This window comes from Myodes glareolus, chromosome 1 (assembly GCF_982192425.1).
Source record: "Myodes glareolus chromosome 1, mMyoGla1.1, whole genome shotgun sequence".
Taxonomy (NCBI): Eukaryota; Metazoa; Chordata; class Mammalia; order Rodentia; family Cricetidae; genus Myodes; species Myodes glareolus.
This window is the reverse complement of record NC_142026.1, coordinates 78873090-78945178: the sequence shown is the minus strand read 5'-3', so window position 1 is coordinate 78945178 and position 72089 is coordinate 78873090. Positions and strand designations below refer to the sequence as shown.

The following is a 72089-nucleotide window of genomic DNA, read 5'->3' as shown; positions in this document are numbered from 1 at the left end:
CCCTTTGCTGGGCGGTGGTGGCACACAACTTTAATCTCAGCATTCGGGAGGCAGAGGCAGGCAGATCTTTGTGAGTTTGAGGCCAGCCTGGTCTACAAGAGCTAGTTCCAGGACAGGCTCCAAAGCTACAGAGAAACCCTGTCTTGAAAAACAAACAAACAAAAAACCCACCAAACAAACAAAAAGACAGAAAAAAAAGAAAGAAAAGAAAAGAAAGAAAATATGCCCCTTAAATAATTGGAGGAGGGGGTTTTGTTGGTGTTTTGAGGCATAGTTTCTCATGAATGAAAAATGAAATAAAAAGGAAAGAAGCATGATTGCTTCCAGTTAAGATGGAGGAGAAAGTTTATTGTGGATAAAGGGGGACAGACATTGTCAGAGGCAGGAGCATCTGGGAGAGCCCAGAGTGGACATGACCCTGAGCCATGTGAGGAGAGGAAGAGGGGAAGAGGGATGGGGAAAGGGGAGCAAGGTGTAGCAAAAGAGTAGACAAAAAGACCAGGTAACCAAATGGTTGTATTTTATAGGGAAGGACAGCTGAGGGAAGGGTAGCTCAGCCTCTGGGCTGGGAAAGTTTAGGGATGGAGGAAGGGTGTGTCAGGCAGTAGGGCCCGGGAACAGCTAGGGTTTTAGGGAGGCTGGGAGAACCAGGTTCACTTTGATATGGTAAGTAGGCACCTCAGCCTATTGTCATGGGTTTGAAACCTGACCTCTCTGAGCCCAGGTTGGGCTCTAACTCTCCAGATAACTGAAGAGGACAGTGAATTCCTGAACCTCATGCCTCCACTTTTCAAGCCTAGGATTGCGAGTGTGTGGTAGCATGACTGGTTTATGCAGTTTGGAGGAAGGAATCCAGAACTTTTTGCATGTTAAGCATACACTCTGTTACCTGAACTACAGCCCCAGCTTAAAGTAAGAGACATTTGAGCTGCTTTCCTGGAGAACTAAGGAGGATAAATGGCCACTGAAAAAGTTAACTTGGAGAAATCTGCATTTTCTTAAATGCTTCTGTCGATCTAGGTGATTACTCTGTTAAGTGTTTCAACTTGGAGAGGAAATGCTCTGAAAAAATCCAGATACTGAAAAGGAGAGGTGGAGGGAGGTATCTCTCACTGGGTTATGTGCTTGAACACTTAGTAACCAGCTGGTGGTGCTGTGCTAAAAGTTGAGGAGCTGTTATGGAGTGTGTGTGTGTGTGTGTGTGTGTGTGTGTGTGTGTGTGTGTGTGTGTGTATGTGTGTGTGTGTGTGAGAGAGAGAGAGGGAGAGAGAGAGAGAGAGAGAGAGAGAGAGAGAGAGAGAGTTGGGGGTTGTCTCTCAGTTCTTGAAAAAATATTCAGTCAAAAGACAGTTTGAGCAAAAGTTTATTTTAAAAAGCTGAACAAACAAATTGTAGGGAAAGACTGAACTGGACTGCATGAAGGTGGAGGAGTAGTGCAGTGGATTCAGTGTTGCAGATTTTAAAGAAATTGTAATGAATCTTTATGAGGTGATATGTGTGTGTGTGTGTGTGTGTGTGTGTGTGTGTGTGTGTGTGTGTAGACCCTTGGTTGGAGAATTTCCAGGTGTTTTACTTTCTGATATAACAAGAACAACCTAACTGCTTCCAAGATGTTTAACCACAAAGAGGTTCTGACCACAGGGAGACACACCAATCAAGATGCAGCTACAGTTTCTCCTCAGATAACCTCTTTTCCTCCTTATAAACTTTACACACCCTAGAGTTATTTCAGAGGAGAGCTTCTAGGTCAGATTGGCTTGTGGCCATGTCTGATGATGTAGGAGGGTACCACCCACTATGGGTGCTTTGCCAAGGCAGGTAGCCCTGGGCTGTAGAATATAAGGAGCATTCTTTCGTGGTTTCTTCTTTATGCTCCTACTTGAATTCTGTTAATGATCGAGTGTGATCTGAAATTATAAGCCAAATAAATCTTTTCCTCTCCCACGTTGATTTTGATCAGTGTTTTATCACAGAAAAAAAGCTAGAGCACTTCATATTGAACTCCTTGTCTACTCAGAATTAGAGTTCTGAGGTCACTGTGTCTCACTGGCAGACACTGGCCACTGGGTAGTATCACTGGTAAACCAGTGAAGGGCTTTAGGTGTTAGGATCTTTTCCTGATCCCCCAAAATGTTAACAAGCCATGTAATGAGCTCTTGCTGTCACTCAACTGTCATACTTTTCTCACCTTATGGACCATGGGCCCTGAGTCTTTATTTTTGCTTTTCCCCCACAGCACTGATCAGCTTTCTATATAATGTATAGACTCAATTGCTCAGCATCTTGTGTGTGTGTGTGTGTGTGTGTGTGTGTGTGTGTAATGAGGGCCTTGTTAGAACCTAGGCCAGTTCCTGCGCCAAGTCGGTGGCAAATCATCAGGTGTTGAATGGTTGTGGTCAGGATTAAAAATCAGAATTGGGGAGAGGGGAAAGAAAAGAGAAAGGCTAAAGTTTGTTCCTCTCTAAACTTCTAATCCTTATGTCCCCTTTCTGTCTTCCTTCCTCCCTCCCTTCCCTTTCTCTCTTTTTCCTCTTTTTCTTTTTTTTCTCTCTACTCACTGCCCCTTCCTATCCTCCCAGGCTGACCTTGAACTCACCCTGTAGCCCAGATTACTCTCTAACTTGCCACTTCCTGTGTCCTAGGAAGGATTAAAGAAATAAAGGGTGTGTGGGTTGCCCTAATGCCTGCTCTCCCTGACTTTATTCTCTGTGTGTTTGTCTGTTGATCTGCCTCTTTCTTTATTCTCATACATATATTCTCATTTTTTTTTCCTGTCTCTCTCCATTCTCCCCATGCCCCAACCCCCTAGAATTTCCCTTTGCTCAGTCACCACCTCTCCTGGGCTGTAACTCCTATAGTAGCAGAGTCAATTGCTCACACACTGGGATTTCCCAGGAAGGCAGAAGTGAAGGGAGAGACAAGGATGGGGGAGGTGGGATGAGAGCAGAGAGGAGGGAGGAGGAGAGCAAGTGACAGGAGGAGGAAGAGGGTCCAGCATCTGGGAGGCCCACACCCCACAGCTCTATGGCTACCACTCAGCTGGGCAGGATGTGTTACTCCCAGCTGTGGAAGTGGGACCTGAGGCAACGCGTCCCCAGCATGGGCACAGATCCCAGACATGCAAGCAATTTGCTACTGACTTCCAGGAACTGGGAGGACTTGGATCCTAGTACTGCCAATAGAGCCTCACTAAGCTATTCCTCCCCCACACTCAAGATTCCAGGAAATACCTAGGCCTTCAAGAAAGATTCCAGGGAAACCACCCAATGGAGAGAGTTTGATTCTTTGCCTCTGGAAGATAGCTGTCCAAGACAAAGGCCCCCATGCCTAGGCATTCTCCAGGGATTTTTACCACTTCTACTCTTCCCCTGGAGGAAAAAGAAAGGGGAAGAGAATGAAAGAGGACAGGGAATTTTTTCAGAGCTCTCTGTCTCTGCTCAGACAAGCAAGAGAGTAGGGATCTTGGTTTCCACAGAGAAGAATGGAGGCCCAAGATGAGTATGGCAGCTGGAAGAAGCAAGGATGAGGGCTAGTTGAGCCAGGTGACAGAGTAGGTGTTCTGAATTAGGAGGTGTCTTTCTATGGTAAGGGACTGAGACCTGTACTTCTGTGTGGGAGGGAAGAAGGGACAAGGCCTGGATCCATGATCTGAGGCAGGAAACTGGGACCTGGACACTTGAATCTGAGGGAGGAAAGACGGGGTCTGGATCTCTGGGTCAGAGGGAGAAGGACTAGGATCTGAATCTCTGGGTCTGAGGGAGGAGTACTAGAACTTGGACCTCTATGTCTGTGGGAGGAGAGTTAGGGTTTGGACTTCTGGCCTGAAGAAAGAGGGCCTTGATACTGGAAAGAAAAGAAAGCTGGGCTCATTTTTCTTAAAATTATTTTTACTCTTTGTTTATAATATTTGTACATGTACTGGGGATTTGTACATACATGCCAGGGCAAAAGGTTTCTGAAGTTGTTGAAAGTCAGAGGACAGTTTGCAGTAGTTTATCTTGCTTTACCACATTGACCCCAGGGATCCCACTGTGGGAGGTACCATTCCCTAGGCCTGTGATTCTAAACTGCATAAGAAAGCTAGCTGAACATGAACCTGCCAGCAGCCAGCATCCTCTGTGGTTTCTACCACACTTTGGTGGTAAAGTGAGCTTCTCAGTTGCAGGTAATAATGTACAAATAAGGTAGCATGTAGCATGCTTGCCTTCGGGTTCTTGCCATGAATTCCCTTAGTAATAGCCTGTCACCTGAATTTGTAAGCCAAATCCACCCTTTCTCCCTCAAAATAGTTTTTGTCAGCGTGTTTGTCACAGCAACAGAAAGAAAATTAGACCTATTGCCTATCTGAGGGCTTGCTCCTCCCAGTGCACCATTACCTTGTTTCTTAGGATTCCCATTACGGTTTGAAGAGAGACACAAGCCCTGACTTTATTAGGTACTTACATGTTATTTGAAAGGCTCATTCCCCAGAACCTCTCTTTCATCATCTATAAAATGAGATTATTGTTTGGAATATTTTCTCTCTGCCGATGCAAAATAATCCCAATCAAGCTAAATCAGACCAGATATCCAGGTATAATTAGACACCTGCACTCCCGGATGGCCCTGAGGGGAACAGAAAGCTGCCAACATGATCACTGGAGAGGAAAAGGGAAAACCCCGTGTTTATTTTCTGGGGAACAGTTTAAGTAGCCTGTGGGAGTGATCTTGACCTTTCTTGAGGAGGGGTCAAAGTTCGAGGGGCACAGGGGAGGCGCCTCCAAAGATGTAGGCCAAGGATGGGATTATAATTATTTAAAGTCATTTCTCATGTCCTAACCCTTAAGCAAGAGTCTCCCCAGCACAGAGGTTATAAAGTGATGTTATCCCTTTGTGGAAATTGCCTTTGCCTTTTTGTGACCACAATACCAGATGAAACAAACTCAATGGAGGAAAGATTTACTTTGGCTCATGCTTTTCAAAGATTTTAGTTCACCACAGTGGGTAAAGCATGTCAGAGAAGCTCAGTTTATGGTAGCCAAGTGGTAGAGTCTGATTTTATTATGGCAGACAAGGAAGGCATGGGGGAGTAGGGGCTGTGAATAACCTGTAAAATCTTGCTCTATGTGTCCTATCTTCCCTCCCTGGCCCTGTATTGGCTATTTTCTCTTGCTATGATGAAATACTCTGAAAAGGCAATTTGATTAAGGAAGGATTTTTTTATCTTGGCTCATAGCTGCAAAGCCCCCTCTGTCATGGTAGCAGAAGCTTGAGGCAGCTGGTCACATTGCAATATAGCAGGGAGGCAGAGGACAATGAATGCTGTTCAACCATAACTGGTGAATTGGTGCAACTCACAATAGGCAGTTTTTCCTGCAGTGGTAAAAGTAAAATGCTGCGGATCTCCAAATGGCTGCAGTGGGCAGTGGGCCATGAGACCATGCTGCAGGTCCTCAAAGTGGCAGCAGGCAGTAGGCAGTGGGTCCCAAGAGCAGCTAATCCCAGGCAGGGATGGCACAGTTCCCTGAATGGCTGCAGAGGGCCACGAGTTCCAGGCAGAGAGCTGTGTGGTGGGTGAGAGATTTTGATTGGGCAGCTAGTTCCACAAGGAGAAACAGACAGATGGGCATGCCATAAGACCACACCTGCAGGACCCCGAAGGCAGCTGGTTCCAGGCAGGGAGTCATGCAGCAGGCGAGAGACAGAGACACAGGCATGCCATACAGAGTGAGGTTGGGTATTTATTTAGTGGGTTATGGAGGGGAAAGGGGAGAAGGCAGAGAGAGGGGGGAAGGAGAGAAGTGGGGAGAGGAAGAGACAGAAGCTGCCTTTTCAAGAGATACAGAAAGGGAGGGACTCAGACTAGAAGCTGAAGATCAGCTTGCCTTGGTGGGGGGTGGAGAGTGGAGAGCAGGTGTGGCTTGTCTCTTAAAGGGACAGAGCAGACCATTAACTTTCCACCTCAGTTGACCTAATCAAGATAATCTCTACAGGCATGACTAGAAACTAAGCTAATACGAATAATCTCTCACAGGAGTCTTATCTCTTAAGTAATACATATTCTGTGAGGTTGGCAGAAAATACCATCACAAACCTCCATATCCTAAATGCTGGCAACCTTCCAAGTTAGCATCACTAGCTAGGAGACAAGTGGAGACATTTCAGATTCAAGCTAGAACATGACACTGAACCAGCAGTACCTGGGGAGGGGAGGGCTGATGAACGTGCTGGGTTGAGAGCAGAGACAAGACTGCTTCTTCTTTGACTACATTATCTCTTATCTGAAGAATCAGCCAAGCAGAAATTGGAAAGAGCCCGTGTTCTGAGTCACACTGGATTCCAAGACCCGAGCTTGTCTTTATCCACCTTTGATCACAACATCCAATCACTATGTTTATGTATGTGAACAGCCTTAGTCTGTGGATTGATCATTCTCATTCTAGGGTGTGGGGGTAAGGAGATCATTCTTCCCTACTAGAGGTGATTTCTTAGTGGGAACCATGGAATGTTGTGGGGGCTAGCAGAGGGTCTGCAGCATAGACATTGGATCCACAAAGGGGTGCATGGGAGGAGACAAGTGGAAAATGTTAGGTCAGAGGTGAAGAGACCTCTTTTGTGGCAAATGCTTAAGTTACCCAAAGGGCGGTAGGCCAAAGCCATAACAATGACATTCCCAGTGAGACAGAAAAATAGAAATAGTATTGCCATAGTTTCCTCTCTACTGCTGAGGTTTGAAAAATAATACAAAACCATTACTTTGGATTGCAAACAGTGTCAGTGTAGCAGCAAGAGCAGGTAGGGCTTTTATTCAGGTTCTTTTGTCTACATAAGGATAGGTTCTACAAGAAAGGAATACAATTGCTCACAACCTCTGTCTGTTATTTGATCAACCAGGGAAAATTAAACTGTCATCATAGAAGAGACTGAGGATGAGTGCCACACTGAAGATTGGGTAATTGTTCTTCCTCAATACTGTCTACTCTTCAGGGATACTCATTATTATGGCTTAGCTAAAAATGCTGTGCTGTCCCCGAGGGGCACAGCAGCAGCAGAAATGCCACAGGTCCCTGAAGGACAGCAGTGGGAGCAGCCTGTGAGACCATGCTGCAGGTCTCCAAGTGGCGGCAGGCAGCGGGCAGTGGGTCTTGAGACCATGTTGGGCCACGAAGGCAGCCAGGTCCCAGGCAGGGAACCCCCAAGTGGCCCGTGGGACATGAGGGCCAGCCAGTCCTAGGCACAGAGTTGCATGGTGGGTTAGAGGCCAAAGCAAGTAGGCCCACTATGCAGAGGAAGTGGGTATTTATTTAATGGGTTATGGAGAGGAAATGGGGAGAGGGGAGAAGGGAGAAGAGCAGACAGAGAGCAGAGAGAGAGAGAGAGAGAGAGAGAGAGAGAGAGAGAGAGAGAAACAGAGAGGGGACAGGAAGGGGAAAAGTGGGGAAAAGGGAGCAAGGCAGGTGAGAGAGAGAGAGAGAGAGAGAGAGAGAGAGAGAGAGAGAGAGAGAAATAATGAGAGAGACACATGGAAAGGAAGGGCTCAGGCTGGAAGCAGAAGGAAGATCTGCCTGCCTTGGCAGTGGAGGTGGAGAAGGATAGTGGGCTGGGCCTGTCTCTTAAAGGGACAGGACAGATCATTACACCTATCACTCATGTCCTGTAAAAGTAATTTTTTCTTCCTCTAAATGGCCTACAGCCCTCACTTCCATTTTGCTATAAAGAAGGGCATATACAATTTTATTTATATCTTATAGGATATTTACTTTACATTCTTGGGATGCCTCCTTGTGTATGCCTGCAACAAAGGTGCTTGCCTTTTTTCTGCTAGTTTGTCTACTGTTTGATGATTTGTGAAATTCAAATGTCAGCTTTACCTTCTGCTTCTATATCTGTCCCAGCAGATTCCCAATCAACTAAAGTCTGCTAACTGCTCCAAACTCTCCAGCCTTAGGTTCTTCTGATGGAATTTCCAAAAAGACTAGCTACAGCCTAGGACTCCAAAGCATCTAGCCCTAGGTGGTCCAGCCTTACAGACCAATGTGACCTGCACTTCCCTAGCCCCAGAGGTTTGCACAGAGCCTGGATGGCAAGTGAAACAGTCTTTGCTCTCCCCCCAGCAAAGATGCTGCAGTGTCAGCAGGAAGTAATCGTAAAAAGATCACATCACCCCTTATCTTTTATTATCAACAAAAAGGCTAGGATGTTAGGTCTCAAACCCAATAACAATGGCTGAGGTGTCTATTTAACATACTAAAGTGGACCTAACCTCCAGGTTCTCCCAATGTTCCTCAATCCCTACTTGATGTAGGGTTTGGTTGGCATATTCTACTGTCCTACAATAGACTTCTCCAGTCCTGAAGCAGAGTGCCCCTTCCCTATATAATTCTGCCATTTTGTTATCTGACCCCTTTTGTCCACCCTTTACCCTCCTTGGTCTCCTGGCTCTGTTGTTTCTCATTCACCCTCTTCTCACATGGCCTGGCTCAGGGTCATGTTCACTTTGGGCTCTCAGATGTCCCTGCCTCTGCCTATGTTCTCTTTTATCTACAATAAACCTCATTCACAATACCTGGGAGCATTCATGTCTTGCTTTTTTTCTTTCTTTTTTATTCATCAGAAAAGAAAAGTTTTTTCCCTCTTTTTCTTTTTCTCCCTCTCTTCTTCCTCCCTCCCTTCCTTCCTTTCTTTTGTCTCTGAGACAGCTTATAGCCAGGTTGGCCTTAGACTCTCAAGGTATTTGAAGACTTTTGAGTTGATGATCTTCCTGCCTCTATTCCACAGAGGGTGTTGGGATTACAGGTTGCACTACCATGCCCAATTTTATGAGTTACTAGGTGTTATGAATTTTTCATAACACGAACTCTCTGCTCATGCAAAAATCTCAATCAAGCCGAATCACAACAAGCCAAATTAAAAATATCCAGGCTTAATGGGATTCCTGAGCTTTCAGGTGGCCCATGACCACAGAGGGGAGAGGAAAGACACCATGAGGGGACCTTCCGGGGAAGCAGTTTAAGTAGACTGGGGGAATGGTCAAGATTTTAGTGGGCTTGTCTTGACACTCCCTCTGGGGAGGGGTCAAGGCTTTGTAGGCACAGGGATGGGGCCTCCAAAGATGGAGGCCAGAGACTGGGACTTGGGACTTACACTAGGGATCAGACTTAGACTTCACCCATGCTAACCAGACCCCCTACCAACTGAGGCACATCCCCAGCAGCTCTTGTCTTATCTAATAATTTTGCAGATTGTATGAGCTACAAAGTAGCTGTTTTCAAAAACCAAGTATTATTTTTTTACCCTTGTGTTTGTGCACCTGAAGGCAGTGCCTCCGGAGGGCGAAGGGGTCATTGGATTTTGTGGATCTGGAATTACAGATGGTTGTGAACCTCCATGTGGATGTTGGGAACTAAATACAATACCTCCAGAAGAGCAGCCAGTGCTCTTGACTCTGAGTCCCTAAATCATCTAACGCTCTGTTACATTCGTTAAGATTCAGATTAAAGGATATCTACTTTATGTTTCTGTGAGCATGAGACCCCAGAACTCTTCATGTGCTATAAAATTTGACTATCACATGACTAGGGAAATTATGGGTTCTGAGGTAAAACAGCATAATCCAATCTATTAATTTATAAATGACTTTAGCCTATGTACAATTTCTCATTTAGCATCCTCTAGAAACATCTGAAGGAAGTGCTGTGATACCCATTTTAAAGAAAGAGAAACCAAGAGTCTGCTGTATTCAGTATCATGAAGAAATTCAGTAGTTCTTGGAGGTAGAAGAGGGTAGAAAAAAATCTTAGGGGTGCACAGGGAAGGGGGAGAAGAGAGAGGACAATGGAATAAATACTGTGAGAGCATGCCTGGGGACTATTTGAGTGGTAAGCATAAAACTAGAACACCTCCAATCTGAATATGCATATGAAATCTCAGAATGCACAAGGACCTTTGCATTGTAGTGAACCAGTTGATGGCCTCCCAAAGCTAGCTCTAAGTTTCAGAATCTGAGGACACTGGTTCTATTTGCAGACATAATGAAGTTACGGGCGTTAAGATGAGCTCACCCTGTATAGGGTGGGTCCTAAATACAGACACTGCTGAGAAAGTTACGGGAAGACAGGCTGAACTGTGACGCATCTATGAGACAAGCATACTCATTTATTATAGCTTCCTTGGTAACGGAGGCTGGTGAGACAACAGAAAATTACTGCTACACAGTTGTGGAATCTGTAAATTCAAGATCAAGGTGTTAGTAGGATTTGTTCTTTCTGACTCTGTGAGAGAGGATCTGTTCCAAGTTCATAACTCAGCTACAGCCACATGTTGACAGTCTTTCACAAAGGTGCCTCCCTTCTTCAGCTCATGTTGTTTTTCCTGTGTGTGTGTGTGTGTGTGTGTGTGTGTGTGTGTGTGTGTGTATCTAGTCTAGATTCCCCTTTACGTAAGGATTTTGGTCATACTTGATTACAGCTCCACCTTGCCCTGGTATGACACAATCTTAACTTAAGTAATTATATCAGCAACGATCCAGTATGTAAATAGGTGACATTCAGAAGCACTGTGAATTAGGACTTCCACACAAGAGAGGTGTTGGTAATGCCTAGGAGTTGACTACAGCTAGGGGAAGGGGTGTGATTTTTCCTACAGACTTTCTAAAGCAGAACTAACTCTGGCGAAACCTCAATTTCAGACTTCTGATTTCAGACATATGAGACAAGATGTTTCTAAAATTTTAAAGCACTGCTTGGTTTGTGGTTACTAAGATACTAGCTCATTGCTTGGTATACACAGGCATGTGAACCAATCTCTGGCCTTTCCCCTGACACATTCACAGAGACCTTCCTCTTCTAAAGTTATCAGGGGCAAAATGGGTCATGGGGATTTTTCCCCCCAAGACCCAATTCCAAAGATTTCAGAATAAAGGCTTCAGAATGATTCTTCAACTTGTTGATTGCCTAAATCAGCGTTTTGCAACTTATGGGTTGCCACCCCTTTGGGTCAATTTGCAACAGTAAAAGTACACATGGCATATCATACATTTACATTATGATTCATAACAGTAGCAAACTTTCTGTTATGAAGTAGCAATGAATTAATTTCATGGATGGGGGCCACCTAAGATGAGAAAGTGTATAAAAGGGTTGCAGCATTAGGAAGGTTGAGAACCACTGGCCTAAACAGATATTCTCATATCATAAGTAGATATGAAAATGAGACAGACAGGTCAGATGGGAAGTGTTAGGGCAGTGAGGTTCAGTCTCACAATGCAGAAGACAAGGGAGGAACAGCAGATGTAAGCTAACATAATGTTGATGGTGGTTGTGATTTATGCTAAGGTCCTGGCTCCCCTCTCAGTATTTACCAGCTGCATTTGAGAGATTTCTTGCAATAGTTATTATAGGTAGCAAACAGGCTGAAGAGAATGGAGGTCTGAAGAAAAAAGCAATTAGACTGAGTTCATATGAGTAGTGAGGAAGCAAGGGTTTAAACATGGCTTTTTTAAAAAAATACTTATTTATTTATTATGTATACAGTACTCTGTGTGTATGCCTGAAGGTCAGAAGAGGGCACCAGACCCCATTACAGATGGTTGTGAGCCACCATGTGGTTGCTGGGAATTGAACTCAGGACCTTTGAAAGAGCAGGCAGTGCTCTTAACCGCTGAGCCATCTCTCCAGCCCCTTAAACATGGCTTTTACGGATTTCAAAATACATATGCTATCTATATTGTGGCATGCTGGAAAGTGTTTACCAATTGGCCTTCTAGAGAGAACACACACACACACACATCCACACACACACATATGTGTGTGTGTCTAAATATGTGTGTCCAATGAAACTTGCTAATTTTAAGTTTATTTTTTATCATTTGTGTTTATGCATATTCTGTATGTGTGTATGGATGTGGGTATGGTGTAGGAGATCCTTCTGCATTTTGTGTTGCTTTCGTTGGTAGAATAAAGAAACTGCCTTAGCCTTTTGATAGGGCAGCACTTAGGCAGAGTAGACAGAACTGAATGCTGGGAAGAAAGGCAGAGAGAGAGCTGCCATGGAGCTGACAGGTCAGACATGCTGAATCTTTCCCAGTAAGCCACGACCACGTGGTGATACAGATTATTAGAAATGGGTGAAATTAAGATGTGAGAGTTAGCCAATAAGAGGCTAGAGATAATGGGCCAGACATTGATTTAATTAATACAATTTCTGTGTGGTTATTTCAGGGTGTAAGTTAACCAGGCAGGACGGAAGAAAGGGACCCCTCTCCCTACTACACGGGTATCTGTGGAGGTCAGAAATCGGTGTCAGATTCCCCTGGAGTTTGAGGTACAGGAGGCTATGAGGAACTTGATATATGTGCTGGGACTCAAACTCAGGTCCTTTGCAATAATATCAAGTGTTCTTAGTGTCTGAGCAATCTCTCTATCCCAAACCTACTGATTTTAGAGACTATAGCAGGTTGTGAATGTAGACACATATGAGTCTCATACTGTAAATTCATGCATTTACCATTTCTGGTGGAATTTCTAGAGGTGGGGGAGAGAGAGAGCAAGGGAGGGAAGAAGAGAGAGACAAGAGAAAGGGAGAGGGGAAGGAGAGAGGAAAAAGAGAAAGGGGAGGAAAGGAGGGAGGGAGGGAGGGAGAGAGTTTCTTAGAAAATTTATGAAGTTTCTCTTTTCCCCAGCTTTTCCCTTTTCATCCCCTCATTTCCCCACTCTCTTCTCTCTTTTCCCTTTCTTTCTTCTCTCCTTTTCTTTTTTCACTTGAAAGTGGTTTTCATGTAGCCCAGGGTGGCCTAGATCTCTCTATGTAGCTGGGAATTATCTTGAACTGATTTCTCCTGGATGCTGGAATGACAGACATACACTACCATGCCTAGTTTATTTGATACTGGGGATGAAATTTGGGGATTTGTGAATGTTAAGTAAACACTCTACCAACTTAGTATTATCTGCAGATTCAACATTAATTTTTATAATGCTACGGCCAACAACCATGTCAGAATATCAAACCACAAATATTAAACCACATAACTCAGGAATAGGGAGATGACCCTGCAGTTAAGAGCACTGTCATTTTTTTCAGAAGACCCGAATTTGATTTCTAGCACCCCTATGACTGCTGAAAACTATATGCAAATCCAGTTTTAAGAAATCCAATGCCACCCTCTGACTTCTGTGGGCACCGACCATGCTCATGGTGCACAGATACACATGCAGAAAATATTCAGGTACATAAAATAAAATATTTAAAGGTAAAGAGAAAGGAAAATGACTCTCCATTCCTCAGCAGCTATCTATTGCCAATAACTTCTCTGTTGTGGTGTGGCCTCAGGAGCTCGTTCCCTACTCCATGCTGGATTTTTTTTTCCATATTGGAAATTTTAATTGACATTATCATCTGTAGATCTAGTGTATATAAATATAACTGCTGTGAGTTCATAGTGCAGCAGCCAAGTCATATCCAGAAAACAGCATTTCCCAGCAGTCCTCCCCATCTTTCAGCTCCAATGTTCTTTCAGCCCCCACTCTTCTGCAGTGTTCTCTGAGCCTGGTGGCCTAATATAGCTGCCTTGTGTTTATTTCAGTTATCTCATTGAGCAATATATAAATAATAGGAGCAACATTTTATATGCATATTATACCTCAGAGGTTTTACTGAGAATACAAGGACAAAGTAGGGGGTAGGCAGAGAGGAGAAACATAAAATTGTTGAAATTGTAACAACAATGTCTTTGCAACCTGCTGTGACCCATCACAGAACCTCACTGGGGATGGACTCCCGGTATACGTGTAAGAAAGAGAAATTTGGGTTCTTTTCATGTCTGATACCCAGAGATGAACGCACTGCCATTTCTGTGATATGGAAGGTAGAAAGTGTTCAGCTGGACTCTCCAGGTCATTCCTGATTGCCATTCCTCCCTCTGCAAATCTGGCCCTCCCAGAAAAGCCACAGGGAGTCCAGTTCTTGGCCAGTCCATTCCTGGTGGCAATGGCTCATCCCCTAAGGCTGCTAGCTGCTCAAGACCCTGCCTTGATAGGACACAAATCCAGTTTGTGGAGGATGTGTCATCACGCGACACCTAAGGGATCTTTAAGCCCATTCCTTCAGAGAGGCCAGGTGATTTTTCTCCTGTCCCCTTCTCCCACCTCATCTCTGGGACTGGAGAGTCACCCAGGAGTGCTTTGCTCAAATATACCTGGCATATCATATCATATCATATCATATCATATCATATCATATCATATCATATCATATATTTGGCACTGATCTACTTACTGCATCATCAGCGAAACCTATTATCGGGGTATAGAAACCTATCAGGAAAGCCACCCACCATCCATGGAAATAATAGGGTGCTAAAGTAAATTTGTCAGATGTAACATCTGTACCTGAGGTGCACACCGAATATCTCAAATACCTGGCACAGCTATACTTAGTCTCCAGATGTTCATGTCTTAACAGCTGGCGTCTTCCACTCTGTGCCTCTGGATTTTCAGATGAAGGTGGGGGTAGGGAAGGATGGGAAGTGATTTTATATTTTCTTTGTTGTTGTTGTTTATTTGTGTGTTGGTACATGCTGTACCACAGTGGACACTATGCCATAGAGGATAACTTAAAGGAATTAGTCCTCTCTTTCCAGGGATTCTCGGGATGGAGCTTGGGTTGCCAGGCTTGGTACCTGCTAAAACATCACAACTCCTAGAAATGATTTTTCGGTGATTTTCCTGATCGCTGTGCCGTCTCATCCCACTTTACCTTCTCAGGTGCAAAATAATTGTAAAAACCAGCCTTCATTTCCTACATGCCAAAAAATTATCTCTTCCACCTTCTCTGCTTATTTCTGTTTTCTCCCATCCTCTCATCTTTGCCCTTTCTGTCCCTCTATTCTTAGTAAAGTAAATGAACAAATGAATAAATAAGTAAATATAAAAATTGAAGTACATTGTACACAGAAAATGTACTTAGCACATAGAATTTTTGTTTGTCCATTTTTCTTATTAGAGATGAATTGTTTAGTTGTTACTGACAGTTTGTGGTCTCCAATGATAAAACAGAACATCCCGGGAGAATAAAAAGTGCTGTTACTGAATGTAGTCTTATATTTGTAAAGAAAAACCACTGCTCCAAAGAAGTTGAGAATACACTTATTTGTTTATTTACTTATTTATTTATGGGGCACAAGCCTGTTGTTTATTAAAAAATTATTTTTCATTTTACGTACTAACCCCAGTTCTCCTTCTTCCTTCCCCACCCACTTCCCAGGATTTCTTAAATGTTCACAGAGTTAACAAGCCTGTGTTAACATGCCCATGTTAGAAGGTGGAGTCAAGGAAACACCATGTACCTGCTGAAGGAGAAAGATGCCACTGGAACCTTACCAGTAGGTCATAGCCTCATGATGATACATAGATTAATAGAAATGGGTTAATTCAAGATGGAAGAGCTAACTAGAAATATGCCTGACTCACTGGCCAAAGTAGCTTCTTTATTAACCAATGGTAATAAAACAAAACATATTTACAGCATACAGAGGGGAATCCCACATCACATGCTAACATGTCTGTCTTAACATACCTGTGTTAACATGCCGTGTAACAGCTCTGGGTCAGGTAGAAGAGGACCCTTCTTAGTCCCCACTTTAAGTGTAAATATTGTCTCATCTATACTTGATATGTGTTTCCCTGGTGCAAGGCCTGCAGATGTTTAGGCAGCTGAGGAAGAAGGATAGGAAATTCTGGCCAGTGTGCACTACAGAATGAGTTCAAAGCTATACTAAACAACTTAGTGAGATCCTACCAGAAAATAAAAAATAAAAAAAGGGGGGCTGGAGCCAGGTATGGTGGTACTTACTTTTAATCCTAACCCTTGACTGGCAAAATCAGGACAATCTCTGTGAGTTCAAGGACAGCATGGTCTACCTAGTTATCTCCAGGAAAGCCAGGGCTACATAAAGAGACCCCACCACCAAAGACCAATTAATTAATTAGTTAGTTATAAAATGAAAATATAAGGAGGGTGGGAAATGTAGCCCAGTAGCAGAAAAAATTCCTATATATCCTAAGTGAAGGGCTGGGACATGATGTGATGATTGGGCTACTACCTAGAATCTCCCAATGAGGGGCTGAGGTGGCTCAATGTTAGAATCCCTGCCTGGAATCCACAATGTGGGTCTAGGGGTGTGACTGATTATAGAGAGTAGGCCATTTTGTTCATCAACCACAGAGACCAATTTTCATTTTCTGTACTGACCCCCCAGTCCCAACACATCAACAAAAACAAAAACAAGAAAAGCAACTAAATAACCAGAAAACATGAAGCATAAAACATAAACAAACAAACAAACAAACAAAACCCCCAAAAGCCAGACAGAGCATGTGTCATTTATCTCCTTTTTTTTTGATATTTATTTGTGTGTGTGTGTGTATGTCACAATGTGTGTACAGAGGTTAGAGAAGAACTTTTAAGAGTCAGTTCTGTTTTTCAACCTTGTGAGTTCCTGGGATTGAACTCAGGATGGAAGGCTTGGCAGCAAGCACCCTTCCCTACTGAGCCATCTTGTAGACCCCTATCTTCCTTATTTTTTCAACATTATGTAGGTGGAACTACCTAGAATATCTATGTTTATTCCTGGTGTCTTTCATAACTTGATGTCTGCGAGGCATGTCCACAGTAGCTAACATTGTTACAATTTACTCCTCCATCTAGTAAAACAATGACTTTTTGTTTTTGTATCATGCAATCTTGTCTGGGAGGGATTGGCAGTAAACTCTTTGTTATAGTTGATTTCTATAGAACCACCTTCTTATAAATTTTAATTCACCATGAAGGGAAATAGTTCAGGACCAAAGCTCAAGGCAGGAATCTGGAGGCAGAAACAAAGGCACAGACCATGAAGAAATGCTGCTTACTAGCCCGCTTGTTTCACATGGCTTACTCAGCTTGTCATCGCCTCTTCTTCTTCTTTAAAAATTTACTCATTTAATTTTATGAATATGAGTGCTTTGTGTATGTACATCACATGCGTGTGCTTGGTACCTGAGGAGGCCAGGATGAGTCAGTGGAATTCCTGGAACTGGAGTTACAGAAGTTTGTGTATCACCAAGTGGTTGCTGGAAATATAACTCAGGTCCTCTGCAAGAGCACTAATCTGTCTCTCCAGCTGAATGGCTTGCCTGCTATAGAGTCCAACACTACTTGCCCAGGGGTGGCACAGCACATAGTGGGCTGGGCCCTCCCACAGTTAAGAAAATGCCCTGCAGACCTGCCTACAGGTCAATCACTTATTTTACAAACCAGAAGACAGAAGTTCAGAGAGATGAAGCCCTGAATTCCAGGAGTCTGGACTTCTCTCTTCCCTCAGCTCTTCAAGCCATTCTAATTATCTATTCTAGAAATATATATGTCAGACACAGACTTTCTCCTCCTGATCTAACTCTGGGGTTTCTCTGGGATGTGGTCATCTGTAGAGTGTGTCTCAATCTTCAGGGATTTCTGAACAGAAATGAGGAAAAAAGGGGGGAAGTGGGTGTGGGGCTACTTGAGTAATAGGAAGTAGGTTTCTGTCTGATTTTCAAATAGCAAGGGATGTGGTTTCACTTTGTCAGTACAGCTAGTGGTTAAGACAGAACACATGGAACTAAGGTCCCACCCATTCCCCTCAGTCCTAATCTCTTTACATTCTGAGTTCACCATAACCAAGCTCCCTTTCTCATGATATTCTTCACCTTAGCAGTTGTTTTATTATCCTGAGATGGGGACTAAAGGGAAAATCCTATTTATTTATAGCACTTGTGTAAACAGATGTATGTCCTAAACAATTCTTCTTTGTGTGTGTGTGTGTGTGTGTGTGTGTGTGTGTGTGCGTGTGTGTGTGCGTGTGTGTGTACCTTCACAGAGCTGTACTATTTGTTTCAATTTTGATAATGAACCCTGGGTTAGGGCAGCCTAGAGATGCTAATTACTGAGTTAACAGCTCAGTAGTCTTGGGCTAGGGATCCGTCTTTTAGTAGCCTGCTTCCTGATAGGAAACTCTGCATTCCATCCCCAGCACCACACAAACCAGGTGTGGTGATGTGTTTTTAATCCTAACATGCAGACAGGATGAATTGCTCATGGACAGAGGGAGATGAAAGGCTCAGGAGGTAAAGTGCTTGCTATGGAAACACGAGGACCTGATTTCAAATCTCCAGAAAGTCTTTAAAAGGTAAGAACAGTGCACACCCATGATGCATGATGCCAGACCTAGAGATGGCCAAGACAAGCAGAACTCCAGAGTGCACTGGTCTAGTAAATTGTTAATCTCTGGATTCACTGAGGAAATCATTCTCAAAATAAGGCAAAGAGTGAAAGAGGAACATTTCTGATATTGACATCTGGTGTCCAGATGCATGATCCGACTTAGACACAGACACGCACAGACACAGACATGCAAGCATGCACGCACGGAAGCACACAGAAGTTATACGTCATCTTTTACATCGAATTATGAGACCCTGTTCTCCCCCTCCCCCCAAATGGGCTTTCACAGAGTTACTTACACATCTGTCTGACTTGGTTGCAAATCAAGAACTTCCTCAGATTTTTTTCATTCATTGAAAATTTTATTTTTCCCATCTCTTTGTTAGTTCTTTGAGAATTTCATACAATATGCTTTGCATATTAATCTTATCATTTAACTCTTCCCAGAACTTCTCTCCCTTCCTTTCTCTTTCCTTCCCTCCCACTCTCTACTTAGCTTTGCATCCTTTTATTTCCTTTTTAAAAAATAATTTATTTAAATTTATTTTATGTACATTGGTGTGGACGTATCATATCCTCTGGAACTGGAGTTACAGACAGTTGTGAGTTGGCATATGGGTGCTGGAATCTGAACGAAGGTCCTCTGGAAGAACAGCCAGTGCTCTTAACTGCTCAGCTATCTCTCCAGCCCCCTCTTATTTCTTTTTTAAAAAGCCCATCTAATAAATATAATAAATCACATACTCTGTGATATGTGGCCATCCAGTGGAGCATGGTTGATCTTCTTGAGACTATACCTTAAAAAAAAAAGACACTCCTACAATCTTCCAATTGTCAATAGCTCCTCAGTTAGAAGTGGCACTTCATGCTCACCTCTCTTTTCCATACTGAGATTTGGTTTGGCTTTAGCTTGCATGGGCATTGTTCACACTGTCATAAACCCTGTAGCTTTGTATGTGCAACTGCCCTGTCATACCCAGAAAATACTATTTCCTTGTAGACAACTGCCACCTCTGACTCTTACAATCTTTTTGTTCCCTAACACAATCTCTGTTTCACAATGATCCCTAAACCCTGGGAGGGTTGCGTGTGATATACATTTTCCATTTGGGATTGAGCATTCATTAGTCTCTTGTTCTCTACATCTTAACCAACTGCGGATCTCTGTATTCCTTATTATCTCCAGGAAAATGAACCTTCTCTGATGAGAGCCGAGAGATGCACTACTCTATGTGTAGAATGACAGTCAGAACTAGTTAGTTAACACTATGTCTAGTTAAAATAGCAGTTGAAGACTTTTCACTAGGGCCTATAACCTCTCTAGTCAGAGGCTCATGGCTCTGATCATGGAGGCAGATATGGGTTTTGATTTTTTTCGTGGGCTTTAAATCCAATAAAAATGTTGCTGGTTAATCTCATGATGTTTATGCCAGTATTGTGCCAATGGATATGACTTGTCAGGATGGTTGTTATTGGAGCTCTCAGTGTTCACCAATGGATAAGCCTGCTGATTCCTTTTCTAGTAGCATGCATGTCACCTCCTAGCACTATATAAATGTGCTGCAGATCTGTATAGATCTCATAAAAACAGCATGTCACTGGCCTCAAAGCAAACTCATTGATCACTAAAACTGAACTGCGGATCTAGACACAAGACCACACTCCCACAATAATCACTGTAGTTGACTGCATCTTCAACAAATGGTGCTGGCTAACCTTGATAGCCACATGTAGAAGAAAAATGATTCCTTATTCTCACTCTGCACAAAACTCAGCTCCAAATGGATCAAGGACTGCAACATGAGACTTGGTGCCCTGAATCTGATACAGGAAAAAGCAAGGAATACATTTGAACTCATTGGCATAGGAAAGACTTTTTAAAATAGGACCTTAAAGTACAGGTGTTGAGATCAACAATAAATAAATGGGACCCAATGTCACTAAAAACTTTTATACAGCGAAGAATACTAGCACTCAATACAGAAGCAGTCTACAGAATGGAAAACATCGCTATCAACTGGACATCTGACAGCAGATTAGTATCTAACACATTCAAAGACTAAAAAATAAAATAAATAAAATAAAAATAAAAAGCTAGCATCAAGAAAGCAACCAAACAGGCAATAGAGAAGACAGATTTTTCAAAGGAGAAGTTACTAATGGTTGCAAAACATTGAAATGAATGTTGAAAATCCTTATCTAGCAGGAAACTATTTTTAGGTTTCATCTTCCTCAAGGAAGAGTGGTCAAGATCAAAAGAACTCAAATGACAAGCCCAGGTGTGTGGTGGGGAGCATGGTGGTGGGATGGTGGTGGGTACTGGGCGGCACTTATTCATGTTGCTGACAGTAAAATGTGGAGTACCATTCTGGGTTCATTCACCTTGGAGCAGGTACCTCAGATACCAGATACTGCACAAACTGGACTAATTTCGTTGTAGCTACACTGAAAGCCATGAGGGAAAGCATTGATCTTATGAGGGCAAGTGACATGATATTTCAATTATTTCAAATATTTCAATGCAAGAGATCAGGAAATTGTGCAGTTCAAGAGTTAGGAGTCTTTCCCCTTCTTCCTTCATTTTCTAAAGTAAACATACACGCATTAGCCACAGAAGGACACTTAGGAGAATTTGTGGGTTTACAGCCTGTGAAGGGACTAGAGGTGGATAGTATTAGTAACAACATTACAGCACTAGCTGTCATTTATAAGTATCTCAGACTAACAAGAAAATGTATGTTCTTTTTGCCTTTTCTCTTTATTGACCATCTTGGGTTGAGATAATAAAAGTCCAAAAATTCATCTCAAGTTTTTCTAATGAGTGTATAGGACAACAGGGAATGTCTATACAAAGCACATGGGAACTCAAAGCAGATAAAGCTTGATGTTGGAGTCCTCTCTTCACACTGCCTGTACATTGTCTTCAGAAGGTAGAGAGGAGTTGTTGCCCAAGTTGGTGCCTGTGTCACTGGTCTGGGCTGAGTCCTCGCTCAGAGCCCTCTCTAGACTAGCCGGCAGGGAGTGGATTAGTTTCTCTCTGAAGTCCTGGCCCATGAAGACGTAGAGTATTGGGTTGAGGCAGCTGTTAAAGAAAGCCAAAGCGCTTGTGACGTTCACTGCAACTATGAGGTTTGGACTCATACCACTCCAGCGTTCACGGATTCTGATTGTGGCTATGAGGGCCACTACTTGATATGGGCACCAACAGAGGAAAAAGGCAGCCACTACAAAAGAGAGGACCCGCAGGGGACGGCTGGATTTGATCAGGCCTTGCCTGTGCATTTTAATGGCTATGAGCCCATAGCAAATGGCTACAATGGACATGGGTGTGCTGAACCCAATGATGAACCTGATGATCCCTCTAACGGTAAACATGGTGATGTCCACCTTCTTCTTCTCTACAGGGTCTTCGGTCCAGGGGGAGAAGTCAAAAGTGCAGGCTGTTTTTCCTGGCCCAAGTTTATTAGGAACTGTGGTCACACGAATGATAACTGGCAAGGTAAGGAGAAAAGCACAAATCCAGGGTCCAATGATTACTTTCTTGGCCAGGCTCACGGTTCTGTGGTTCTGAGCCCAGACCGGATGCAGGACACAAATACAGCGGTCTAGTGCTATCAGGGCGATCAGGAAGACACTTCCAAACAGGTTTATGTCGACTATGGTAAATATGAACTTGCACATAAACCAACCAAATATCCACTGCCCTCCCATGGCCTTGGAGGCAATAAAAAATGGCAAAGTGGAGGTGAAGCAGAAGTCCGCAACGGCCAAGTTCAAGTAAGAGATGGTGGTGACTGTGCGTACCATGCGGAAGCCGGCCACCCAAATCACGAGCCCGTTGCCCAGCACGCCAAGGACAAAGGTGACCGCAAGCATCAAATATGAGAAGACATTTAGAGCAATATGACCCGCAGATACTGACTGGATCCTTGCAGACATATTCATGGAGTTCCCTGCAGACATATTCATGAGGAGAGAGATGTTGGAGTCCATCTTGTTCACACCTAGAACATTAAGAAACAGGGATATTTGTTTGCTTATTTATTTATTTATTTATTTATCTATCTATCTATTTATTTATTTAACTTTTTCTTTTCTTCTTGAGACAGAGTCTCAGTACACAGCCTTTTCTAGCCTAGAACTCTCTCTATAGACAAAAGTGGCTGCAATCTCATAGAAATCTGCCTGCCCTTTTCTGCTTGCTGGGATGAAGGGAGTCTGCCACCAGGTCTGGCTTTAGTTTTCTTTTCATTTACCGTGAGTGAACGTTCTCTTCACATGCATTAGTGCATATGTGCACACCTATGTGGCACCCTGAGGTTGATGGCAGGTATCTTCCTTTACCACTCTTCCCCCTTATTCATTGAGACAGGGTCTCTCAGTTTAACCCAGCACTCATAGCAATGGCTAACCTTGGTAGGCAGATTACTCTGGGGATTGGCTCTCTCCACCTTCTGAGACTGGAATTATAGGTAAACCACTATGCCCAGATGACATTACATGTTTTTTGGGGATCCAAACTCTGGCCTTCACATTTGTATGTTAGCAGTTTAACCACTGAGCTATCACTTCAGTATCTATTTTTGAAAATGCCAAGAAAGGCAGTTTTCCTTGCCTTTATTGTACTGAATCTATTTTCCCTCTGAGCCCCTCACACCCAAGCTAGAGCAAGCTTCCACTGCCTGACATGCTTACCCATGTTGTTAACCTCCTTTTTTTGTTTGTTTGTTTTTTTTTTTGTTTTTCAAGATAGGATTTTTTTTTGTGTAGCCTTGGCTGTCTTGGAACTAGCTCTGTAAACCAGGATGGCCTCCAACTCACAAAGATCCACCTGCCTCTATCTCCCAGGTACTGAATTAAAGACATGTGCCACCACTGCCTGGCTGTTGTTAACCTCTTACCAGATAGGGGAAGGTAGTGCCTATGTTTCGACAATTGTTAATATGCCTTCTGCTCCAAGGCACCTACTTGGCTGATGTAGATCCTTAACTTACAAGGGGTGGGGGGACAACCCTCCAAACTGGATGTAGATAAAATTTGTGTTCAACACTTCAGTACAAAATCAAGCCAACAGGATGGGTCAATATTCCAGCAGGCACCCCTCATTGGACTATTAAAATCAGAAAAAGAGGACATGGCAGAGGGCTGTGTGCTGAGTGGTGTTATAAGGGCAAGAGTGTGAAGGCGATTGTGTATGCAGCTGTTGAAGAATAAGTAAAAGTTATGGTTAAAAAACGTGTTCAAGCATGAGTTGTGTACACATTTCATAGCTGTGTTTCTCTTTATAGCTAGAATATAAAGACAATCTGACCTAGTTTGCCTTCCAACAACAATTTGTGAAGAAAAGACTTTATTTCAGTAAATATTTTATACTCCATAATGAAGGAAAGTCAGGGCAGGAAGCTGGAGGCAGTAGCTGAAACAGAGGCCGTGGAGGAGTACTGTCTTCTGGCTTGATCTTGTTGATTCTTCAGCATGCTTTCTAGTATAAAAGAGGACCATCCACTCAAGGATAGCACCACACACAGTAAGCTGAGTCCTCCTACATCAATTTTTTTTGAGACAGGGTTTCTCTCTGTAGCTTTAGTACCTGTCCTGGAACTAGCTCTTGTAGACCAGGCTGGCCTCGAACTCACAGAGATCCAACTGCCTCTGCCTCCCACGTGCTAGGATTAAAGGCGTGTGCTACCAATGCCTGGCTACACCAAATTTTTAAAAGATTTATTTATTATGTATTGAGTGTTCTGCCTGCATGTATGCCTGCATGCCAGAAGAGGACACCAGATCTCATTATAGATCCACCATGTGGATGCTGGGAATTGAACTCAAGACCTCTGGAATAACAACCAGTACTCTTAACCTCTGAGCCATCTCTCCAGCCGTCCTATATCAATTCAAGAAAATGCCACACAACTGGTCTTCAGGACAATCTGATTGTGGCAATTGCTCAGTGGGAAGAGGATTATTAAGTTTAAGGCCTGTATTCCATATGATATACAACGAGCCTCTCTCAAAAAGCAAACCAAAATAATGAAGAACTAGCACACAGTATGACAGGTATGCTTTAAAGGTATAGCACAAAAGAATCCAGACATGAAATGTCATATTATACATTATTCAGATTATAACAAATATCCAGAATAGGTAAGTATACAAGAAGCAGCATGTTAGTGGATACAGAGGCCTGAAGAAGGGTGTGAGAAGAATTACTGCTCAAAGGGTATGGAATTTGTTTTTCTTTGAGTGATGCAATAATTCTAGAATTAGATAGGGGAATGGTTGCAAAACATTTTAAATGCGCTTAATGACATTTAATTTTCAAGTGGTAAAGTTTAAACTGGGTGTGGTGGGGATGTACACTTGTCACCTCAGCTCTTGGGAGACCAGGGCAGAAAGATCTTGACTCTGTGGTTAGTAAGGGCTGCATAGTGAGTTTAAGACCAGACTGAAAGGCATGGCAAGACGTCGTCTCAGGAAACAAACAAGGGGCTGAAGAAATTGCTTGGTTAAAAAAGTGTGAGAATGTCAGTGTGGATGCCCAGCCTACATGTAAAACTGGTAAGGTGGCATTTGCCTGTCTAAAATTCTCAGTGGTGGAGTAGCACAGACAGGAACCTCCTTAGGGCAGCCAAACTGGGTGTGTGACCCTCAGGTTCAATGAAACACCTTGTCTCAAAAACCGAGGCTTGTGGCTTTTTCATGCAAGCAGCAACAGCAACAACAACAACAAAAAAATCAAGTGGACTTTTGTTACATGGATTTTACCAAAACAAAGAAAATTTGGTGTATGGACATCAGGGAACTGTCAGAAGACAGCTTCAGTGGCCCAGAAAGACAGTCACAAACCTATCACTCTGTAAAAGCACTTCATTATACACCTACCTTCTTCCTTCCTAGGGCTTCAGTAGAGACACCTCTCTTCTGCTTAGAGGAGACATTTACATGAGTATTGGCTTCTGGTGACATCTCTGAAATTGTCTCTTTTATAGTGTTTCTTTTATATTTGAAATTATAATATAATTTTATTATTTTCCGTCTTCCTTTTCCTCCCTCCAAACCATCTGTCCCATATGCTCTCCCACCCTTCCCTGCTCTTTTTCAATTGCATGGCCTCTTTTTTTTATTAGTTGTTGTTACACCATACCCACACACCCACACACAAATACACATAGCATTAAATAGAACCTGCTCAGTCTCTATGTTGTTACTTGAATGTATGTTTCCAAGGGAAATCATTTGGTATTGGGTAACCAATTAAAATTAGCTTTAAAAAATCAATTTAAAATTATTTTCTAATTAGATATATGTGAATATCAGTGGGTGAATATGTGCATGAATGCAGATGCCCGAAAAGGCCAGAAATGATGGGTCCCAGTTGCTACCTGCCTGGCTTAAGTGCTCAGAACGAGACTCAGGTCCTTTCCAAGAGCAGCAAGCACTCTTAGCCATTGAGTTGTCTCTCCAGCCACTTCTCTAAGAGTACCCTTGGAGGAGGGAAATAATGTTCTTTTTGTATATGAGATCTCAAGATGCTCGAGGGTGGGAAGGGACAAGAGAGAAATTTGAGTTCCAATATGTGGTAGGTATAGAATTTCACTGGATTAAGTCTACAAAGAATTGCTGATGTCAAAAGGACTCCCTAATATTAGCTGTAGACTTCCTTAAATGGGGGCGAGGGGTAAATAAGTTAATAGCCTTGGATGTGAGTCGGTGATTGACAAGTAGAATTTACTGAATAATGACAGATGTGTGTGTGTGTGTGTGTGTGTGTGTGTGTGTGTGTGTGTGTGTGCGTGTGCATGTGAACATGTATGCAGAGGTCAGAGGTCAATGTCTGATGTCTTCCTTGATTACTCTTTACCTTATGTTTTTGAGACCAAGTCTTTCACTAAACTTAGAGCTACACTGATTGGCCAATGTGTTCCAGGTATTTGACCCTCTCCTCTCCTGTCTCCTATTGCTGAAGCTGAAGGCCCACATTCCTGCACCTGGCCTTTAAGTGGGTGCTGGTGGTCTGAAGATAGGTCCTCATTGACTTCATTGAGTGAGCAATCTCTTCAGTCAGAAGTTCTACTCTTTTTATCATTTACATTTGTAAAAATGAAAAAAAGACCTGAAACATAAAATTAGCTTCGTATAGTCACTCAGTCTCTCAGTCTGAAATTTCAGCAAATGCCTTTTTCTGACCCTGCTCTGCCACACTACCTTTGTTGGAACAGGGGCTGACTACCATAGTATCAACTTCAATTTGGGAAGGGAAAGAGCAACAGTGACCCTCAGGTTTGAAAGTCTATGGAGGAAGCAGCTTGTGATGCCTCATTAATAATGTTTGCAGTTCTTGACTACATGCACAGGTGATAATCTGATTAGATAAGTTTATATAGTTGGTGAACAAATAGTGGATTAAAATTAATCCCTTCCCATCTCCTCTGTTTTCCTCCTTCCTCCATTTCTCCCTCTTCCTTCCCCTCCTCTTGTTTCACCTAAGTTCTTTTGTATCCCTAATTGACCTGGAACTTTCTGTACAGAACAGGCTGGCTTTGAACTTATAATGGTCCTATGTCTCTGCTTCCACAGTGGTAGGAATACAGATGTGTGCTATCAAGCCCAGAGAGACCTCATTTTTCTTCTACTCTCCTCATCCTTCTTTTCTTTATCTGTTTTGGTTTTGTCTTTTGAGAATGGTCCCATGCATCCCAAATGTATAGTCTTAAACTTCTGGTCCTCATTCTCCTACCTCCCAAATTCTGGTATTGTCGGTATGCACAATCTTCAGTTTTCGTGATACTGGGTTTTGAATGCAGAGCTTATATGCTAGACACACTCTTCCTGTTGAGCTACAACATCAGTCCTGCAATTCTCTTAATTTCTTTAAAGCACCCACATGAGAGCCTACAGTCACACTTATAGCTCACATTATTATTGAATCTCAATGCTTGACTCTTCGAGAAATGATTTAGAAGTCTCTCCTCTTTCCCCACATTCCACCAACTACCAACCATCAAATTGGGCTGAGTGCTGTTTGTTCTCAAGAATCTCTGAGGCAACAATCAAGAGCATTACAAAATGAACAAGAAAGATTTTGCAGTGACAGGTCAGAACATGCAAGAGCAGAAGAAGAATGAGAAATGATCCCACCTATGGTTGGTGAGAGAAGAATGTGGTTTGGATGTTGTTGGCCAATGTTTAGGGAAGCCTTTAAACCTGCCAATCATGGTATCACCTTCTTCAGAATCTGATAAAGCTGAACTTGACTAAGTAGAAAAACAACCAAAATTAGTAGTTCCAGAGGAGGCAGAGGCAAATTCTGCAACAGAATCCATGAAGCATGTGGGGCCTGTCTTCTTGCAGGCTCATCACTGCTCTCTTATATTCCCTTTTCTGTGAAATTCCTATGACTTATAAGAACAATTTTGTTCCTCCTGTCTTGTGGCTAAAGCTTTGAGCCTTTTCTCCACCAACCCAAACAGACCATGCTTCTCTTCATCCTCCAGCAAAGCCACTGCCTCCACACCCCTGAAAGACCTTCTGTGGCCCCACATATAACCAGAAGACCAGTTTCCTAGCCTCAGACCTTCCCTCTATTCATTCCTCAAATGAGTGACAACTTACTTTTCTCTTGGAGTGCTATCCCTCACTAGTGCAAATTCAACACTTTTTCTTGATTCCTTCCAACAAATGAGCACATCAATATGCTCTTTATTACAAGTTATCATTCATTTTATAACACCTTTTGTATCTCAACCATGCCTTTGACTTTCTTTTGCAACAAAACATCTGAGTGATATATATTCTTGCATTTACCTCTTTATCTTATATTTCACTACAATTGAAATTATTTTTTCCTTTCCTTTTTCTTTTACCTTTTTAGACAGGCCATCATGTAGTCCAGGCTGACCTTGAACTTACTATAAGAAGCCAAAGATAACCTTAGACTTCTGCTTCTCTTGAATCTACAACTCCAGTATTTAGATGGCATGAGTGTGCCACTGTGTCTGGTTTATGTGGTAGTAGAGAGAAACCTCAGTGCTTGTTAGGCAAGCACTCTATCTACAAAACTGCATCCCCAGTCCTCTATTACACAGACCAAACTCTGTCACCAATCAGCTGAATACAACCTCACCAAGTTGTGCAGACCCTCAGGCAAAGTTTTCTCACCTGTACTTTCCAACAGCTGTGGGCCTTCTTCCAGACAGCTCTAAGCCTGATCTCCTAGAGAGAGTGGCCTGTCTCCAATGGCCCAACAGAAAATATACAAAGGAACAGGGAAGGGGTAACAGAGCAAAAAAGGAATTGGGAAACGGGAAACAGGAAACCAGGGCTTCCTGTGATTTGCATTGACCGTAACACAATACCCAAATCACATTTTTTCCTCAGAAGTATTTGGTGACTGGACTGGATTTTTCTTAGATGCTCAAGAGCCAGAAACCCTTTTTCTACTTCCTCATTGGTGGGATATAGATGGTCCAATCTTCTTTATATCAAAGGTGAAGGAATCTGGGTATTCAGAAACCTTTTCAGCAATGGGAAAGAGGAGGAGGCTACGGGAAAGAGTGAAAGGCAGAGATGGAGGGAGAGAAATAGAAATGAGAGACTCAGAGAAAAGAAGATTAATGTGAATAATTTAGACAATCAGAGATACCCACACATTCAACACTTAACCACAGTCGCCAAGATCAGTTCCATAAGAGCCTACACTTCTACCAAATCACTTTGATCATTCATAACAGACACTCTTTAGAAGTTTCCAAGGTATAAAGGTGTTGACTTTTTCTGGAAGAGCATCAAAAGATGTTTATTCACCCCAGACAGGACACCGGGGACAAAGAAACGTAAGAAACATGACAGGTTCAACTTGACCTCAATGGGGATATTTACAAAAGTATACATGTGTGAGTATTTATTTACAGGGACCAGGATGACTCAAAGGCTGTTGCATCACCAAAAGCCCACCTCAGCCTGAATGGCAGTGAAGAAACAGCCAACCTGGAGCTCTCTGCAGCAGAACTTGCAGGCAACTCGTCAGGTTGGAAGACTCTCCCAAAGGCAGGGTGGTTAGTCTGAGAGCATCCTCCAGGCAACTTTGCCTCTTCTCTTCTTCCAAGCATTTGTTTACTACTTTCTTAATCTTGTAGAAGATCCTATATATTTTGTAAGTTTCTGTGTTCCCTGACAACATGTTGTTCCTAGGGGGATATACTTTAACTTTTAAATGCCTAGAACCTCAAGGATCCTCTCTCCAGAGTGGAATAGCTCAGTAGGAAAAATATTGCTACACTACACAATTGATGGAGCATGCAAGTGAAGTTATACAAAGTCACAAGGAACTCTCAAGGAATTGAGTGGTAAAGGATGTAGGACCCAGCCATGACAAGTTCAATAGAGGCCTGGGTCTCAGTAGTTTACCCTAAGGCAATACTTAGTTCCAAGAAAGACCACAAACTGAGATTACCCAGGCACCACGCAGGAGCAGACTGTCCAAAGGAAATTTCTAATGTTCCAACCATTGTAGATAGGATCACCGGCCAGCACACACCCATCACTTTTCATCAGGACACCCCTAGACAAATGTCAGCTAATCAGGGGTCCTGATCCTTAGAAATCCCTCACTCCAACCTTTGCTACTACAAAATCCCAAACCTAAGGGAGCTTGGGTCTCTCTGATCACTCCAGTAGATTGGACACATGGAGAGTCTGTGTTTGCAGACTTATGTAAAAATAAAGGCTCTTTGTTTTTACATACAGGACTCTGTCTCCTAGTTGGTTTGGGGGGGCGGGGGGACTTCATGATCTTGGCATAACAAAGGACATCACTTTACATAGTGAAGAAACCAAATCTCAAGAGAAAACAAGAAAGGGGATAAGTAGAGAGCAACTGTTGAACAGACTGTGAGGTCATTTGAAGTCTGATTGCTCTCCATGTAAGAGGTTTGATGGAGTCCCCCAACAGATCTTTCACAGCCCACCACATCTCTTACTGAAGCACAGGGCAACTTTGCTCTTTGCCGCTCAATAACCTGTGATTACCACACAGCACCTGTGAAATTGCAAAGGCGTGCGTGTATACAGCAGAGTTTAGAGGGTGAAGAAAAGCAGGAAAGTCCCAGGGAGGACTTCTGCTTTGTGTGACCGCACTTGCTCAATATAGGTAAAGCCAAAGGAAGTGGTCCTGGGCTGTGTTGGGTTAGAGAAATCCCTTTTTGAGATACCAATTCTCCTGTCAGAAAACAGACTACTGGCAACTTCCTTTGGGAACTGTGAAAGTTCTCAGAACCTGGACTGGGTTGGTCACTAGTTGGGTGACAAGACAAGCCATTTAACCAGAGCTGAGTATTTTCAATCAAGGGTGAGAAAGTCAATATTTAATACCTGGTAGGCTTCAGGGTCCTCAGCTCAGCTTTACAGCATGAATACACAGATAATATGCCAACAGTACATCATTTAATAACACAGCAATTGGATTCCACATTCCATATTTTATTCTTCTTTTATTGCTCTTTAGGAAAAAAAACACAAACAAATGAACTGACAAGAAAACTATTCCTGGCCTGCAGGCTGTACAAAAACTAGTGTTAGTGGGCCTAGAGAAGAGAGCTGAATGGTCAAAAGCACTTGATGTTCTCACAGATCACAACAACTGAACCGGTGGTGACTGGATGCGACCTTGATTTAGGAGGCTCAGTCACTTCACCTGTGACTTCAGAGTCATAATAGTGACAGAATTTTTTTTATTTCAGTAGACTAGACAAGATAAGTGATGCAGAGCACGTACCACAGATTCCAGTGTAATAAATATTATTTTCATCTTAGAAACCATTCTTATCTGCTGACATTCTTATCTTCTGAGTAGACATCTGTCACACCTCCCTCTACACACAGTCTGCAGCTAAGACCTTGCTCTTGAACTGCAGGCACACCTTAGGATCACTTGTTCCTTTAGGTCCACCTCTAGAATTTTCTCTCATCAACTGTTTGCTTAATCCTGTCTTCTCTGCTAAACTGGGGTCTTCTTCACTCTCAAGTTAAAGTCCGAACTCCCACTCCATTCAGAATGTGACTGTTCAGATTTAGGGCGTTTAAAGAACTAATTAAAAATAAATGAAGTCATAAGGGTGGGACCCTAATCCAATATAAGTGGTGACCTTTTGATAGGAGAGAAACACCAGGACTGTGTAAGTTTACAGAGATGTCTATAGAAGGACACAGATGGCCACCTGAAAGCCAAAGAGAAGCCCCAGGACCATCATCATGATCTGAATCACCAGCAACCCTATGACAAAATCACTTGCTGTGTTTTAAGACGCCCAGTGTGTGGTGCTTTGTGGTGACAGCCTTAGCAAACTAACCCATGCCACTTTAGTTCAGGGATTCCTACCTTTAAGGTGACCTCAAATCTAGTCAGTTTCTACAGTGTAAAAGAAGATGGCCACAGACTGGAGGTGTAGGTCAGTTAGCAGAGTGACTGCCTAGGCTGCCGGAAGTCCTGTAAAAACTGGGTATGATAGTGCATGCCTGTAATTCCAATACTCGGGAGGTAGAGAAAGGAGGATATGGAGTTTAGATGTATACTTAGTGTGTTTAAAGATAGCTTGTGATACATGAGAATCTGTTTTCAAAATGTAGGCATAAGAGAAGTGGGTGGGGACATGGAGAGAGATAGAGACAGAGGCAGAGATATAGTTTTTACATTCAGAAAGAACATGTTTTTGACATGTTCTGTTTTTGACATGTTCTGTTTTTGACATTTTCCTCATTATGGTTGTTATGATTTATGGCAGTGTGACCCTGGGTGGTACCTCTGCTCTTGTGGGGGGGGGGGCTGCAGCATGTGAGAGAAAGACAGCCATGTGGAGAGAGCTTGTATAGAGTTTATTTGCTGGATATTGGGAAGGGTATAAGGGTAAGGGAGTTATGGAAGAATGACAGAAAGAGAGAGAGAGGGAAGGAGAGGAAAGAAGGGGGGAAAGGATATGCAGAAGCTGCCTCTTCAGAAGAAGGATGGAGAGAGTGGGAGAGAAAGGGATGGAGGGAGAGAGAGAGAGAGAGAGAGAGAGACAGAGACAGAGACAGAGACAGAGAGAGAGAAAGAAAGAGAGTTGGAGATGAGGCTTGAGATGAGCTTGCCTCAGCTGGAGGGAAGGGAGGTAATTGGGAGTGGGCAAAGTTTATCTCTTAATGGGACAGGGTACCCAGGTGACAGGGCAGGCCAGTAGGTTTATAATTACAGCAATGGTAGTGTTTATGCCTTTTCTTGTTACTTCTGAGTCAGGAAAAACTGAATTGGTGGGTCCCCCAGGTAGTGTCCACAGGCAACTGAAGAATTTTTAGGTGTGGAATGAAACCCATATACATGCTGTTAGAACTCTTGTAGTAGGCAGAGGGGCAAGACTGCGTCATCTCAGTATTCATGTGTGTAATGCCTGCACCCAACAAGACAAGAGGAGATGTCTTTTCTCCCTAGATCTGGAGTTATATGCAGTTGTGAGCTGTTTGATGTGGGCACAAATGAAACTGGGTCCCCTGGAAGAGCAACGAGTGCTCTTAGCCACTGAGACATCTATCCAGCTACTCTTCTTTTTGCTTTAAAAGCGGATTTACTTATTTATTGTTTAAATATATGAGTGTTTTTGCCTGCATGTATGACCATGCATCGTGTTTCTGTCTGGTCTCTGCAGAAACCAGAAAAAGACCTTGAATCCCATAGAACTTGAGTGAAAGATGGTGTGAGTCAGATGGGGATGACAGCAATCCAACTTGGGTCCTCTTTAAGAGCGTTCAGTGTTCTGAGTCTCAGAGCCATCCGTTGATCCTACCCCATTTTCTTAAAGAATGAGGGGCCAGCAGGGATGTTTCAGTAGTTAAGAACAAGTACAGCTCCTGTAGAGAATCTGACTTTGGTGAGGACCAAAGCTCACATTCCACAGATCATTGGTGGAAGGATATTTACACTTCTGTATTTCCAATAACTTTACTCTGGCTAGCGAGAGAGCTTAGCAGTTAGAGCTCTGGCATCTCTTCCAGAGACCCTGACTCAACTCCAAGCCACTGCCTTTAACTCCAGTTCCAAGGGATCCAATGCTCTCTCTGGCCTCTGAAGACTCCATGGATGTGTGAGTGGGTACACAGACATACATACAGGCAAAGCCTCCACACACATACAATAGGATGAAATAAAATGACTCATATGGCATCACATTTGCATAGCTTCTGAAAAATCTTAAGAAACTTTGGATTTCTGCCACCAGACTGGTTCCAGCTTTCTTGTTCCTGGATGAGAGTCAAATATAAGGCCTAAGAGACCAGCTCCAGCCCCTAGTGTCTCAAAGGTGAAGTGCTTTTCAGGAGTGAAGGAGGGGGTAGATGATTTCTATAGTAACTTCACACACAATCTGAGGAGAATGCCTTTTATTTCACCCACTCTTTATTGTTCTGTTTCTACTCTAATAATCCTGTCCTACCTCTAACTTCTCCATGCTTCTTCTTCTAGCCTTTTTTCCCATCCTAAAAAACCTTCTCTCCTACAGGAGCCTTGAAACAATAAGGAGCTGAGCCACTCACCATGGCAACACAAAGGTCCAAGTCCATAGGAACAAAACCATGATCCGACGGGGTAGGGGCACAGTGCCCAACAACAACTTTGAGACACAGATCCATTGTTAGTAGACTGGCAAGTGAAGAACTGGCATGCTTTTGCTAAGTAACCTTGGTTGGACTCCTGTGACTCTGACCTTGTGTAAGCTATAAAGCTTTCCTTTAGTTGAGTTGAGCTTGTTCTGAGGTGAAAATGAACTGATTGTATATAGCCACCAAGGCAGGCATTTAGGTGTCTGTAGTCCTTGTTGGACAACTGATCTAGTTATGAAGTATGTCCCAGTATATATTCTATTTATCAAAACTATATAGCTGATTCCACCCTGCCCCCAAGCCTGCCTTTTCATCTGTGAGGTCTTTGGATTCCCCAACACAGCCTGCTTCAGGGCTGAGGGGTTCAGAGAGCCAGCAGAAAGAGTTCCTGTTGCTGGGCCTTCTTTCTACCATCCCACCCTGCCCCCCCCAAGCCTGCCTTTTTTGTCTGTGACGTCCTTAGAACCCTGCAAGAGACCCTACATCCACGTTGAGGGAATCCGGAAAGATGAGTAAGTGGCCACATGACCAGACAGTCCCAGGGACTGAATCCAGTCCCCATTCAATTCCCTAAGTTTTTCTGGCCCTTCACTGGGGTGAGTTCCCTGCTGTTGGTTTTCTTTATACCATTACACCCTGCCTCCATGCCTGCCTTTTCATCTGCTAGGTCCTTGGATCCCCCAACACAGCCTGCTTCGGGGTGGAGGGGATCTGAGAGCCTGCTCCTGTGCTGAAGGGACCTAAGAGAGGGCAGGCCAAGAAAACTCCAAAGTATATAGTCAGCCACAGCAAACATTGGACCAAGACGCCAAGACTCTGCTGGCCTCATTTGAAGGAAGAGACGGGCAGGTGCTACTGAAAGAATTCCTTCAACATCCTGAAAAGCAACATTGGTAACACCAGAACCCAGTGAACATACAACAGGAAGACTTGAACATCGTAACCCAGAAGAAGTAGGAGAAATCAACTTTAAATGTAACCTTATGAAAGTGATGGAGACCTTTAAACATGAAGTGAAAAACTCCCTTAAAGAAATGAAAGAGAAGACAAACAAAAGTTAGAAGAAATTAATAAATCCCTCAAAGATACCCAAGAAAACCAAGAAAAAGAAATCAAACAAGTAAAGGAAACAGTTCAAGACTTGAAGACCGAAATGGAGGTAATAAGGAAAACACAAACCAATCGATGGCTGGATATGGAAAATCTGGGCAAATGAACAGGAACTACAGAGACACATATAACCAACATAATATAAGAGATAGAAGAAAGAATCTCAGATGCTGAAGTTACTATAGAGGAAATAGACTCATTGATCAAAGAAAACATCAAATCCAACAAATTCTTAACACAAAACATCCAGGAAATCTGGGACACCATGAAAAGACCAAACCTAAGAATAATAGGGGTAGAAGAGAGAGAAGAATTACAGATCAAAGGCCGAGAAAATATATTCAACAAAATAATAGAAGAAAACTTTCCCAACCTAAAGAAGGATATACCTATGAAGGTACAAGAAGCTTACAGAACACCAAATAGACTGAATCAAAAAGAAACCTTACCCTTGCCATAAATTAATCAAAACACAAAATATACAGAAAAAAGAAAGAATATTAAGAGATGCAAAGGAAAAAGGTCAAGTAACATAAAAAGGTAAACCTATCAGAATTATACCTGACTTCTCAATGGAAACCATGAAGGCCAGAAGGTCTTGAATAAATGTGCTGCAGACACTAAGAGACCATGGGTGCAAGCCCAGACTACTATACCCAACAAAGCTTTCTTTCACTATCCATGGAGAAAACAAGCTATTCCATGACAAAACAGATTTAAACAATATGTATCCACAAACCCAGCCTTGCAGAAAGTACTAGAAGGAAAACCACAACCCAAGGAAGCCAACAACACCCATAATAACACAAACATCTACAACCCTCCACCAGCACAACTCAAAGAAGGGAAACACAAACACTAGCACCAGGAAAAATAACTGGAGTCAACAACCACTGGTCATTAATATCGCATGATATCAATGTACTCAACTCACCGATAAAAGGCACAGGGTAAGAGAATGGATACGAAATCAGGATCCAACATTCTGCTGCCTACAAGAAACACACCTCATCTAAATCTCAACAAAATTCTTCACAGACCTTGAGAGAACAATAATCAACTTTGTATGGAAAAACAAAAAACCCAGTATAGCCCAAACAATCCTATACAATAAAGGCACTTCTGGAGGCGTTACTATCCCTGACATCAAACTCTATTACAGAACTACAGTAATGAAAACAGCTTGATACTGGCATAAAAACAGAGACGTTGACCAATGGAATTGAATAAAAGACCTGGATATTAATTCACAAACCTATGAACAATTGATTTTCTTTCTTTTCTTTTCTTCTTTATTTCTTTTTTTTTTTGGTTTTTAGTTTTTCGAGACAGGGTTTCTCTGAAGCTTTGGAGCCTGTTCTGAAACTAGCTATTGTAGACCAGACTGGAGTTGTGCCTCCTGAGTGCTGGGATTAAAGACGTGCACCACCACCGCCCGGCAAACACACCTGATTTTTGACAAAGAAGCTAAAATTATACAATGGACGAAAGAAAGCATCTTTAACAAATGATGCTGGCATAACTGAATGTCAACCTGTAGAAGACTGAAAATAGATCCATGTCTATCACCATGCACAAAACTGAAGTCCAAATGGATTAAAGACCTCAATATAAATCTGACTATACTGAACCGGATAGAAGAGAAAGTGCAAAGTAGCCTGCAATACATGGGCACAGGAGACCACTTCCTACATATAATCCCAGTAGTACAGACAATAAGGGCAACAATGAATAAATGGAACCTCCTTAAACTGAGAAGCTTCTGGAAAGCAAAGGACACAGTCATTAAAACAAAAAGGCAACCTACTGAAATGGAGAAGATCTTCACCAACCGCACATCAGACAAAGGTCTGATCTCCAAAATATATAAAGAACTCAAGAAACTAGACTTTAAAATTTTAAATAACCCAATTAAAAAATGGAGTACTGAACTGAACAGACAATTCTCAACAGAAGAATTCCAAAAGGCCAAAAGATACTTAAGGACATGATTAACTTCTTTAGCTATCAGGAAAATGTAAAACAAAACAACTTTGAGATACCATTTTACACCTATCAGAATGGCTAAAGTTAAAAACACCAATGATAGCCTATGGTGGAAAGGATGTGGAGTAAAGGGAACATTTATCCATTGTTGGTGGGAATGCAAACTTGTGCAGCCACTTTGGAAATCAGTGTGGTAGTTTCTCAGAAAATTGCAAGTCAACCTACCTCAGGATCCAGCAATTCCTCTCTTGGGAATATACCTAAGAGATGTCCAATCACCCTACAAAAGCATTTGTTGAACTATGTTCGTTCCAGCACTATTTGTAATAACCAGGACCTGGAAACAACCTAGATGCCCCTCAATGGGAGAATGGATAAAGAAAACGTGGCACATCTACATATTAGAGTACTACTCAGCGGTAAAAAACAATGACATCTTGAATTTTGCATGCAAATAGATGGAAATAGAAAACAATATCCCGAGTGAGATAACCCAGACCCAATAATATGAATATGGTATGTACTCACTCATTAGTGGATTCTAGCCATAAACAACGGACATTGAGCCTATAGTTCACGATCCTAGAGAACCTAAGTAATAAGGTGAAAGGAAAACATATATAGATCCTCCTAGAAACTGAAATTAGACAAGATCACCAGGCAAAAGTTGGGAGCATGGGGATGGGGTGGGTTGGGGGAAGGGGAGAGGGGGAGAGAGAAGGGAGAAGGAGAGGGTTGGGGAGAGCTTGGGGGTAAGGGATGGTTGAGATGGAGGGAGGACAGATATGGGAGCAGGGAAGGAGATATCTTAATTGAGGACCCATTGTGGGGTTGGCAAGAGGCTTGGCTCTAGAGGAGTTTTCAGGAGTCCACGGAGATAACCCCAGCTAGGACTCTGGGCAGTTGTGGAGAGGGTGCCTTAACAGGCCTTTTCCAGTAGTCAGACTGATGACTATCTTGATTATCACCATAGAACCTCGCCCGGCGATGGATGGAGATAGAGACAGAGATCCACACTGGAGCACTGGACTGAGCTCCCAAAGTCCAGTTCAAGAGCGGAAGGGGGGAGAAGATGTGCAAGGAAGTCAGGACCACAAGGGGTTGGTCCACCCACCGAGACAGTGTGTCTGAGCAAATGGGAGCTCACCAAATCCAGCTGGACTGGGGCTGAACGTGCATGGGATCATACTGGACCCTCTGAATGTGGTTGACAATTGGGGCTGACTGAGAAGCCAATAATAATGGCACTGGGATTTGTCTCTACTGCATGTACTGGCTTTTTGGGATCCTATTCTATTTGCATCCCTTCCTAAGCCTGGACGGGGAGGGCCTCGGACTTTTCACAGGGCAGGGTACTCTGCCATCTGGTAGGACTGGAGGGAAAGGAGAGGAGGGTGAGTGGGGGAGTGAGATAGAAGTGGGAAGAGGGGAGAAAAAACAACAACAACCACAACAAACTATATAGCTAAATGAAAAGTCATCTATTTCACCATCCATGGATGTGTGTGCCCATAAGATTGAGATGCAATCATAAGAGTACATGTACACATTATATGAAACTGCATGGTGATGGGAAGATATTATAGTTGTTATTGCAGAAGTGAAATTGCAGAAGAAAGCCACAGTTTTCAGAATCAGGTGTAATTGTGTTATGACCTGCAATAGCTTGTGATAAATGCTCCTGACAGTTGCTTCAGTTACACCATAGGAAGTTAGCCTTAGGAAGAGGACTTCAGCTGGTGGTAAGTCATACTCCAACAACTGAAAACTTACTTTTTGAATGTCTGTTATATAATGGACACTTTATAAAATTATGTGCAGAGATATTAGGTATAACATTTACTTTCAATAGGTGACTTCAGAGTTCATGGTTTAGAATATGCTGAAGATAGAATACAGTTGGAGGTAATGGGAGAAGGCTTAGTCTGTAAGTATGTTCCTTATAAGCATGCAGACCTGAGCTGAACCCACTTATAAAACTTCAAGTGGAGGCAGTCTGATTTTTTGGGCTGTTATACATCCAGCCATTGGCTGGCATAAAGGCAACTAAGAATTTGCTCTCTGCATCTTTTGTTATCTTAAAGCACAAGAAAACTGTTACTTAGGAAGGAAAAAGGTGTCTAATTGGTACTGTGCTTTGGGAGATATTAGCATAAAAACTGAAAATGATTCATTGGATTTGGCAACCTGGAGTCCACATCCTTGATGAGGCCAATTTGGTGCAGTGACAGAGACACGGATCAATATGCAGTGAGTTAAGGAGAAGTGGGGAGGTAAGGAAGTATAAAGAATAATTATAGGTTTTACAGTTGAGCTATAAATTCTTTTCAGGGGAAGAAATCTCTTCAATAAAACAGAGCTTATCTTTTCCTCTTTCTCCTTTCTCTTTCTCTACTCCACTCTCAACTGAATGTAATGTCACTCATATGCTAGCCAAATGCTGCACTGATGAATACTGAACCTTACTGGGGATACTACACAAGTGCTCCGCCACTGAGTAACACTGCCAAGTCCATCACTACTTGGGGATTCTAGGCAGATTCTAGGCAGATTCTAGCTACATCCTCAGCATTGTGTTTCCTTTGCCAAAGTTTTTAAAAATGTGTATGGGTATTTTCCATGAATGTGTGTCCCTGTGCCATGCACTTTCTTGGTGCATGAGAAGACCAGAAGAGACCATTGAATCTCCTGGAATTGAAGTTATAGATGGTTTAAGTCTACACGATAATTTTGGGAATTGAACTCAGATCCACTGAAGGAGCAGGCAATGCTTTTAATTGCTGAGTGATCACTCCAGCCCCCTTCTTTTTATTTTTTATTGTGAGCCATAATTCCAGTAAATTGCTGAACTGGAACTTGTTCTATAGCTGCGGCAGACCTTGAATAGGCAATTCTTTTTTTTTTTTTTTAAGATTTATTTATTTATTATATATAGTGTTCTGTCCGTATGTATGCCTGCATGCCAGAAAAGGGCACTAGATCTCATTATAGATGGTTGAGAATTACCTTGTTGTTGCTGAGAATTGAACTCAGAACTTCTGAAAGAAAGATAGTGCTCTTAACCTCTCTCTATCTCCTGAGCTATCTCTCTAGCCCTATTTCTTATCGTAGCCTCCCCAAACAGTTGGGATTACTGGTGTGAAAGATAACGATTGCCTGGGAATGATTTATTCTTGAAGGGAAGTGACATGACAACATTCACATGTCAGTGATTATGGTCTGCTGGAAAGTATATCCCCATGTCTTGTCTTGGTTAGGAAGAAAAGAGAAGAAAAAACCTCAGGAGTCTAAGAGTGTAATTTCTGGGTGTGAGTCAGAGCCAGTGTGCGTGTGAAGAGGCCATTTGACGTGAATGACAGCTCTTTCCCCTCAGGAACTAGTGTATGTAGTAACTTAGAAAGATAGCTGATGGTACAGTGAAAACTCCTCAGTTAATTGGTATCATTTAAAAAGAGAGAATATGGCTTTGAAATGGCAGAGGAGATGATTTAGCTTGAGGAGAAATTAAAGGGACAGAATAATCAGTTTAGTATGTATGGGTTTCTATCTGTGTTCATGTATGTGTATAAGTGTACATGTGGGGAGGTCAGTGATCAACATTAGACATCAGACTCAGTTACTGTTTATCTTTCTTACTTTTTTGAGGTAAAGACTCTCCTTGAGGCTGTAACTTAATAATGGATTAGATAATCTGGCCAGGAAGCTCCACAGATCCTCCTCTCTCCACCCTCTCCCACAGATGGAGTCATAGATATGCCACCATATTTGGTTTTTATGTGGATGCTGGAGATCTGAACTCAGGTTCTCATTACACGGCAAAAGTTTTATAGTGAGCTATCTCCTCTGTCCTGAATACTCACTTCATAGACAGGAAATGAGGACGGTAAGTAGTAGAGATAATTGGCAAAAAAGTGCTGTTTCTACAAAGTCCCTTCTTGTTCAGAGCCATGGTTTCATCTGTTAAAGAATGGTGATGCGTATCCTAAGATAAGGCTGTTATAAGGAGATGATCTTTTACACCTTCGTTTTTCCATTTGTCCTTCCTTGTTGTGTAACATTTCTTATATCAATGATTTGAAGATCATAGAGTGCATCATATATTACAAAGCGGCGGGGAACTGGATACAGTGAGGAACATAATGTGGAATACGGTTAAAAGCATGGCTGGACTCAAAAGATGGCCCTACCTCTTTCTAACTAGAATAGTTTAAATATTTATTTAAATAATAAATATTGCTGGTCTAAATCTTAACTCATTTAACTGTTCTATTGTTATTCTCATCATAAATCATATTATTCAGTACTCACAACATCTCAGAATACATATGCTTTACATCATTTCCTTCTGTAATCTGCAAGAGCTAGGATGAGTTATAAAGTCTATTTTTTTATTTGTTTGTTTATTGAGACAGGGTTTCTCTGTGTAGCTTTGGAGCTTGTCCTGGAACTTGCTCTGCTGACCAGGCAGGCCTTGGATTCGACATCTGCCTGCCTCTGCCTACCGAGTTCTGGGGCTAAAGGCATGCGCCACCACCTCCCAGCGAGTTGTAAAATATTAATGAACTTGTTCCAGTGTGGACAGTGTCCACAGAACTAGTTAGTATTGTCACAACCATGCTCTTGTCTGTGTAACTATCTCTTGAACTCAAAATATAGTCAAGGATGACACTAAATTCCTGATCCTCAAGCCTACACCTCTAGGTTGTTGGGGTTGAAGATGTATACTACCATACTTAGTTTTGTGCAGTGCTGGAGATCAATTCCAGAAACAAGTACTTGTTAGTCAGGTAATTTTCCAACTGAGGCACATCCTCAGTCATGGAAACATATTTGTCTCTGAGTGGGAACTTCTATAATTCATAGTCAACAAATGACTCCTAAAACACAGTATAGAATGGTGAAGACAGGGGTAAATTAACATTTATTGAAGACTCACTTGGTCCAACATGGAAAGTTTCTGTGTTTATTCTCATTCTATCCTCACTTGGAAAAATTATTCTCCACTATAAAGCCATTCCTGACCAGCAGATGAAGAAGCTAAGGCTCAAAGAAGTGACATTGACAGCAATAGAGATATGATTAGAAAACAGACTCATTAGGATTAAGGAGACTGCTTAGTGGATAAAGTGCTCACAACAACATGAGGATCCGAACTTGGATCCCAAGTACCTACCTTAACAAAAACAACACAAAAATCAGGCACAACATCACCCATCTGTAGCCCCAGTTCTAGGGAAGCAGATATAGCAGGAGATCTGGAGTTCACTAGCTAACAAGCCACCCAATCAGTAAGCCCCAGGTTCAGTGCAAGACCATATCTCAGAAAATAAGGTGGAGGATCAATTGATGGAGACAACAGATATTTGCCTCTGGTATCCACATGTACAAGAACAGGCATATGGATGTACACAGGTGCACCCATGTGAATTGCACATAGAAAATAAAAAAGAAATAAATAAAATACAGTTATCTGAATGTAGAGTTCAGGAAAATTTATATCGCACCAGTGTTTTCCATTGCGGGTGGTTTTGTCTGCCAGAGGATGTTTGACATCTACAGATAATTTTGATTATTATAGCTGGACAAGGTTTGCTACTGAACTCCAGTAGATGAGCTGCTACACATCCTGTGATGTACAGGATTCCACCACACCCAACCACAATTAAGTAGTGGCAGATGTCCACAGTACCAGGGTTGAGAAATCCTGAATTTCATTACACAATGTCCTGCATAGGACTTTGGTGAAAGTGAGAGGTGAGGAAAAGAAAATAAGGAAGTGTAATACGAAACCAAGGAGGGGAAATCACTATCATATCACATGTGAGGCTTGCCAGTTCTTGAGGCAGGTCCTGTCAAATTAAGCTAATCAGTGAGGCAAATTTGGGAGCTCTGGAATTAATTAGACTTCTGGTGCTTATTGCTGTTAACACAAACAAAGACAGAAACAAAAACCATACCGAAATCCTTTGAGTATGACTTTGACCTGATGAAAGAGGGATGGTGCTGTCTCTCAATATTATCATGAGAATTAGAGGTGAGAAATTTCTGGCTTTGTGTTGTGTAAGTTTTCCCGAGGAAACAAGACACAAGCCTATTCATCCTGGAGGACCCATGGCAGACCAAAGTAATGGTTACATCAAAGTGCAGTTTGGTGAGTTGACAATTTTTATTGGGTTTACTAACAAGAGTATGGGTAAGGAGTTACAGGAGAAGGGATGACTCAGATGTAGTTCTGTGACCAAAAAGCCCAGCTCAAACAAGAGTGAAGGAAGACTCATGAAGTTGTATCCCTGCAACATTCTGCATAACTTACAGACAACTTGACAGGTCAGGTAGCAATTGCTGGTCAAAGTCTATCCCAGTAGATGTTTATTATTCCTACGACCATGGAGAGAAGCAATTCTTTAAGCTTCAACTCTCCAAGGCGTGTGAAATTTCCTGAAACTCAGGAAGCTGCCTTCTGCCTCTTGATGGAAATGTTTGAGTTTGAAGAAAATTTCTGGATGAAACTGTTGTAGCACACATATGTAGTTTCAGCATTCTGGAAGTTGAAGCAGAAGGGTTAGGAGTATGTCAGTCAGCTTGGCTACATAGCCAGGCCCTATCTTAACCAACCATGTATCCAAGTAACCAACCATTCAACCAAGGAAGAGCTCAGTATTATTGCTCCTTTTAAAAGATAGATGTATAAGTCTACAGTTTTTTATAGTTATGCAAAATTACCTTAGGTTTTGTGCAAATACATATTAAGGCAGGGTTTATAAATAATTGAGATGTTTCTTCCTACATTTTTATTTAATTATACTGCTTGGGATTGAATCTAGGGTTTCTTGCACACTACAAATGTGCCCCTACTAGGGAACTGCGGCCTGAGCTCCTCACTGGGGGAATTCTAGGCAGGTAGAGGCTCTAACATTAAGCTATGCTCCCATCCCATCACAAGGGGGTCTAGACCAGCTCTCCATTACTGATACAACATCCTTAGGCCAATAAATAAGTGATGGGGAACTTCAGCCAATCACATTCTGCTTAGGGTGTGTCCCCCTGGGGCCACACAAAACAAATAAAAGATCCAGGTGCACTAGTCCCATCCTCTTTGCCCTCTGCGTTCCTGGATCATTGGAACCCTGGTTTTTGTAAGTTTCTTTTCTTCTGTTTATTAAAGTTGTATATTTTGTATTAAGCTAGTCTGGCAAATCTTTTATTACCAATCGCACTGTGCCATTTCATCTGGTGCCCAAACGTGTGGGTTTTTCAACAGATAACCTGTAGGCAGATTTTGTGGTCCACATGCCATAGCATAAGAAAATATTCCAAGTTTCCTGAACCTGACTGTGGGTCCAAGACTTCTTGGTTGATGGCTATAGACATGATCTGACCCTAAGTCAGGAAACACAGTAAAAGGAAATCTTATTTTTAGGAAGCTAGAAAAGCAATCACAGAGGCCCCTTGAGGACTTACTACCATTGTGTTATCATTGAGAATTTTGTCCTGTGAAGACAAAGTGAAGATTCGAGATAGTCTCTAGACTGATCACGATTTAGATTTGAAAGTAGATAGAGGGACAACTTCCATGAACAAAACTGTGGTTTGCTTAGCAGAGAACAACAAATGATTAGATGCTGGGGAGGGCACATTTAGCAATATCTGTCACATTTGGTATGACAGAGGAAGGACTCAGAGGTTAGACACAGCTAGACTAAAATCTGTCCTTTCTCTATTTGTGTAGATTTCAGGTATTATTTTTTCTCTTAACATCATTCTAATCTTACAAAAACAAGAAATAATGAACCTTTTAGAATTCTTATATAGATAAATCTAAATTCCATAATAATTACACAGTGCATGGTCTTTAAGGAGAAGTCCACAAACTCCACCAAATCTCATTAAGACTCACCCTCTATCCCACACAATGTGAAGCTGTGCAGTCATGCACACTCTTAGTATAACAATGAGTGAGAAACTTCATAACAAGAAAGAGCAATGAAAGGCACTAGCTTGAAGGTAGAGATGTTATCCATTCCTCACTAACTTCCTCCCTTTGTAGAATCACAAAGTACAATACACTACCAAGCAGTGGTGGCAGTCATTCAATCTCCACTTAAACAACGGGCTAAAGCCAATGCCTTAGGTGAACAGAAATAATAGGCAAACAGTCAAGGATCCTCACAATGATGAGAAGCAGAAACTTGAAAACTGTCTAAATCTGGGGTTGAAGGAAGGCAGTGAGTTTGGAAGGTGGAGGTCTTGGCACCATTTGCCAAGGCCCGGTGGAATCATATTTTGAACTCAAGACCATGTAAGTAAGAAGTTAGATGTGAAGAAAACTGCTGCTGTCATAGTAGCCATGTCTGGAATGCCCCTTTATGTTTAAGCATCCCTTACACTGCAGTTAAGGTCTTTCTACTATATAAGAATCCAAGACAATGAGAAACATCACCAGCTACCATACTTACACATTAACAAAGGGTATAAACGTGACCTCAGCTTTGTTATGATATTCACTGGACTGTGTTTTCACCTCCCATTTTTGTAAAACTGTAAGTGTATCATTGTAATCAGTACTCAAAAGTAGCATCTGGACTACTACAAATTTGAATAAAGGGTCACCTTATTTCCATATGTATATCACCTATCTCATAAATCTTTGAAAAAAAAGTCTTTGAAATCCACAATGCAGAGCCTAGTGGGCTGCTACTCATTCTTTGGTTCAGCCAACTCTAATATCTTTTATCTGTCTATCCGGCTGTCTGTTTCTCTCTTTCTCTGTGTCTGTCTCTTCTTTTTGTTTGTCTGTCTTTCTGTGTCTTTTTCTCTTTCTCTGGAGTGTACAGGTCCTTGTTAAAAAGAACTTTTTGATTATACTTTTGGCATCTCACCTGAATTGTTTCTTTTGTGAACATAAGAACCGAGGGAAAACCTTCACCAAGGGATTGTCTACTGAGTCCACTGATTTGCTCAGAGTGCTAAACTATCACCCATGTTTTGCTGTCTATTCACCCCCTCTGTTCAGTATTGCTGCTGGAGCATGGGAGTTTATTATTCTTTTTTAGTCAGTCTGAAAATCATCCATAGTTTTAGGAATGTGGAAAATGTGGAGAACTATGTCATCTCAGAAAGACATCTAGTAGAGTGCTAGTTTTACAGTATTACTGGTAAAATGGATCCTCTGTGGTAGGAGGTGGTGTGGATTCTGAATAGGGGTGATATAAGATGGAGCTACATCTGAGAAAAGGCTGTTGTTGAAATTTTTCAGATGCAGACAGAATGGAAGCCAACTACTCCATCCCTCTGAATGGATCAGAAGTGGTTGTCTATGATTCTATCACATCCAGAGTTCTGTGGATCCTCTCAATGGTGGTCATCTCCATCACATTTTTCCTCGGGTTGCTGGGCAATGGGCTTGTGATCTGGGTAGCTGGTTTTCGGATGGCACACACGGTCACCACTATCTGTTATCTGAACCTGGCTTTGGCTGACTTCTCTTTCATGGCTACTCTACCATTCCTCATCACCTCAATGGCCATGAAAGAAAAATGGCCTTTTGGCTGGTTCATGTGTAAATTAGTTCACATTGTGGTGGACATAAACCTATTTGGAAGTGTCTTCCTGATTGCTCTCATCGCCTTGGATCGCTGTATTTGTGTCCTGCATCCAGTCTGGGCTCAGAATCACCGCACTGTGAGCCTGGCTAGGAAGGTGATCATTGGACCCTGGATTCTTGCTCTCATCCTCACGTTGCCCATTTTCCTCTTCTTGACTACGGTTAGAATTCCAGGAGGGCATGTGTACTGTACATTCAGCTTTGCGTCCTGGGCTGACACTGATATGGGACGGTTGAATGTAGCGATCACTATGCTAACAGCTAGAGGAATCATCAGGTTTATTATTGGCTTCAGCATGCCCATGTCCATCGTTGCCATCTGCTATGGACTCATCGCTGCCAAGATCCACAGAAGAGCCCTTGTTAATTCCAGCCGTCCCTTACGTGTCCTTACTGCAGTCATGGCTTCCTTCTTTATCTGTTGGTTTCCCTTTCAACTGGTGGCCCTTTTAGGCACAGTCTGGCTCAAAGAGTCACTTTTTGGTGGGGGTTATAAAATTCTTGACATGTTGGTTCACCCAACAAGCTCATTGGCCTACTTCAATAGCTGTCTCAACCCGATGCTCTATGTTTTTGTGGGCCAGGACTTTAGAGAAAGACTGATTCATTCCCTGCCTTCCAGTTTGGAGAGAGCGCTGAGTGAGGACACTGCGGAGATCAGTGGTACAGGCACCAATTCTGCGTCAGCTTCGGAAGGCATCGAGATAAAGGCTATATGAGGAAAGGACTGGGGGATGCTTTTTGTTCCACGCCATTTCACTTTTATCCCGCCTTATACGGTGCTCTAGAGCATTATTAATCTGGAAAAATGCTTCTGTATCCCCTGAATTGGGGGAAAGAAATAAAAATCAAAGCTAATATTGCTGTTCTTTTGGGGTTTTTCAATTTAGTGTATAACCTTGGGTAAGACTAAGGTGGCAAAACATTACAAGAGAGAAAAAATAGTAATGCATACATATTTGCAAAGATTAGATAAGATAGTAGATGTTAAAATCAAAATTATACTATTTCAGAGGTTGAAGAGATAACCCAGGAGTTAAGAGAAATTTCTGCTCTAGCAGAGGAACTGAGTTTAGTTCCAAGTGCCTACATCACTTGACTTACAGCTCTTGATATCTCTAGGGAATTCAGTGACATTTATACGCATTTATACTCATATGAACCTACCTTTACACACACACACACACACACACACACACACACACACACACAAATAATTAAAAATTAAATCCTTAAAAATAATTTTATCATTAAAAGGTAAAATTTTGCTGGGTTTTGTGATGTCTGCCTATAATAGCAGCATTTGGGAGACTGAGGCAGGAGAGAATAGTTCAAGACCAGTTCCCCAAACAGCTATGTGGTTTACAGGGAAACATGTGCCACTGGAAAGAGGTACATTAAATAAATTAATTAGACACAGAAAGACATTATGTATCATCTCTCATTTGTGGTTCTTAGATTTTATATATAAACACAAAACTATACGTGTGTGTTTGTGTGTGTTGAAGCAAGCCTGTCTAGGGAGACAAAGGAGAATAATGAGAGTGAGGATAATAGAGAAAAGGGTGGTGGTGGTGGTTTGAAGGGGAAAATAGGAACCAGTATCACATGTAGAAAATCTTAAACTTCAAAACCAATAAAACAATAACATAGACAAGATAAAGGAACAACGAGAGAAGAGGTGGTGGAAAAATATTCAGACCTGTCTTCGCTCCTTTGGTTTACTTAGAATACATACCACTTAGAACATTGCCACTAGTGATGATCCTCTTGCACAAACATCTTGGAGAGTCAGTTGCTCCAGTTGCTCCCCCTTGCATTGTTGGCAGTTTACAGCCTGCATAGAGGGGCAGAGTAGGGAATAGAATTTATATCTGCATATCCAGTTCTTCCATAACACCTGATCACTCTTCAGGTGACCTTGGGAAGGTGCTAGAATACAGAGTCTGGAGAAGACTTGAATATACACTCTGTGTATGTAATTATGAAGAAGCCCTGCAGGGTAAGGCTTTTTAGGTGAGGTTGGCTGGGGAAAGAGTGACTGTACTCCTTCGAGGAACCCATCACCTCTGATCTGTGAGGAAGCTCAACACACCCATTGGTTCTCCAAAGTTCTCTTTGTCTGAGCCATACTCTGGAATGTTTTGAGAAGGGTAGACCTGAAGAGATTTGGGGAGCTTAAGAAAAGTTATAGAAATTGCTTATGTTTCCCCTGGGAAGGAATTTAGCAAGAGAGTCTGAGAGATGAGACTCTCCAACATTCTTTAACTCATAAGAAATACTATGTCAAGGTAGCTGAACTTTTAGTAAAAAACTTTAAAAAAAACCCTCAAAAATATAAAGATAGTTGTGTTGTTTTCTTGATAATGAAGAAGGGTCAATAAGAAAAAATTAAAGAATTTTGTTTTAATCCTTGCCTATATATTTTTTTACTGATTAAATTTATTGGACAATTTCACCCACTACTCCTTCTGTTGCCCTGTATGTCCCTTCCCCTCATTTTCTTTCTTTTTTGAGATTATAATACAGTTACATCGTTTCCCCCTTCCTTTTCCTCTTTCCAAGCCTTCCCATATACTCCTGCTTGCACGTTTTCAAGTTCATGACCTCTTTTTTCTTCACTATTTGTTGTTAAATACATATAGGCTGTGTTCATTCATTGTATATTGTAAATACAACAACAATAAGCATGGATAAGTAGGTATCTATACTAGACTATGGAGCCCTTTGAGTATATGGCCACAAGTGGAATAGCTATGTATAAATGTTTTAAAAAGAAATATAAGTTAAACTCCAGTCCCTTTTCCTTCATTTCTTCTGAATTAAGGGTACTTCAATAAAGGGAACCCAGTCATGTAGAAACAGAAGTTCTCCAAATTTGAAATTTCTAATAAAAAAGTCAAAGGCACACACGACGAAAGACCCTGGGATGGGTGGCTTCAGTCTTTCAATTTGTCTCACGTAAGATGCAAAGCAGTTTACCGAACACAATGCGCCATCTTGTGGCTTTCCAGACACAAAGCAAGAAACAAGTTAGCCTTACATCTCAGGTCTGTTACCTTAGAACTGCTTCTTTTCCTCTGAGCGCCCCCTGCTGAATTCCTAAATGCAGCTGGACAAGGAACTATGATGGGTAAAGCTAGGAATCTCCTTTCATTTCAGAATGTGTGTTTCAGCTCTGATTGGGGAATCTGGGGATGGCATCTCATCTCACCCATCCGCAGGACTACTGTGGTTTTGTGTTAGTGAAAGCCTGCCCGGTGATTCATCATCTTGGCCAGCTGCTTTGCTTCCCCCACAAAAAAGAGTACTGGGATTAAAGATGTGTGTCACCACTGTCCGGCACCGACCAGCCCATGTTATGGAGGCATTTTCTTGACTAGGCTTTCTTCTTTCCAGATGATTATAACTTTCTTCAAGTCAACATAAAAACTATCTAACACTGTTTGGAAGAGATGGCTGAGTGGTTAAGAGAACTTACTGCTCTTGAAGAGGATCTGTGTTTCTGGCACCCAAGGGCAGTTCAGCTCACAACCATCTATAAACTCAGTTCCAGGAAATCCAACACCCCTCCTCTTCTCCATAAGCCCTGTACACACATGGTTCATGTAGACACTTTTATGAATCCAGGCAAAAGCGGATTCAGGTGTGGGTATGTTGGTTTACCCGAGTCATGATTTGTGGCACATATGGGTAATAGAAGGAGACTCTAAGTTCTTTCTAACTAATTGTCAATTACACCAACTTTTGAGAATCTGTTCATCCAGAAGAACAAAACAGTGACACTCAAATTGCAAACCCCTGCTGTTTCAAGAACATACAGGGCATAAGACCTTAGAAACAGCAGGATATCTTTGAAATGTTATGTTAGACTTCTGCCCACATCCTCCTTTCAGGGACTCCTGCACCAGGCCTTTGTGAAGAATACCACATGTTCTGGGGTATGAAATATCTCTCTCTCTCTCTCTCTCTCTCTCTCTCTCTCTCTCTCTCTCTCTCTATCTATCTATCTATCTATCTATCTATCTCTGTGTTTTCAAGATAACCTCGTATGGTTCTCACTGTGTTTCTTATTAAAGCAATTATTGAGTCAACTGCTCATAGTAGGGCAGTCTGGCTACACAGGTAGAGTGTGTGTGTGTGTGTGTGTGTGTGTGTGTGTGTGTGTAGAACGAGTGACTAGGAATGTGCCCAAGAGGAGATGGAAAGAAGTCTCTAGGGAAAGGAGTCCGAAGTAGTTAGTAGAACACATGTGATGTGAAATTGGAAGGGGAAATGACGGGGACCATATGTTTAAGTGGGAATGGGAAGCAGGTAGTTGAGGGAGAGAAGAGTCAACCAAAATTGTGTAAGGGATAGCACGAGGCAACCTGCACTTTGTTAGATGGTAAAAGTATTTAAATATAGATGATAATTTAATTGTATAAAATAGTAAAGGTTACACATAAAAGTTTAATATATTTTGTACAAGGGCTCCCACCTGGCTCCCATGAAAGCAGAAAAATAGATGTCTGTCTGCCTCCCAGGAGTTAGGGGTACATGCTTCTTCTTTCTAATATTGTCCCTCTCTTTTCCAGAGTTGCTTCAAAAATAAAGTCTCCTAGAAAAATCACAGCTTCCTGAGTGCTGATAGGAGAGAGACCTTGAATCTTGTTGCATAATATATACTAGCATAAGGTAGAAGGACAACTGGAGGATGTGTTACTGTAGCTGGACATTTTGCCAGCCAGTTATGTTAGTAAAGAAGAGAAACAAGGTTTGGGCAAGGCATGTGCAGTCTGCTCCCCTTATGGACACAGAACTGTCATGAACTACCTTTTCGGGTAACTTCTGCTGAGGTTCAGCCACGGTGGGTTTGAATGTTCCAGGGTAGGGGCATGTGGATTAGAAATGTTAGGTAGAAGGAACAGAGATAAAGAAACACAGAGACACAGGGTAGTACTGGGAGGGCAACTCAGTGGATCCTGAATACTGAATTTGCCCTCTGTTATTTTCCATACACTTTTATACCCCAAAACAAAAGTGTGTGTGTGTGTGTGTGTGTGTATGTGTGTGTGTGTGGAGAAGGCAAAAGCCTGTTTTAACATGACACAAAGGACAACCGAAACAGTTACTTGCTTCAATACTTGAGACATCAAGCCATTATTTCCTGAGTAAGGTATTTGATGTTTGGGGAAGTAATATGTAGTAAACATACTCTAGACCGAGTATTCTGTCAGCAGCCACTTCCTGTGTCAAACCTATTTTAAATGAAACAGCAGAAGTAGGCTTGAATTCTCTTACTTTCAGTCAGGGTGGAGCAGATCCACTTCTATGGGCCATTTTAATGTCCAAAACACCAAGTCACCATACCCTAGGTCAGGATGTGTAGCCACACCTGTTGTCAACAACTTGAAAGAGCAAAGATAAGCTCAAACTCTCTGACCTTCAGTCAAGGTGGAACAGATTCACTTCTGTGTGTGTCCGGACACTGAACAACCCTCTACCCTCTACACTATTCTGTAAAATGCTGTCTCATTCATTAGTTCATTTGCTGATTTGCTCAACCATCTATTTATTTATTTACTTTTATAAATAGTTGATTTTAAGTTTCTTTTTGAATCTATTATTTTTGTTTGTTTGCTTGTTTTTTCAAGATAGGGTTTCTCTGTGTTTCCTTCCTAGAACTTAATTTGTAGCCCAGGCTAGCCTCAAAGGCTAGGCTAGAGGCTAGGCTTTGCCTGCCTCTGCTTCCTGAGTGCTAGGCTTAAAGGCATACACCACCACTATCTGACTTATTTATTTTATATTTTTACATACTCACATGCCATGGCAGGCTTATGTAAGTCAGAAGGCAAACTTTTGTGAGTAGATTTTCTGCTTCCACCATGTGGGTCTGAGAACTCAGGTCCCTAGGCTTGACACAAAGAGCTACTACCCTCTGAGACATCTCGCATGTTCTTTTTTTATATTCCTCTGCTATCCTTAATTCTAAAGCCAGAACCAGGCATCTGAACTGTCAAGTTCTGTTGATTGCTGGGGCTGTAACATAGACCTCTTGTTCAATTACATCTTCACCAGATTTCTGATTTTGATTGTTGCCCTCACTGCCTAAGTTTGGCTGTCATTGAACTTCTCCAAATGTTCCCCAGGGTCAATAGTTGTCTTTATCCAAGCAGATGATACAATGATACAATGGCCAGCAAAACTTACAAAGTCATGCTGTGACTTATCTCATTGCTTTGACCTTTCATAAAAACAAAAAATAATTTTCAGAATGTAATGATCCTTGGAAACTCTTTTGCTAACAATCAATATTCAACTACCAATAGGAACTTCATAGAAAAACAGCCAACATAGACTATTTTCTCATTCTCTGACTCTGATTAATGGAAAATTTTATTTTTAAACTTTATTAATGACCAAACATGTCTTATAAATAGAGTGTTTGCCTTAATAAGTTTTCTGTCACTGCCTCAAAACCCTGATAGGTTTCTTTTGTCACCTATCTGAAGAAATTTCAGTAAGAGGGGCATTTTACTTTGTCAGCTTCTGTCAAGGTAAAATAGCATACAGGTGTGTGTGTGTGTGTGTGTGTGTGTGTGTGTGTGTGTGTGTGTGTGTTGGCTTTGCTACTTCAGAAAAATAGACAACATAAGTAACTGAAGGGAATGCAGGTTTATTTTGACTGACTTGGTGAGTGTGCAGTCCATCATGGTAGGAAAAGAATGTTTTAGGAACCAGAGGAGGGATTGACATTGCATTTACACACCAGAGTTGGAGAGCAAAGAATGTGATTCTCACTTGCTATCTCCTTTGCATTCTGTCTGTGCAGAAGCCAGTGAAATATTGACACCCATTTTGTGGTGGCTCTTTCCACCTCAGGAAAATGTCTCTATAAAATTTCTCACCAAAATGCCCCAAAATTTGTTTCCATGGTGAATCCAAACCCTGAAAACAGTGTTATCAGTTAAAATTCATAGCCCTAGTAGACAATAAGTATAAAGATTGAATCTGAAGTCATAACATACCCTTTTAGAACACTACTTTAATAACCTACTCTTAACAACAGTTTCATGGTACTTGGACCAAGATTTAAACATTTTGGCCTGTATAACACCAAAACTACCCAAACTACTAATACTAGACCAATTATCTTCAATTGTAGTGTAAGAATTTGCAAACTAGCTGTTCAATGTTACTCATAAACACTCTATTTACTTGGATTTTTCACAAAAGTCTGAGCATTTGCTAAGAGCTTTCATTTTTCTCAGATTTCTCAGTCTATGTGCAGTCAGAGCTGGGGGCCTACATTCAGGAAAGCTGCCCAGGAAGGCAAGGCTGCCTGCTGCTGTAATTATACTCCTTGTCCAGACAATAAGATTTCCCATGAGACAGGCTTACTGAGAACTTTCCAACCTGTCCACAAGAGTCTGCCATACCTAAGCAAATGGAAAAGGACTGTAAAGAAGTAAGAGATAGACTTTTTTCCTTGATTGGGAATTTAAGTATCGCTGTTAGTTTTATTTCCTCTTGAAAGGAAACACTCTAACCATTGAAATCTTCCTTAATTTAGATTGTTGATCCACTTCAGACATTGTTCCCTCAAGAGACCCACTTTGTCCACATATTAACAGTCTGTTTCATTTCATCATAGATGTTAGCACATGGTGTTTTTGAGAACCATTTCTTTGTGTTTTCAAACCATCTTCAGTCACATGTAGGATTCACTTATGGATTGGATAATGATTATTCCCAGTATAAGCTTTATTTACACAGCAGGTGATTGGAGAGTTGGGATAGATTTCCCTAGTACACATTTTTGGTTAATTAATTAACTTTTTTAAAAAAATGTTTTTTCTCATTTCCCGGTATGTATTTTTATCTTTATCATAACTGTTTTATTTTTACTGAAAATAAATTTTATCTACAGTTTATTATTTCTAAATCTTTGTTTCTCTTTTGTTAAACATAGATTATTTTCTCATACAATATAATCTGAATACATTTTCCCTTTCCCCCAGTCCTCTCAGTTTCCCTCCCCACTTGCTCTCTCATCCAGAGCCACTTGTTTCCTCTGTAATTTCTGTCTCTCCACGCCTTCTGTCTCTTCTTCCACAGGACTCCCTAAGCTCTGAGAGGAGGGACTTGATGGAGATATCTCACTTCAACCTATGTGTACCAGGGTCTCTCTTTTTCGGCATGATATCTGGCTGTGGCTCCCTACATTTGTTCCCTTTGGCTACAGGAATAAAGGAGGTAACTTCTCTGATGACGGCCGAAGAAGGCACTGATCTATGTGCAAAGCAGAATGTCATTGGATGTCCAAGTTTTTAGACCAGTAGTATGTGGTGTTATCCAAAGTCTTTGGTGTATCTAGCCCCTGGTTCACTGTGGCACAAGCAGCATCAGAAATGAGCTCCATGTCATGGAATGTGCCTTGAATCAAATCAGGCATCAGCTGGTTACTCCCACAAGATTTGTGCCATTACCATAGCATATTTGTCAGGCAAGCCTTACTAGAGATCCAGAGTTTTGTGGTTGTGTTGGTGTTTACGTTCCTCTTTTGGCAGCCTGCAGAGTATTGTGTTATAGACTCCGGAACATGGGAGTGAAGGTTTTATGGAGAAACAGTTTGACTTCTCCATGTTCAATGTGTTGTGTGAGTGTTGTCTTCAGCAGTGATGCTGTGCTGTCAGTTTAAACAAAGCAACCTATCGTCTTGGCAGCAGCCTGGGTTATTTGGGGAATTCCATAGGACATATATAGCTGATCACTCAAATACATGAAACACAGTCCTGGTACTAAAAGCTTCATTTGATATAAAGAGGTGATTAGTTGGGTTTCTGTCTCCTTTATTATTTGTATACTTCATTAGGGTCACCTTAATATATTATAGAAAGTTTCCACTGCACTAGGTTTCCATATCATCCCTCAAATGACCTTCATTTTTAGCTGTCCCTCCCTTCATTATCTGTCTCAATTCCATCTCACCTCCCCCTTCCCATCTTATCCTCCTATTCTCACTCCTCTAATTTTAGTTCGTCCATAAAATCTGCTCTATCTTCCCTCTAATGGAGATCCACATTACCCCCTCACCCCAATTCTCTTCCTCTATTCCTAACCATCCTTAGTCTATAGAGTATAACTTAGTTGTCATTTATTTTACAGCTAATCTACAGACATAACAAATACATGCCATATTTATCTTTTAGGGTCTGGATCATCTTATTCAGGACGATCTTTTTCTAGTTCAATCAATTTGCCTGCAAAGTTAATGATATAATTTTTAACCACTGAGTAATATTTTATTATGTAAATATACCATATTTGCTTTATTCATTCTTTTCTTGTGGGAAATCTATGTTGTTTCCAGTTTCTGGCTATTTTGAATGAAGTAACAATGAACATGGTTGATCAAGTGTCCCTGATCATGTATGATGATGATGATGTATCCTTAGGTTTGGTCCTTTCAGTGTCTCAGATTTTCTTTTTTGTTGTTGTTGTTGAGTTTTTATGCTGACATCTTGGAATCTGGGCTTTGAATGATTACATGTTTAGGTCATGATTTCTTTTATCTTTGTTGGGTGCATGATTTGTTCCTTAGTTTCTGTTTCCTCTCTGGATTTTAGAGAGTGTGATGGATGTATGTTACCTGTTTCTTGGTCTACTCAGCTTATGTGTTCACAGAGAATGATTTGGGTGAATAAAAGTTGGAAGAGAATGTCTTTGTGATCTGTTGGGTATGGGGTCAAAGAGGAAAGAGAGGCAAAATGTTTTCTGCTATAGATGAGATGAAACTGGGAAGATTTGATCTCAGGAGTAGTGGGAGTACTGTGGGTCTGCCTTCAGCCTACTCATGGCCCTGGGAGGAGAGACTCTTGGGCTAGTAGGGTGTGCCTGCTAGAGTTGATGTCTGTGACAAATGAGCAAGTCAGGTGAGGAAAGGTAGAATGGGGAAAATCTGTGGGATCTGCAGGAGATGGGAACACAGGGGCCACAAAAGGCTGCGATAACTGTTCTACTGCAGAGCTGGAGATGAGATGGGGGATTGGGACTGGGGAAGAGAGAGAGAGAGAGAGAGAGAGCGAGAGAGCGAGAGAGAAGAGAGAGAGAGAGAGAGGGAGTAGAGAGTGAGCCAGAGAGAGAGAAAGAGAAAGAGAGAGTGAATGAGAGAGGAGGTCTGTAGGCAACCTACGATTTTCTGACAGGCAGGGCCTTCATTTTGGTTAATGTTTGTCAAGTTCAGTCTTTTACAATTTCCCACCATATTTAACATAACCCAGGTACACTCCCTCCTACTAACACTTGTCAATTTATCTCATCCTTAATTGTTCCTTTACAAGATTTATGATTTTTTTATATTTTTATGTGTGGCCTATTTGGTTTAATTATGATCATTTTTATGATCCTTGGATTTGGACTATAGCTTGGAAGTTTGTGTAATCATCAATTGTTACACAAGTGAAATAATTAACTCCTTTTTTGAATTTATTTGTAGAAGAGAAGTCTATTTATTACAAATAATAAAACCCTAGAGACAGATATTGGAGTTCAACCTGCAGATCAGAAAAGCAAAGTAGCCAAGCCACTAGAGAGCTCTTACCTATTTGAACTCTTCAGACTGAAAGAGAACAAGCTCCTGTCTCATCCAGTCTCTCTAGTGCTGGGATTAAAAGCATGCACCACCACTACCCAGTCTCTATGGATAACTAGTGTAGCTGCAGGGATTAAAGGTGTGTGCAAGCCTGTATGGCTGGTTAGTGTGAATGCTTTGCATTGACCTTCAGGCAAGCTATATTTTTATTTATTTATTTATTTATTTATTTATTTATTTATTTATTTATTAGGTATACAATATTCTTTCTGTGTGTATGCCCGCAGGCCAGAAGAGGGCACCAGATCCCATTACAGATGGCTGTGAGCCACCATGTGATTGCTGGGAATTAAACTCAGGACCTTTGGAAGAGCAAGCAATGCTTTTAACCTCTGAGCCATCTCTCCAGTCCGCAAGTTATATTTATTGAAACACAAATAATATACCACTATAGAAGGGTAAGATGTTTTTCTCAATTTTGTTCAGTCCACACTTATGCAGAACCAACCTGTGAGCTCATCCTTAATTGTAAGAGTTTCTTATTTCAGTGCATGTGTTGCTTGGAAGCAGGAAATTTGAAGTCTTACTCTTATAATTGTTCTTCCTTTCTTTCCAATATATTCCTTGGACGTTGGGATGGATGACTTAAAACGCCTTGTTTGTGGATGGCAATTAAAACATCACATAGTCTTAGAATCTTCCACAGTCCAATATCTTGACCTTTTATCACAGTTCTCTTTGAAGTGAGGCCTCTTTGGGTAAGGTTGGGAGTGTTTGTCTAAACACAAACATTTGGAAGGTTGTTTGACATTAAGTAGACTAAACTAAATGATAGCATCTAGTTCCTCATTTTGTGATATAACCTCCCCACCATGAAACTTCATTTGTGTTCATAGTACCTAGTATGAAATATTCCTTTTATAAATATCCCTTCCCTGAACTTTAGCTATATGGTATGTCCATGTACATAGAGTAGAAACACATTAGTGAGGAATACAAAATCCTACACAGTTTTGTGTTAGTCACTATGTTTTGAAACCATATGCAAGTCAAAATAGGGTGAACCTATATGTGATAAAAATTCAAAGTATCACTGGCTCAATCTCATAGAATAAGCAAGATATATTTTTAAAAAAGAAGTGTTATCCTTATATAAATTAGGTAAAGAAAAATATATTATATACTTTTATTAAGCCAGATAGGGATTTCTACACTTGAGGCATACATTGTAAAAAAAAAAGGCCAACAGCAAAATACCCAGAATAGAAGCAAAAAATAAGTTGTGCCTGATTATCTTGAAAAGATACCATGAGAAAAAAATTAGAGTTCCACAATCACTAAGGAAAAAACCCAAGATATCAGCAGAGAGATTTGACTCTCCTGAAAATAAACTCTATAAATGTTTAGCTCAAAATGTAAAACAGAGAAAGTTTATTGATGACGTTATAGTTTCCAGAATTACAAAAAGTTTAATGTAATGGAAATACAGCAGTATAAACCAACGTGTGTATGTTTTCAATTCAAGGCAAGTCTCACAAATGTTTAGGGGTAGAGTATTCAAAACTTCTTTTTTGAATACTTAGAAATATTTCAATAGTTCTCTCACTATATGTTCAAAAATAATGTTAAAATGAGAAGTAAAAACATATTGCTAGTGAAGGATTTAAGCTTCAAAAATGCAATGGTAAGATCATTTGGAGTATGAAAAAATTGGAGTACCCAGAGGGTTTTAAAAAAATAGGTATGTATGAGTCCTGAAACATAACATCATATAAGTAATGAATTTCACAGCCTATTGTCTATATTGTACAAAATATATGCCTAGAAATTATAGATTTTTAATAAGGTGATATCAGAATCAAATTAGGATTATTCAATATTTTTCTGTAACCTTTTGACTTGTAAAATAGATGTATCAGAGTCACAAAATCAGGGAAAGCATACAAAAACATTTATTAAGATAGGCAAAAGAGCTGTATACACATGAAATTCATAGAACCCTTAAATATCTGTTTCTGAAATAATAAATGAAGGTGATTCAGGAATCATTTCAAGGAGCTGGGGCTGAGAAACATCATAGGGGGAAGGGAACGACTGAGGATTGACTTACAGTCACCTTCATTTCTGACCAGAAAAGGATCAGCATGTGAAGAGTGCAGAAAGTCATTATGCAAACTCAGAGAAAAAACACTGCTTCCAGAAATCTGTGAGCTTTTCAGTTCATGATTATCCCTTGGCAAGGGCTCTCAACAGCACAGTGCTGTGCTTGTCTGTACTCACAGCTGTGGTTCTTGAAGTCTGTGATGCACTCCCATTGTCATGGCCAATATTTGGGCTCTCAGCTACACCCTGCTAAGGATACTTATTATCTGTTTCCTCTCTTCCTTGCTCTTCATTGGCCAGTCCAACACAGTCACCTGCATCTTGTAGCAGTCATCTTGTGGAATTTTGTTTACTGTGATACTCTTCACAGTGTCAACCAATGCTATTACAGTGGTTATTGCCTTCAAGATCATTGTTACAGCTAGAATGATGAGGTGGTTAATGGTATTAAGGACCCCTAATTTCCTTATTCTAATCTGTACACTGATCTAACCTGTCTTCTATGGAATTGGACTGGTTACCTTTCCACCCTTCATTGAACAAAATATTCATTCTGAATATGGTCATATAATCATTGTATGTCACAAGGGTTCAACAGTTGTCGTTCACTGTGTTCTGTGAACCTTGGCACTTGGGAGCTACACCATGGCCTTCTTTTGCAGGAATCTGTCTGATGCATTCAATGAAGCCAATTTTCTGCCATTCAGCATGCAGGTGTTCTTTGTGTGTCTGGGTCACCTTTCTCCCTGTATATCATAGCACTAAGAGGAAGTTATAGTGGCTGTGGAAGTCTTTTCTATCTTGACTTTTAGTATTGCACTCCTTGGTTTGATCTTTGCCCCAAGTGCTACTACATTATTTTATTTAGGCCAGATGAGAACTCCTGTCTTGACATCAGAAACAAGACTCATTCAAGAAGGAAGAATAATTTAAAATTTAGTTAAAAATTAAATTTTGTCTACTAATAAATTAAATACAATGGTTGAAACCAGTACAATACCATTCTAAATGTCGTATTCAACTGTAACATGATGTGATTATGTGGCTTCATAATTCTTTATCTAATTTTATTAAAGCTTTTTTTTGTGCTGGAACTATTATTTTCTTTCGTGTTTGAGATTCATGTTATATTCTTTTTCTGTAATAGAATATCCATATGTATCCCTTGTTGTCCCAAAACCCCATAATTAGAACAGTGTGGCATTAACTCATGTGTATCTGCCTTCCACTGTCTACAAAGTTCTGATGTTGAAGACATGTCACTATGTTCAGCCTATTTGTATTTATTCCATCCTTCATTGATGATAAAAACATTAAATTTAATGTTATTGATTTCATCTGTTTTGGACCTCCATATATATTGTACCTTTTGCTTGTATAATTTTCAGGTTTTCTTCATATGGAAATTGGATCTTAATAATCATTATTTGCCCTTTCAGCAAATATCGTAAAACATAAGAATAAGGAATGCAGTTTTAAATTTTATCATTTTATATTCAACACTCAATATATACAATTAGTACATATGTATCAATATTTTATGAATTCATTAAACCATTTCACTGAATTGTCATAGTTTTATTTGATTTATGAGTTTATACAGAAGAAAACAATGTTTTAATCAACTAAAATTATGTTTTTATGACCCATTTCTACTGTTTATCAATATTTCATAAAAGATATACAGTACAATAAATTAAGAAAATTATTATGTTTTCTTTTCTTTCTGTGAAATCAAATATGCCTAAAAGTGTAAGAGCCTTGCCAGTGGATGTCTTGTATCCTGGTGGTCCATGACACACCACTATTATTCTTCTTCCTAGTCTATGAAATTTCAAAAGTGTTATAGATACAGAATGTTTTACCATATTCTACTTTCTAAATTGAAAAATTATGAAGCAAATTGTCTCTCAAGCACCAATTTAACAAGTTCTTATTTTCATTTATGTTCAGAAGAAATTAGCATGCTTTAGAACTACAATAGACATTCCTTCTATTTTCATACCTCACTGTTTTTTTTTTTTATATGAGGGAAAATGAAGTCGCTTACTATGGAGAACTACAAAAGATGCTGCTTGCTTGCTAGTAGTTGTTTAGAAATATAGAGCTAGGACCAGGATGTAAGTGACAGATCAGGTATTCCATAGGCTGCTATGAGCACAATACATTGGAGCAGAAGTGAACAGAGTGAGCTCAGTTTAGCAATGGGCATTAAGGAAGATAGTTACCCAACAGAAGAGGCAATATGGAGGCCATATACTTCAATGAACAAAATTACGTTTCTTTCTGAGAGATGTGGAAGTCTTGGGTACCAATTAATTGACAATGGAAGTAGAAATTATATTTTAACTTACCTCAGGTAAAGACTTTGATACCGGTCAGAGAAACCTTGTTTGGATACTCAGCATCCCTGGAAGAAAACCCGTGGCTTTATGACAACAGGGGATGTTAAAGACTTTTATTCTAATAACATCCTAAATGCCATTCATATGAGTCAATATTAGTTGGTGTAGTTTGAACATATGCAGCTCCTTATGTGTTTTCTGTGTGAAGTTTTGATATTTTTGTGGTGTTATTGAAGAGGTGGTCTTTTCAGAGACGATAGGAAAGTTTTACGTCCATGAATTCTCTAATATTTCTGAGGCAATATAGAAAGAGAGAAAGAAGAAAGAGATCAGCCACTTCTCAGCAAATACTTTTGTTTATTTCAATCTGCAGGGAATGACATTTTCCCATGGGAAAAGGGGATCTGTGGAAAAGGAAAAAAGGACACGCGGAGTTTATGTGGTGGATTTTGGAAAAGATGAGAATTTAATTTCAGATTTAGGAACCTGCATACTAATTTCTACTTCTTGGGTTATTTCTTCATATGAAGTTTTTTTTTACCTTTAGAAATTGCCTTTTTCTGAATATCATGATGACCTGTCAGATCATCTTTCCAAAGGACCATGACCCTGAATTGCTTTTGGAGGAACTAAAAATCTTCTGTTAGTATTTAGGCATCTATACTGGCCTGGCCTGGGGGTATATGTCCTCAGATGTTCACCCTGGCCACTTCCTATCTCTCTCTCTGTGTCTGTCTGTCTGTCTGTCTGTCTGTCTCTTTCTCTTCTCTCTTCTCTTCTGCTCTTGTCCCTAGATGCTGGTTTCCCCTGTCTCCTTCCTCCCTTTCCCATTTACTTTCCCCCAATAAAAGACTTACACTTGATCTCTGTTGCATGGCATCCTTCTCTCATGTACTGCATTTTCTAAATTACAGCACTGTAGTAGTATGGCTGTCCTTGCCCAATTTAAAAAGATGTATAAAAAATAGAAGATAAAATAATATGAGGAATAGTCATACTACTCATATCCTCCTCCTTTATTTTTAAATCATGTTTAAGTAGGTCATTAGCTCTTTCCAGAAAAGATTGGTGCTGAGGGTTAAATGGAGAGCCTGTGATGTGGGTTAGAGCACTTTTTGGGCAAAATTCCCGAAAAAGCTCAGCAGTATATACAGGAGCATTGTCAGTTTTTAATATTTATAAGGAACTAAAATAGCAAAGGCTCTGAGTAAAAAGCTGATTATATCCTTAACTGCTTCTCCTGATAGGAAAAGAGCAAAAAAATGAATAAAGAATAAGTGTGTATAATCTCATGAGCATATTTTAACCTCCCCAAACTGGGACATTATTGTCATTCACGTGCCAAATATGATTTGGCAGTAATCCTCTAGGAGTTATAACCTGAGAGGTTATAGACTTGATATTAACTCTTTCACATAAAGGCATTCCTTAACTATCAAAAGAGCCTACTCTTTAGTTAGTGAAAAACATCTTTTTTAAAAAAAATGCTGAAAAATTTTGATGAAAGCATGCTTGAGATTTTCATGCTTCCTTTAGGTTCATGGTTCCAAGGAAAAGAGACAGTGTTAAAAGGGAATCTGCTAATACATTTCCCTCAGATAAAGGCCCTGGAAGATTAGGATGTGACTTAATATGTGAAAAACAAGCTGGTTTTCCCATGTCTGCAATTTCTGCTAAACTGATTGTAATAAATTATGAATAGAGGGGCCCGATGAAATGATCTACACTGTTTCTTGATGCCACACTGCCAGCACTTCATATTGTGAGTCACAATATAACTTTAGAGGTTGAGGACAGAGTTGTCATTCCATTTGTTGCATACAAGCACCTGGGTGAGTAAAGATCAGTAAGGCATCTCTAGAAACTAGGGCACCCTTACCATGTTTAGTTGTGCTATAAATACTACTTGTGCAGAGGGTATCAGCTAAAGGTTGGTACTTATAGAAAAGAGATCCACTTTTGTAACTCACATTTTTTCTTATTGTATGACTGCTAATAATTGAGGCACTGTATGTATTTAGAGAGCTACAAAATAACAGGAATTATGTCTTAATATTAGCGGACTCAATTCACCTAAAAAAGACACAGGATAAGAGAATGGATACAAAAGCAGGATACAGTCCTCTGCTATATACAAGAAACACACCTCAACCACAAAGACAGACACTACCTAGAATAAAGGGTTGGGATAAGGTTTTAATGACTTATCATTAATGATGATTAAATCATCAACCATTTAATGACTCAAATGGACCTAAGAAACAAGCAGGTGTAGCTATTCTAATATCTAACAAAAGTAATTTTAAACTAAAATCCATCAGAAGAGGTAGAGAAGGACACTTTATACTCACAATAGGAACAATTCATCAAGATGAAGTCTCAATCCTGAACATCTATGTCCCAAATATAAGAGTACCCACATATGTAAAAGAAACATTACTAAAAATCGAATCACACATCAAACCCCCACACTAATAGTAGGAGATTTCAACACTCCTCTCTCACCAATGGACAGGTCAAACAGACAGAAACTTAACAGAGAAATAAGAGAACAGATGTCAAGAATCAGATGACTTCACAAACATCTATAGAACATTCCATTCAAGCACAAAAGAATATATCTTCTTCTCCGCACCTCATGGAACCTTCTCAAAAATTGATCACATTCTCAGTAACAAAACAAACATCCACAGATACAAATAAATGAAGTAACCCCCTCTGTCTTATCATATCACCATGGAGTAAAGTAAGAATTCAACAACAATACCACCCCCAGAAAGCCTACAAATTCACAGAAACTGAATGGTCAACTACTAAACCACCCCTGGGTCAAGGAAAAAGTAAATAAAGAAATTAAAGTCTTCCTTGAATTCAACAAAAATGAAGGCAAAACATACCCAAACCTATGGGACACTCTAGAAAAAAAGGAGACACAACCAGGAAGAGTAGAAGACTGGAAATAATCAAACTGAGGCTGAAATATAGTTTCACCTATATTGACAGTTTGTCAGTCACATTTTTTTCTGTGTCTTGCAAAATGTCTAGGCAGAATAAGGAACCCTAAAGGATTGTCTCATCTTTAGACAAGTTCAGCAGTCATTTCTCTGTGAGTCCTGCATGTCCAATTCATCAAGCAGTCCAGGCAAGAGCAATTTCTTGCCCAAATGGCTAACAGACTCCATGAGGAGCCTCTTTGGTGCCCATCTTCCTCTTGAAGTACCTTGGTGCTGCCAGGAGTAGATGTGTCTCACTGTCATGAAAAGTCATAAGTTTTTAAATGTTTTAAATGTCATATTATGAATGTTTCTGAAAGATTTGAAGAATACCTATCTCACTGAAATATATCTCTATATATATCTATGAAGCATAACTAACATGACTACAAGCTTGACTGTAACAGATGACTATCTATTTACCTATATTTCTTAATTATACATTACAGTTTTAAAATGAGCAGCACAAACACAATACCTTAATCAAGAGCAGAAATATGCATATAACAAAAGTGATCTTAAGTTTGCATCAATAAATCAAGATCAATACCAGTGCAAATCTCTATAGCATATCCCCCTTTAAATGTAAAAGATCATTTATAAACAATATTTGGGAATATGGACATAGTTATTCCCAGCCATTCAGAACCAAAATAATTACACAGAAACTGTCTTCTTTAAATCCCCGCTTGGCCCATTAGCTCCAGCTTATTATTGGCTCGCTTTTCCATATTGATTTAACCTATTTATATTAATCTGTGCATTGCCATATGGTTGTGGCTTACTGGCTAAAGTTCCGTCTGGCTCCTGTGGGGCTACATGGCTTCTCTTTGATTCTGTCCTTCTTTTCCCCAGCATTCAGTTTAGTTTTCCCTGCCTGCCCCTACAGCTCTGCTATAGGCCCAAAGCAGTCCTTTATTAACCAATAGTAATCACAGCATACAGAGGGAAATCCCATGTCAGTAAGAGGCTGCTTGTTTGTTTTCAGCTGCTCAGTCCCAAAATAACAACACAGAAACTGTATAAATTAAATCACTGCTTGTCCCATTATCACTAGCTTCTTATTGGCTAACTCTTACATCTTAATTTAACCCATTTCTATTAATCTGTGTATTGCCAAGTGGTTGTGCCTTACCAGCAAGGTTCTGGCATGTCTGTTCCTGGTGGTTTCTGCATGGCATCTCGTGACTCCACCTTCTTTCTTCCAGCATTCAGTTTAGTTTCCCCTGCTTAGCTCTACTCTATTCTATATCAGGCCAAGGTAGATTTCTTTATTGATTAACCAATAAAAGCAACACATATATAGAAGGACTTCCCACACTAGTCCTAGTGAATGCATCCAATAGGAATTTGATATCACTCTACAGTAATTTTTTCACAGAAGTGAGAAGAAAGTATAACAAGGGCGTGATGCATGGAATTTTTTATTTCCATGTGCTACAAAGGTGCTTTAAGACAGTGAAATGAGTCCCACAGGGAAATTACCTATGTGAAGTGAGGATTTATTTTTCTCTTTCTGGTTCCTCAGCTCTGGGTGCAGCTTCAGGTCAAAGCCCTCTAATGTACCACACATCAATGTAGTATAGCTTACTCACTGAAGGGATGACTCTGCAGTTGAGAACACTTGCTAATTATTTTGAGAAACCAGTTCATATTCCATCACTCACTTGAAGGGCTCCAAATATCTCTATCTCTAATTTCAGTGGATCCTCTGTTCTCTTCTGACCTCCTTGGGCACCACATGTATGTCTTGTGTACATAAATGAATATCTACAAAATGTACACAAAATATATAAATACCAATCAATATTTGGGTTCTTAAGAAAATATAATGTCTAGCAATGGACAACCAATTTGTTTGCTGCTTTCTGTTAAGACAACTTCTTCTCTTCTAAGTTTTTCTCAGTTGCCAATAGATTTTTGTGTAATGGTGAGACTTCTTGGGATTTTCTCCTTCCAGTTTGTTCATTTATTGATGTTACCCTTGTTAAACTCACGTGTTGACAATTATAATGGTGAGATTTAATGAATGTAGCTTCTGATATCATTATGAGACACAGTCCCACAACAAACTTTCTGATTCTCTGGCTTTTCCAATCTTTCCTTCCCATTCTTTTGCAATGCTCACTGAGCCTTCGTCATGGGGCAGTATTGGGGATGTATCTATTGGAACTGGGATCCAGTTTGCCATGATTTGATTCATTGTTGTCTTCTATAATTCTTCTCTGTTCCAAAAAAGAAGACTCTTCGATGAGGGATGAAGAGCATGATATCATATAAAGACAAATGAGTAAAAGAAGAAAGTGTTTATTGATTGTTGTTAGGCATTCTGCTAGTCTAAAAAGTACATAGCTGTAGATTCTCCTAAATGGTGAAGCCTGAATAAATACATAGAGATAGTACTACATAGGTTCTACAGGTTATATTTAGAAATATATATGCATATTCATATACGTATGAAATAACAATTAGTGAAAAAAGAGGTCATGGACTTGAAAAAGAGGGGACAGGTATAACAAAGGTATTGCAGTGAGAAAATGGAAGGGAGAAGCAGTATACCTGATAACCTCAAAAGGAAAAGAAAAGAAACTTTTCTTACTTAACCAAGTGTATTTGATGAGAAAAAAAGGTGGTCAGAGGGCAAATATTTTCATATCAGAGTTAGACACAGGAAGGCAGTCAGCCTTTTCACACAAGTTCATTCTATATCCTAAGTTTTAGAAGATGCACTATTCATAGAAATACCCCAGACCTGACTTCCTTATTATTGTACAATGATACGTCTCATTTGCTGGAATGCTTTTCTAGTGAGCAAGAGAGCCGGCTCAGATCTCAGATCCATATACTTGGGCACAGCACTATACACTTGCAATCCTACCTTTGTGGATAGACAGGTAGAGGACCAGAGGCTTAATGTCATTTTATCTCTATAGCTATACTATACAAAACCTGCCTAAAACAACTAAGAAATTAAAAATAAAATATCTTTGTTACATACAAGATTTATACTTGACCAGTAACCTGAATATCAGAATCATATATATAAATGGAGACTGCACTTTTGTTTGCTGGCCACCCAGAAACAAATAATCACACAGAAACTATATTTATTACACTACCATTTGGTTAATGGCTCAGATGCATTTCTAGCTAGCTCTTCTTAAATTAACCCATTTCTATTAATCTATGTATTGTCACAAGACTGTTACTTACCAGTAATGTTCTGGCATCTTTGTCCTTTGGTGGCTACTTGACATCTCTTCAAGTCCACCTAGTCTCTCTCTCATCTCTGTTTAAATTTCCTGCCTGGCTTTACTCTGTTAAGCCTTTTGCTGAAACAGCTTTATTAAACAACAAATAAAAGCAACATATATACAGAAGGACATTCCACATCATCTCTCCTTTTCTGTTTAGTTAAAAGGAATGTTTTAACTTTAACATAGTAAAATTACATATACAAAACAATTATCAAGAAAGAATTATAGTTACAATATTTAGTCCATTTGCATTTGGCAGATTAAGGGAATATTCTATCATCTATCTAATCTTGATGAGTCTAAAGTTTAAAATCTACTTTATTTTATATCATAACTAAGGAAAAAAATTATCTAGTGTTCAATCCCATCAAAGATCCCAGAGGACTATAACATTACCTCAATAAACAGGAAATGCATTGTAAGCAACTTCTAAAACCCTAGAATTGACAGGGACATCGTCATTTCTAGAAGTCACCTAAAGTTCTCTTATAACATTGTGGCACCCATCTTTAGCCTATAGGCCCATAATATTTAGCAGACTTGCCAGTGAATCAGAAAACTTGAAGATCTATTCTGCCTTGTACTGACAAAGTTTCTCATATCTTTCTTCTGTGTCCTGTACAATGTCTGGCCGTTTCTTCTGTGAAGTGGGAACACTGAATGATCATCCCATCTTTTCAAAAGTTCAGCAGTCACTTTTCTGTGGGTTCTGCATGTCCCATTCAAACAGCATATCATCAAGTAGCCCAGTCAAGTGCAGTTTCTTGCCGAAATGGCTAGCCTTGTCACATTGAAGGCAAATTGCACAATGAGTTTCTTCAATGCCCATCAAGCTCTCTGAAGTAATTGGTACAGCCAGAAGCAGACACGACTCACTGTCAAGAAAAGTCTAAGTTTTAAAACCTTTCAAATTCCATATTCTATAGGCCTCTGAAGTGTTCAAGATTATCTAAATAACTGAAATATATCTTTGTACATTTAGAAAATCTAATTAATATAACTAAAAGTTTGGTTTTTATAGATGGTTATCTATTTATCTCTTTCTTCTTTTTTGTTTTTTTTTTAAAGTAATTTTATCAAATTATAAAAGTTTCCCTTTACGCCCCTCTTCCCAATACCCTCCCACTCTCCCCACTCCCTCTCCTCCTCCCTCTTCATCCCTAAGGGCAGTCAGGGTTTCCTGCCCTGTGGGAAGTTCAAGTTCCTCCCCCCTCCCTCCAGGTCCAGGAAGGTGAGTATCCAAACAGACTGGATCCCCAAAATCCAGTATATGCAGAGGAAACAAGTCCCAGTGTCATTGTCAATGGCTTTTCAGAAAAACTCCGGGCCAGCCACATTCAGAGAATCCAGCCACATTCAGAGAATCTGGTTGGATCACGTCCTCGTTCAGTCGCAGTCCAACTGGCCTTGGTAAACTCTCATTAGATCAGTCCCCTTGTATCAGTGGGTGATAGCATCCCTCGCAATCCTTATTTCCTTTTTCATTTTCTTCGTCCTTCTGCTCCTCATTTGGACCTTGGGGGGTTCAGTCTGGTGCTCCAATGTGGGTCTCCGTCTGTATCGCCATCCATCACCAGATGAAGGATCTATGGTGATAAGCAAAATATTCATCAGTATGGTTATGGGCCAAGGCCGTTTCAGGTACCCTCTCCTCTGTCCAGAGAACAATCTGGGGATCTCTCCTTGGACCTGGGATCCCATATATAATCAAGTCTCCTGTAAACCCTAAAATGACTCCCTTAGTTGAAATATATTCTTCCCTGATCCCATATTCATCCTTCCTCCCTCCCCCCCATCCCGGTCAACCGAGCTTTCCCCATTTCTCCCCTACTCCATTCTCTCTAACCCTCTCCCCTTCCAACAACCCTCCCACCCCCCAACCCCCATGCACCCGAGGTTACTTGGGACTCTTGACTATTTTCTACCTCCTGGCGGATAGCTAAATAATCTTCATCAGGTTCATCTTCTTATTTAGCTTCTCTAGGATCACGAATAATAGGCTCAAAGACCTTTAATTATGGTTAGAATCCACTTATGAGTGAATACATACCGTGTTCCTCTTTTTGGGTCTGGCTTACCTCACTCAGTAAAGCGTTTTCTATTTCCATCCATTTGCCTGCAAAATTCAAGATGTCATTGTTTTTTACTGCTGAGTAAAACTCTAATGTGTATATGTTCCACACCTTTTTTAACCATTCTTCTATTGAGGGGCACCTAGGCTGTTTCCAGGTTCTGGCTATTACAAATAATGCTGCTATGGACATAGTTGAACAAATGTTTTTGTAGTATGTTAGGGAATCTCTAGGGTATATTCCCAAGAGTGGAATTGCTGGGTCCTGAGGGAGGTTGACTCCCAGTTTCCTGAGAAACCACCACACTGATTTCCACAGTGGCTGCACAAGTTTGCATTCCCACCAACAATGGATGAGTGTTCCCCTCACCCCACATCCTCTCCAGCATAGGCTATCATTGGTGTTTTTGACTTTAGCTATTCTGACAGGTGTAAGATGGTATCTCAAAGTAGTTTTGATTTGCATTTCCCTGATCACTAAGGCGGTTGAGCATGACCTTAAGTGTCTTCTGGCCATTCGAAGTTCATCTGTTGTGAATTCTCTGTTCAGTTCAGTACCCCATTTTTTAATTGGGTTAATTAGAGTTTTAGTATCTAGTTTCTTGAGTTCTTTGTATATTTTGGAGATCAGACCTTTGTCTGATGAGGGGTTGGTGAAGATCTTCTCCCAGTCAGAAGGCAGCCTTTTTGTCTTACTGACAGTGTCCTTTGCTTTACAGAAGCTTCTCAGTTTCAGTAGATCCCATTTATTCATTGTTTATCTTATTATCTGTGCTACTGGGGTCCTGCTTAGGAAGAGGCCTCCTGTGCCTATATCTTGTAGATTACTTCACACTTTCTCTTCTATCAGGTTCAAAGTGGATGGATTAATGTTGATGTCTTTAATCCATTTGGACCTGAGTTTTGTGCATGGTGATAGGTATGGATCTACTTTCATCCTTCTACAGGTTGACATCCAGTTATGCCAGCACCATTTGTTAAAGATGCTTTCCTTCTTCCATTGTATACCTTTAGCTCCCTTGTCAAAAATTAGGTGCTCATAGGTTTGTGGGTTAATATCCGGGTCTTCTATTCGATTCCAAAGGTCGATTTCTCTGTTCTTATGCCAATACCAAGCAGTTTTCAATACTGTAGCTCTGTAATAGAGTTTGAAGTCAGGGATGGTAATGCCTCCTGAAGTTCCTTTATTGTATAAGATTGTTTTGGCTATCCTGGGTTTTTTGTTTTGCCATATAAACTTGATTATTGTTCTCAAGGTCTGTGAAGAAGTTTGATGGGATTTTGATGGGGATTGCATTGAATCTATAGATTGCTTTTGGTAGAATTGCCATTTTTACTATGTTGATTCTCCCAATCGAAGAGCAGTGGAGGTCTTTCCATTTTCTGGTATCCTCCTCAATTTCTTTCTTCAAAGACTTAAAGTTCTTGTCAAATAGGTCTTTCACTTCCTTGGTTAGAGTAACTCCAAGATATTTTATGCTATTTGTGGCTATCATGAAAGGTGATGTTTCTCTGATTTCCCTCTCTGCTTCTTTATCCTTTGTGTATAGGAGTGCCACTGATTTTTTGGAGTTGATCTTGTATCCTGCCACGTTACTAAAGGTGTTTATCAGCTGTAGAAGTTCTTTGGCAGAGTTTTTAGGGTCACTTATGTACACTATCATATCGTCAGGAAATAACAAAAGTTTAACTTCATCCTTTCCAATTCAAATCCCCTTGATATCCTTATGTTGTCTTATTGCTATTGCTAAAACTTCAAGCACTATATTGAAGAGGTATGGAGAGAGTGGACAGCCTTTCCTGATTTTAGTGGAAAGGCTTTGAGTTTCTCTCCATTCAATTTGATGTTAGCTGTCGGCTTGCTGTATATTGCTTTTATTAAATTTAGGTATGATCCTTGTATCCTCAGTCTCTCCAACACCTTTATCATAAATGGGTGTTGAATTTTGTCAAATGCTTTTTCAGCATCCAATGAAATGATCATATGGTTTTTTTCTTTCAGTTTATTTATATCATGGATTACATTGATAGATTTGCGTATGTTGAACCAGCACTGCATCTCTGGGATGAAGCCTACTTGATCATAATGGATAATTTTTCTAATGTGTTCCTGGATTCGGTTTGCCAGGATTTTATTGAGAATTTTCGCATCGATGTTCATGAGTGAGATTGGCCTGTAATTCTCTTTCTTGGTTGTGTCTTTG

The 72089-nt window shown here is 40.8% G+C and overlaps 2 protein-coding genes across 2 annotated transcripts; one reads left to right on the top strand and one right to left on the bottom strand.

Moving 5' to 3' along the window:
* Nucleotides 1–20153: 20153 nt before the first annotated feature.
* On the bottom strand, nt 20154–28506 carry Fpr1 (formyl peptide receptor 1). The gene is made up of 2 exons (XM_087910450.1): nt 28375–28506; nt 20154–22220 (listed from the first exon to the last, which is right to left on the bottom strand). Exon 2 carries the CDS (start codon nt 22207–22209, stop codon nt 21118–21120), a length of 1092 nt encoding a protein of 363 aa, XP_087766576.1. The 5' UTR covers nt 22210–22220; nt 28375–28506; the 3' UTR covers nt 20154–21117.
* Nucleotides 28507–38580: 10074 nt separating this feature from the next.
* On the top strand, nt 38581–47398 carry Fpr2 (formyl peptide receptor 2). The gene is made up of 2 exons (XM_085691783.2): nt 38581–38678; nt 46193–47398. The coding sequence occupies exon 2, from the start codon at nt 46204–46206 to the stop codon at nt 47257–47259; it is 1056 nt and encodes a 351-aa protein (XP_085547909.2). The 5' UTR covers nt 38581–38678; nt 46193–46203; the 3' UTR covers nt 47260–47398.
* Nucleotides 47399–72089: the final 24691 nt, after the last annotated feature.

Bases quoted from the DNA above. Each gene is read 5' to 3' on its own strand.
- Fpr2 (XM_085691783.2), top strand. From the start codon at position 46,204: ATGGAAGCCAACTACTCCATCCCTCTGAATGGATCAGAAGTGGTTGTC.
- Fpr1 (XM_087910450.1), bottom strand. From the start codon at position 22,209: ATGGACTCCAACATCTCTCTCCTCATGAATATGTCTGCAGGGAACTCC.